Genomic DNA, 68,932 nt, shown 5'->3' on the forward strand with positions numbered 1-68,932 from the left:
CGTAATGGTAATCTAAAATTGTGTGTTAAACCTCGAATGTAGTGATGTGACGACGGAAAGTTTCCAAATTCTGAAATTTTCATATAGGAAAACTTCGGAAACTTTCTATACTTTGTATGGTTAATTGTATGGATGGAAACTTTCCATTTCATTAATTTAAATTCCCTTTATTTTTCGTAAAAGTTTCGTGAATTTTTCAAGAAATTTAAGATTTTTTTAGGAAAGTTTTCGCAACTTGCACATCACTACTCGAATGTCGCACGTGAGCTAAACAAAGTCGAAAAAACATTTAAAAAAATATGTCTACATATTCTGTCAAAGCTCTTATCAAACACAGACAAGAGGTAAATATTTAAACTATTAAAGTAACATCGTATGTGTTAGAGTAATTATTTATTAATGCCTTATTTTGATTTATCTTACTGTCATTTATGATGAAAGTATTAAAGAATATCAATTGACTAATAGTAGTCACTGGGTTTCCGCCATGTTGGAATGTTATAAAAATGGCGGACAAGCAGTGACGGTGGCCAGTTCGAGTACAGACGAGTAGTAGTGAAGAAGTCTTGAATTATTTATTGTAAATTGGTTGTTAATATGTTTGTTATAAGTGAATAAAGTAAATGTGATGGTACAAGTAATAGTTTTCATCATCAACCTGGTAATATCCCCAACAGTTCAGAAGTGGGATGAAACAAAAATCGATAAGATTTTTGCCACGCCGCACAAGTGTAAGGTTTTTTTTTTAGTCAAAATAATGTAACGGATTTATTTAACGAAACGTGCATTTAAATTGCTTTGGTAAGTGAGACATGTATTATATTTATTTCTTAAAATTAAACTTCATGTTCTGAAACTGGTTTGATAATCTACCCTCATGGCAGTATAAATTTATGAGCTCTCATTATTGTTTTATTTAAAAGATGACTTACTTTTGTACCTAAAAATCTTTTTACAAAAGGTGTGTAACATTACATTGCCCATTAGTTATTGAAACACATAAATCTGATAACTATATGACTAGTATATTCTGGATACACAATAAGCGCCGTCATATGATAATCATTCAGTTTGTGACAGTAAAATTTCATAAATTAATTGGCATAAGGAAATCGTGGAATTATGAGTAAAGTAAATTTGTATCTTATCAATAGAAATAAAGTTCTGATTAAACGACTGCTTTATTTAACGATGCCTCGAGTTGTTAAACACAAGCCATTTTATGTTGTTTCCGAAAAGTGGTGTAATTTATTCCAACGAGGCAATTGTCCTGCTGTTGTATTCTGTTATTATAATATAATTATACATATTCGAGCTTATCAAATTATACAGATCAGATAAACAATTAAACATTCATACTGAATGAAATACGCTGTGTAAAATATGTTCTCATAAAGTACTTCAATAATTTAATCCCTCGTGTCCGGTAACACAAGATTGGTAAAAATTATGTATACTTATGAAAAGTTGATCTCAATTCAAACTGAGAATTATAATGCAGTTCTTAATTTTGATATTTAATGCTTTAAGTACGATTTTGAACAAAAACGATTCCTGTTCATTTGCAAATACATATTTAATAGTGAATTTAACATATTATATTAACCGTTAAAATTGAAGTTGTGCAATTGTGGGTAGTTTAATTCTGTTAAGTACTGAATTTAAATAAACAACTTTGATAATAAGGTTGTCAACCCCTGGTATGAATAATGGAGAGTAAGTTGTATCTCTAATCATCTTCAGATATTTTATGATAAATCGTTATAAAAATGTTTAGCGTTTTAAAGTTTTAAAACTCAACGAATTGAAATGTGTTGTTTTTCAACGTTTTATTTCACGAATTGGACTGATTGATCTCATTTTGATTGTTGACGGTATGCTACCACATTTATGAATACTATTTTATAATGGCCATTGTTGGCAGAATTATTTAATCAAAGTAACGCATAAAATAAAATTCTTCGCATTTTACCATGGTGATCATGGGTGATAATTCGATGGGAATCGAAAAATTACATCTATGGTGTGAATAAATATCATTAAGACATGTTTCAGACTATTAGTAATATCTGTTTGCTTCTTAAGAATAACGATTCAATCTTGATATGCTTATATATTATGGTGCATGTGTCATGACATGGGTGATGGTCACATGTAGTCATATATAGTCATATGTAGAGTCATATGTAGAGTCATATGTAGAGTCATATGTAGAGTCATATGTAGAGTCATATGTAGAGTCATATGTAGAGTCATATGTAAGGTCATATGTAGAGTCATATGTAGAGTCATATGTAGAGTCATATGTAGAGTCATATGTAGAGTCAGTCATATGTAGAGTCAGTCATATGTAGAGTCAGTCATATGTAGAGTCAGTCATATGTAGAGTCAGTCATATGTAGAGTCAGTCATATGTAGAGTCAGTCATATGTAGAGTCAGTCATATGTAGTCAGTCATATGTAGAGTCAGTCATATGTAGAGTCAGTCATATGTAGAGTCAGTCATATGTAGAGTCAGTCATAGAGTCATATGTATGCGTAAACTCGAGTATTTTGGCCCCAGTATAAAATAATGACTTGAGCCAGGGTATTGCACAATGAATCGTATCTTGTGGAATAAATGGTTGACGCACGCGGATGGACGTGCGGGATTTAGAGCGCGTGGATGAACGTGCGAGATTTAAAGCGCGTGGATGAACGTGCGAGATTCAAAGCGCGTGGATATACGTGCATAACATTTAAGCACGTTGATGAACGTGAAAGACTTTCATTTCAACCTTTATAAATACATGAAACATTAATATAAAAGTACAACATAAATGACTGTGCCTTAATATCAGAATGTATATTATTTGCGACTTTTGATTGGATAAAGCAGTACAGCAATAATTACATATTTATCTTTTGGCTACGTGTAATACGTGTATCCAGTTCTTTACATGTTTTATAGTCTTAGGTGATCAAGAATAAAGTAACAAAAAAAGAGACTTTATTGATAACATATAAAACTTATTACCTAGCAGGTTTAGCTCGTAAAATATTAAAAGTGAAGTACTTAAACTTTGTATCGGTTATGAAGAGACCTATTAGATTTAAAATAAAATCGTTACTAACGACTAGTTTCCCTTTCATAGATAAAAGAAATAAATTGAAAATGTGCAATTTGAAATCTAGAGAGCAAACATTAATAATCTTTTGTCTTTAAATTCGCGATAGCTCTTCATGAAAAGAAAATATATACTTGCTTTGTGTGAATAGATCTTTTGATAATTAAATGAATTGCTTACCACTTGCGGCTTGTAATCAGCGCGAATAAAGATACGTCGGATATCGTATTTGGTTTTTCATACGACACGGTATATATAAAAAAAAAGAGATTATGTATATAATGTCTGACGGGTGTCGCTATTGTTGACCTGTAACCTAAATAGTATATGTACAAAGAGTTTTTCTATTTCGGCATACTATTGCATCAATCTTAGCTAGTACCTAAAATAATAATAATAATAACAGGATAAAAAAATAATAATAATAAGGACCTACACCGTAGTCGTGTACTTGCGATTAGTCTTAAATGGTTGCGTAATATAATATGTTTACGTTACAAATGGTAAATATTAACTAGGCGCGATATTTTATTGACAGGTCATTTGAGTATTTAAAGATTCTGTAAATGTGTATGATATATACATCTGAAAAATCTTGAATATAATTACTCAGTATATATAAACAGTAGATATATTAATAGGCGATGACAATAATTTAATTAATCATAACGACTATCGATATATTATGACTTATTGAATTGATTACCGAACCATAATCGTTTTACCATAATTTCGAAGACAGTCGAAATTATGTTCCTAAAGAAAGTGTTGCAAGTTTCAGATCAAGGACCGAGGAGCGTCCAGGTGAAAGGGCCAGGGTCTGGTATTCGTTTACCACCCAGGAGTGCCCAGGTGAGAGGGTCGGGGTGTAGATTCACTTCCGACCCAGGAGTGCCCAAGTGAGAGGGTCAGGGTAAAGATACCTCTGTTTCGATCGTCCACCGTGGGTCCTCATACGCTGGCATGGTATGCGAGCTTGCGTCTGGCGGCGCAATGTCCGGCGTCCGTGATGAGCAGCATCGGCAGCACTATCCAGGCTGACAGAGCTTGGGTGGCCCATGATGCTGTTGCAGCGGACGGGTACATCATGTTGCCGAAGCCCGTGGCGGCACGGGAATTTCATTCAATCGTGTGATGAGGTGGTGATGTCATAAAACCGTGTAAATATGTTCTTTTTGCTTGTTTCGCGAGTGAAGTGTGAAGTGAAGTGTTGCATTGTTTACTTAAATATGTTTATAACTTGTGAAATTAATTTAATTATCATAATTTAATTAGATGTAATGAATTCAATTGGATGTAATGAATTTAATTCGATGTAATTAATTTAATTAATTTAATTGTATCGAAGTTAATGTTATTCATATATTTATTTTTCACGGGCCTATATTTCTTGATAAGATTTATGGAAATATTTAAAAATCCATTTTATAGCATATCGTAATTATGTGGTAAAGGTATCGGTATGAAGTGAAGTGATGTTTTGTATTTCTATTGTTTAAGAATTATTTCAAATGCATATTATACTACACTTTTATAATCTTTTTCTTGTATAAACTGATATTGTCTTTCTTTTGGATTATTTCACATTAAGTTTTGGCGAAGGGTCTCGCCTCGAACAGGATGGCCGAGCTGTTAGAGTAATTATTTATTAATGCCTTATTTTGATTTATCTTACTGTCATTTATGATGAAAGTATTAAAGAATATCAATTGACTAATAGTAGTCACTGGGTTTCCGCCATGTTGGAATGTTATAAAAATGGCGGACAAGCAGTGACGGTGGCCAGTTCGAGTACAGACGAGTAGTAGTGAAGAAGTCTTGAATTATTTATTGTAAATTGGTTGTTAATATGTTTGTTATAAGTGAATAAAGTAAATGTGATGGTACAAGTAATAGTTTTCATCATCAACCTGGTAATATCCCCAACATATGCGCAATTGTGCAGTAATCTATCTACATATTCTTACTATCATTTTTGCAGTCAAGACTGCACGCGGCTGAGTCAGCTTTGTTATGCAACTCGTTTGTTTTGGGTTCAACCAACCCGTGTGGGATGGTATTTTTATAGTACCAGCAAAGAGCTGTAGAAATTTAGATCAAGAATGGGCACTAAACATTTTTCATTATAAATTGCTTTCAAGACACCTTGCCCAAGATGCTTGAAAAGTTTAATAAAGTTTTTGATCAATTAAAAAACGTATAGACATTTCGTCCTTAATCTTGCGTGTGAATTATGACAATAAATGATTTTTAATTATTATTTTTTAATCTCCGGGTTTATAGCCATTTATTTACTTATTATTTATTTTTAAATCAAAGAAAAAATGGAAAAAATCACATCTCCATTAAAATACCCATGTACTAGTAGTACCTATCGTTCGCAGGCGTTTCTGCATGACAATAAACAATATTTTTTTTGTCGTCAAATAATATATCATTGTTTATTAATAACCAAATAAATACAAACCCGATCCGCCACATGCTTCGTCAAAACACAAATGTAATCCGCCCAAGCGTCGTCAGATTTTTATTCTACATTATCAATAAAACAAACCACAATATCTGCAACACGCTTCGTTCATTTATTATTTTTTGATTTAATACCTACACTGTCACACACTTTTAAGAGTATCAATATCATCAACAAAAGAAACACGACACATACTTGTGATTTTCAGAGCAGACATTTCCAGTCTGACCTAAATTAGCCACGACGGACAAAGGACAGTTTTTTATTTCAGGTTTTCACGTGATTTATTTGTATGTATTTTGAGACTGAACCGCCTGAAAGTCTGCATGTGGCTTCAATTATTACCAGTGTTTGTGTGGCTTTAATATATTTCACTGTAGTAAATCTTCTTCTTGTAATCCCAGCGGACTTCATCATCCTCCTTGCGTTATCCTGGTATTTGCGGTTCATGGGAGCCTGGGGTCCGCTTTGACAGCCAATCCCAAGATTTGGCGTAGGCACCAGTTTTTACGAAAGCGACTGTCATCTGACCTTCAAACGCGAAGGGTAACTAGGCCTTATTCAGACTGGTCCGGTTTCCTCACGATGTTTTCCTTCACCAAAAAGCGACTGGCAAATATCAAATGACATTTCGCACATAAGTTCCGAAAAATCCACCCCGCGACCTACGGATCGAAAGTCGCACGCTCTTACCGCTAGGCTACCAGCGCTTAAGTGGACAACTTATTGGTAGTATTATATTGTCAAAAACGCAAGTTGTCTAAGCATCAACTTACCTTAAAATTAGGCATATTTGCAAATAGCCGAAAACGTAAGAGGTCCGTGAAGCAACTCATCACAAATTAATTTCGTCTAGGTACTGTTGCATTATCAAATTATTTATAGGTGAGTTGTTATTTATGCTGGAGAAGACCTGCGGTTTTGACAATATGATACTAATCCAACTTACTGTTGAATTTGATGATATACCGTCTACCTATGGATGCATGACGCATGATATGTTATGTATACATTTGTTATTATTTCTAGTCCTTCAGAATATTTTTAGTCAGATGTCTACAAGTCAATATTTAAGTAACATAACCAAAACATACTTAAATAAATATTTTTGTTTATCTTTTAATTAGAGACTCATAACTATTTTCTTACTAGAAACATGTTGAAGTGATACCCTTATCATGCCCTCATGTACAAACAGGTTTTTGACCTCAAAATAAAAACTATACTCACCATGTGGTTGCGCTACATGTGCTAAAATAAACTGTCAAAGAATCAAAACAAACGCAGACAGTTAAGTCATCGGCTGACTCATCTGTCTGGACTCAGCTTAAGTCCAATGTACTAACTGAATAAAGTACTGTGTAAATATAGTCAGCAACAATTGTAGCAGATGAAACAACTTACCAAAAGTATCTGACATTGTAAATTTTCTACATAAAGAGAAATCTGTTTTTATTTATTCGTATGGCTTAATTGTTCAGTCGTTTATAAAGGTATTCTAAGGTTCTGGATCCATTGGATTACGTCAGATAAGTCTGTACAGTTCAGAAGTGTCAATATTTTATTTATTTTTCAAATTCTTCTACGACACCCGTGGGAAGAAAGGGGATGGTGAAATTCTTAACCCCTCACCACACGGGTATACGGGGTAAGTCGACTGTGAGATATGGGTAAAATTGTGGCGTAGGTGAGAGGCTGGCAACCTGTTACTGCAATGTCACAATTTCTTTTCTTTCAACCCCGTATTTGCCAAGAGTAGCACTAAAACTTACGTAGTTTCATGCGCTCTGCCTCTCTTTATGGGATACTGGCGTGATTGTATGACGGTATGTAGGTATGTAAATATTGGTATGTACTCACGTTAATAGTTAGTTCATATATCGCGATTGGCGACATGTTTTTAGTTATCTAAGATCCATGATCAGGCATGAAATTATTAAAATAAAATATGCCATTATTTGTTACCATTACTTTGACCAATTACTTTACTTTTGGAGGCCAAAAGGTTAATGCTATTCTGCATTGTACGGAAATAAGTCCATTGTTTTGACCGTGATCACAATTTGGGCCATTAATATGCATCATTCTTAGAAACCTCAATGACAGGACACAGTTTCACCAAAGATAATGGAGTATAGAGGCGAATCACTCACGCTTGTAGTCCGAAAAAGGGTAGGCAGTGCTTGTGATCTGCTTTACTGCTTAAGTTTTAGCGTCACAGTTAGAGAGTTGAAAGAAAACGAAACCGTGATATTGCAGTGACAGGTTGTAAGTCCATCGCTTAGGCTAAGATAAAATTGAACTTGTATCCCACAGTCTACTTCTACTACCCCCACGGGAAATAAAAGGGGTGTGAATTTTTTAACCCGTCACCAAGCGGGCAGACGCACATTGTCAAAGTTAAAGTTATAATTTATAGTACATTATTGAATGAATGAAATAAAATGAAAATAATTATAGGTAACCAATATCACCATCTTACCCAGTATCAACCACGGTTGCGCGATCTAAAAAAGCGTAAATACATTTTTTATGTTTTTGAGGCTTTAGTCTTAGACATTATTTATCTTAAACGGAGTTATATCTATTATGGTGTCACTCTCATATCTCGCAAAAACTTGGGGTAGCATTAAGGACGTTATTCCATGGGAGCAAAGTGTATATTCTTCGGAAAGATGTTGCGGTTTATAATGGCCATACATGCAACCGGAAGGATGAAGTCAGTTTATGGAAATGTGTTACTATACTTCTCTTCTTATTTATTGTAAAATCTTATTCTATTATCTTATTTATTATTTTATCATCTTGTTCTATTTTCTTATTTTTATTGTATTATTTTATTTATTGTATTTGCATACTTCAACATGATAACTACTAAAAACATAGTTACAAGAAAACGCGAATTGAAAGTACGATCCTCAAAAATGGAAAATGTTTTTTTTTACTGGTTTAGTTTTACACTAATATTTTTGTTTACACACTAACGAGTTTAAGTACATGCTTTTGGTTCAGTATATATTTGGAATGAGTCACGCCTTAATTCCCTTTAAGCCTTATACCTTTTGGGGTGTGTCACCCTTACTACTAAGGGTTGAGTAATAGGGAAAACCGACCAGACGGTGAATCGGAGGTTTTCGTCACGTTGCGTCAGAAAACGGAAAAGGGATGAAAACGCTGATGTGTCAGAAATATACAAGTATGCGTCGTCACTTAAACTAAGTACTAGGTAAGTAAATTGGTAATTTTCAATGTAAAGTAGTGAATGCCCAAATGTTTGTGTCAAAAAAGCAGGCAATGTCTGGTTGATAGCATTATTTATGTAGGTACCTACTTATTGTAGTACCTTCGCTTCATCGTTGTTACACATTTCTTATCTATGTAGATTGCTATAAGGATTAAAAATGGTTACAAAAAGTAATGTTAACTTTTTACAAATAAATTTTCCATTCGAAAAAAGTAACAGTTTTCTGTTCACGGACTATGTTGGCAGTATAATCATATATGACAGAGTCCATTTAGGGGCGACGACGAGCGAAGCGAGGAGGAGCGTGTTAGGTTGACCGTGAGCAGGCCGGATAAAACTTTTGAAATGTAATAAAAATAAATTATACAATATTCTTGTAAAAAAACTAAGTAGGTAACTATTTAAAAATATATACACGTAAGTAAAATACGTAATCGCATCCCTGTCAATAAATTTAGAAGTTCATAGGAGACTCAGTATTGCTTATATTTCGAAATACGCCATAGATATTGTTGGTGTTCAATAAAACATTTGGTACAATAAAGAACTAGTTGTATATTACGTCAAGTAAAACATTCGATAACATGAAAGTTTGGTTTAAAAAAAAGGATTTTTAAAAAAACGGCCAAATTTTAAGTTGGTAGGTAAATGCAAGGTTGGCAAATAAAAAAAACACAATATGATATTTTGGGAAATGAACATTCGGCGGAATAAAATCCGCGAAACGTGCTTTGGAAAGTGATATTCGGCCATACAACTTTCGGCGATAAATAAGAGAACCGTTTTGTTTTTAGAGTTTCGTAGTCAACTAGGAACCCTTATAGTTTCGCCATGTCTGTCTGTCCGTCCGTCCGTCCGTCCGTCCGCGGATAATCTCAGTAACCGTAAGCACTAGAAAGCTGAAATTTGGTACCAATATGTATATCAATCACGCCAACAAAGTGCAAACATAAAAAATGGAAAAAAATGTTTTATTAGGGTACCCCCCCTACATGTAAAGTGGGGGCTGATATTTTTTTTCATTCCAACCCCAACGTGTGATATATTGTCGGATAGGTATTAAAAAATGAATAAGGGTTTACTGAGATCGTTTTTTGATAATATTAATATTTTCGGAAATAATCGCTCCTAAAGGAAAAAAAAGTGCGACCGCCATCTAACTTATGAACCATATGTTTAAAAAATATGAAAAAAATCACAAAAGTAGAACTTTATAAACACTTTCTAGGAAAACTGTTTTAAACTTGATAGGTTCAGTAGTTTTTGAGAAAAATACGGAAAACTACGGAACCCTACACTGAGCGCGGCCCGACACGCTCTTGGCCGGTTTTTTTTTTTAATAAATTATGTTTACTAAATTGCGCGTTTTCATTCTTCCTTTCATTATTTCAAATAATTTTAGTAATGACAGCCCTATTAGTAGAGCAAAATGTCATTTTATTGGCATTTTTTCTACCTGCTGGATCCGCGCTGGATTGGCGCCGATCCAGCAAAAATCCAGCTGAATTGAAAATACTGCTGGATTGCAATCCCTAGTTACACACAATGTTTTTTATCACACTTGCAGTATAAAAATACATACATACATACATATAATCACGCCTGTATCCCATAAAGGGATAGGCAGAGCACATGAACTACTAAGTTTCAGTGCTACTCTTGGCAAAAAGGGGTTGAAAGAAATATAAATTGTAACATTGCAGTGACAGGTTGCCAGCCTCTCGCCTACGCCACAATTTAACCCATATCCCACAGTCGACTTCTACGACACCCACGGGAAGAAAAGGGGTGGTGAAATTCTTAACCCGTCACCACACGGGTAAGTATAAAAATATTTAAAAAAAGTTAAATACGGTACTAGAAATTTCATAACTCTCTTGGGAGAACGATTTGACGACCGGTCTGGCCTACCGCGTAGTGACCCTGCCTGCTACGCCGCGGTCCCGGTTTCGAATCCCGGTAAGGGCATTTATTGGTGTGATGAGCACAGATATTTGTTCCTTTTTCTATGTATATAAGTATGTATTTATCTATATTTAAGTAAGTCCGAAATCACATTTAGTGTGCGAGTGTGATGAAAAAAAAATTACGTATTTATTCACACTGTAGTGACTATAGCAAAACTCAGACATTGCTAAGAAATGTTACCAAACTAATTCACGTATATTATCTTTTCTTAATAACAAAGTTTCGAAAACAGATAAGTAGTTGGATTTATATGAGCCTGTAATATCGTGACTAAATTGGATTCGCAGGTGTTAGTTGGAAAAACAGTATTATGCAAAATCTGGACCTGAAAAGAAAAGGTTATGAACCCCATCTACAGTACCGGTCAAAAATTTAAGTTCACTCCTTGTTTTCAGTACAATTGACTGCTTTAGAGAGATAGTTTTTTGTAGTTAAAACGTCAAAATTTGTTTCGTAAACAATTTATATTTTTTTAACATCTGTTTCCCTCAAATCTTATAGGCTAAATAATGATTTGGCCTATATTATCTGGCTAAAACTGTGTTTCGTGTAAAGATGTGTCTCTATTAGTGGCAAAGGCAAGGCCATAAATATAACTAGCATTTTGCCGTCATGTTTATTAGATTTTAGTGAAAGAAAGGTACGTGAATTGTGTCTAACTAGTAAAACAAATCTCCACAAAACAGTAAATATAAGTTGAAAACATATTTCGACTACCAAACCGAAGATAATTATCGTACAAAAGTACTCATTTGTACCGAAATCAAAGGGTGAACTCAAACTTTTGACCGGTACTGTATTTAAGGGACATATGCCGGGTCTTGCCTTATAAATAGAAAAATGCTTATATGTTTAAAATTTCAACGTTATTTTATTAAATTTCTAGCACGTTATTACATAAAATTTTGGAACCTAATAAACGATAAAAATATATACCTGTAGACATAATTTCTAACCCAGTTCCAGATGACCTAGAAAGTTCAGATTTGGCATACAGATAGGTAATTAAGTAAAAATACGGGGGAAAATAAGAAAATGGTTAATTTTGATATTTTTTTATGCCTAATATTCCCGCGTTAGTGCAAGTCTTACAACTAAGAGTATAGTCGACTTTCGTATTTATTACGTTATTAACTGGGATTTAGAATTAATTATTGTTTCACTATTTAGCGCATAAAATTTATCTACAAAAAGTAATGATATCCCATCAAATACATAAATGTTATACCTACTCGTATATGCCTTGGTTGTTGACATTTTTTTTCTCCTATCAGGATCGAAGGAACTCGCGATTCTGAGTATGAATCGCGTAAAAAATACCCATGTTACAAAAAAATGGGGTGGACAACTTGAAAAAAAATGGCCCATGTCCCTGATAAGGGATAACATTATGATCATCAGCTATTACATTTATGATCATCAGCTTGCATCACAAGTTGTTCCGAGTTAAAAGACATGTCTGCAGAATCGCGGACTTCTGAGTCGACATTATTTTTAATACTTTTTTGCTATAATCCACAATATCAAAACTACTTTGGAGACTACGTACCTACAAAGGTACGAAGGAGCGGCGACCATCTTAACAACCGAAACATTTTTCACTTAAACGATACCAAAACGAATTCCAAATCCGAAATCCGCTACAGAAACAAAAGATAGCCCATTAGGCCGTCCTAACCCTGCCCTTGATAGCCCTTAGGCTTCGGGCACCTTGGGGTCAACGCCCCCGTTGCGTCACTACTGCAAGAATGCAATGTCTTTTTGCTAACGTAAGATTCAGACGAGTTTTTGTGTCGGTTTGCTTTGAGCCGATAGCAATTCGAGCGATGCCGCTTCTTAAAAACTTGGAAATTTTTGTTGCGAAAAATATTAGATATTTTTTACATTGTTTTAGTTAATGATTTGAAGGAATTCAACTCACAGCCTTATTACAAATCACGTTTTCCCGTTAAGAAAATGACGCGAACGATAAGCAAAATATTTAGTTGGCAAAGTTCAAAATTGGGAAAATTAGTTCTAGTTAGTTTGATTTTTTTAAAGTTTATTAGTAACTAACACAATCTTCCTAGAGACGTCACTGAACAGACGGCGAAGTCTTAAGTTTGGCTCCTTAAATATTATGAGTTTTATTTCATTCTACAGTTCTTAAAACCCCTCCATTATAGAATCTGCCTTACCTCCAAAAGCATCCGATTCGGCATCCACAAGCGCATAAGTAAAGAAAAACAAAAACCATTGCGCAAGCGTTGAACGGACCCTACAAGGTGACCTGGGGGCCTACAGCGAACATCGAGCCCCATTCCATTTCCCTCTTTATATATATGTATACTAGCTTATGCCCGCGGCTTCGCTCGCGTTTAATTCGTAAATTGCGGAATGCCCCAATCAAACTTACACCCATTTTAGGGAAGTGTGGGTTAGCAGGAGTCAAAAAGTAACCAATGTCACTCTCTATCCCTATCCCTTCAACTATCTCCATTAAAAACGCACGTCAATTCGTCGCTCCGTTTTGCCGTGAAAGACGGACAAACAAACAGACACACACACTTTCCCATTATAATATTGATAGGTTTAATATTTGTGGTCCTTCTCCAAATTCGTTTTCCTTTCTAGCCCGTCCTAAGTAATAACTATGAGTATGGTGTGAAATACATATATTATTTACATTTAAGTAGAACTAGTACCTATATTTTAAAATATTTATTTTCTCATTAGTTGCAATAAGAATAAATTGCTATATAATTGTTTTAAAAATTGCCACGTTGACAACCATATTGTTTTACACCATAACACAATGCCGTGCGTCAAATTTGCATGAAAGTAAACAAAGTAACTTATTATATAATGGAAACACAAAGATGTTGTTGCTATAAGTAGAATACATAAATGCAAATGAAATTGCATACTACTAACATTGTCTTTTGAATAAAACCAGGTGTTGGCATTGAATAAACATACATATTATAAATTAATTGTTATTTTATCAGTTTTGAATCAAAACAAGGCGTTGACTTGATGCATTCTTATTTTGCGAAAATGTAAATGACGGGTTTTCAGCAAATAAGTGCCAAAGCAGTTTAAGTATTATATTTAATTTAATTTGTAATTGACGAGGAATAAACCTTCCTCCTATTTTATTTTTGTTTCAATCATATAATATATCATGTAGTAATCGACTAAAGTATATTTATGTATGTAGGTATATTCAAATTTTCATGCTAGTTTCATGTCTCCTGGTAGCTCTGCGCAATGTGCGTGGAATTAGATAGGTAGTGATTTGTAAGCACAGTTCCAATATTTTTTTTTACTTGACAGTCGATGACAATTTGGGGATGTTGGTTAATAAATCTCGGTGATTCAATATTATATTTTTATATAACAAACTAAAAGGTGGGCCAAAATTTGGTGCATTTTTATCCCGTGCATGCAATTAGTTGATAATTTCAAAAAATGTAGGAGTTTGAGGCCATTCTGTATAAATAAGTTTATAATTATCATACCAATTTTCCTTATATATAGCAATAATTCATACGTTACATGCTGACATGTTTTCACGAAATATTTATGTCATTCCCGGTTAATTCTCAAACCGCAATAGATAAAGCTTTTCAACCAAACAAAACAAGATTCAAAATAATAAGACAGACAACTATTTAAATTAATTATTTCATTGGCTTGGAATCCAGTTAAATATAATTATGTCACATATTGTGTCATCGATTCTGCGAAGGATTTATAATTGAGGACGAGTATTGTTTGTTGTTTTAGGTGTGATGTTAGGAAATATACTCAATAATTATTATGATGGTTAGTTTAGTTTATTTATTTTGTTGCTATTTTGCAGATGAGAGCGTCTGCTTGATGTAACTAATCGAAGAGCTGGCGCCTTCCTCGCATAACGTATCAAGCATTGCGATGCAGCGAGGAAATTCCACCAGAATTTTTAATGTAAGCTACCTTTTTCTTTCTTGGAGCAATCATATAAATAAATTATGTGAAAAATTAAGACTAGTGCTAGTAAAACTTCAACAGTTAAAATATGTATTGGATAGGGCCACAATGTACACAGTATATTACGCGCTGGCTAACTCCCTGCTTTCTTATGGACTGGCATGCTATGGAAGGACATTTAAAACCTATCTCGACAGGGTTAAATCATTACAGATACGCTTTATGAAGCTATTAGTGGATAGCAAAACTAAAATGCGGTGTAAAAAAGGTGACTATGAGGAATTATTTGTGGAGTGTCGTATGCTGCCGGTTCATGAGGAGGTAGGGATGTTGCTGGCCTTAGATCAGTTCAACAATGATGAATTTAAAATCTACAAAAATAATTCGATATTAACAAGAAATAGTACTAAAACGTATTACTTATCCCGTCGTGTGGTTATAATTTTATTATTATGGAAAAAGAAGTAGGAAGTACTTAATCCCCAAATTGTATAATGAGTTACCTAATAATATAAAAGAATGTAAATCACTGCGTATGTTTAAAATTAAAATGAAAAACTTTCTCTTAGAAAAATTAAAGTTGAAATTACTGTCAAATGTAAATCAAAGCTGTACCTAGCATTTATCCACTCAGATAGTTATTTTCATAGATAATTTGAAGTTAAAACTCTCTGTAAGCAATACATCAAAACTGTACCTAGTTCTACCCACTTAGATTATGTAAGGGAGTCCCCTCTGCCAACAAACTGTCCTGCAGTTTGGCAGAAGATTTGAGAATAAACGATTTTTTTTTTTTTTTTTTTTTTTTTTATGATCAGTATCAGTATTTATATTATGTAAACCAGTTACTGTAGTTCTGGGTTTAGTGCTGGGTTTAGTAAAAGTCGATTTTGGGGTATAGGTTCAATTATGGCGTAGGCGAGAAGCTGGCAACCTGTCACTGCAATGTCACAATTTCGTTTTCTTTCAACTCCTTAATAGGCTACTTGCCTCCTAGTCAAATCAGCTTCTTCTGAAGAACTGTCAAAACGAATTCCAACGTCTTGCTAATATGGAATTAATATGAAATCGAATTGAGTGACATCACGGTCAACTCAGTTACTTTATATATTTCTACCTGACTTATTAAATAGAAATTCAATTTAAAAATAACTTCCATCCATGTTTTTCTTATATTTATCTGATGCTTTATTTCGTGAATGGTATAAAATATATTTTATTTTAAGTACAGTCAAGTTCCCAATTGCCAAGAGTGGCTCGGAAACTTGAATTCCATGCTCTGCTTAGCCCTTTATGGGATATCACTTGTAGTAGTAGTAGTAGTAATCACTTTATTGTGTACAAAAGATTCATATACAGTTTACAGGAACAGAGGTACAAAGGCGAACTTATCCCTATAAGGGATCTCTTCCAGCTAACCTAGCTAACTTGTTTGTTGGTCTGTACGGTAGGTATCTAGGCTAAAATGCAGCCAAAACTACGTCGCAAACGGTGTTGTTTACACGGAAACGATTTCACAGAATTTCGATACGACTTTCCGCCTAGTGTCGTAGGTATTTCGGTTGTAAACACCAATTAGCGTTAATTACATAATTTACTGATTACCACATACATAAAATATATGCATAATAATATATTATGTTATAGGTAAAGCGCTTATCAATGTAAACGGTTTATTTTAATATTTTGCGCAGTGTTGAAAACAACAACAGATGGTGTGTTTTGAACGTCATAATATTCATAATAAAAGCAGAATTTGTGATTAGGTGTGATGTAAACATGGCAGAAACGTTCAACAACATACTTTTTTTATCTTCAATATATCATTTGTATGTCTTTCCCATCACGGAACAATGGTGTTCCGGGCCTTTGGGAGGCGTGCGCGGGCCGAACCCAACGCGTAAAGGCCCTTTTGACACTTTGATGAAATGTAACGCCGTGTCTTGCGTGCGCGACGGTCTCATCGCATCGTCTACTTCCATATCGATAAGGTTTGATTTCGTACGCGTCGCATCGCCGTCGCGCGACCATCGCGCGACCGTCGCCCACGCAAGCCACGGCGTAAGGGGTACACCGAGCGGATGTTGCCCTTGCCCGTATCATGGGACACACGCAGAGGCAGCACCCGCTGGGGTGTAAGGACTATTTGAGACTTAATGGAATCTAAAATGAACTGGGCTATTGGATGAAAGTGATGGACTAAATACTGGGCTATGGGATAAAAAACCGGACGCCTGCCTAATAAAACGGTATCCAATTTTATTTCCAGCAGACGGACTCGTCCCCACTAATATATCATTATTATTATCAAGTAGGATCGAGTATTATACAGAGAAACTGGTAATTCGATCTATTCCTTCAAAGGGGTTATTCTATAGGTAATCAGGGTGCATAGACTGCCATATTTCGACACAGGCTTAAATCTTTTGAACCTCAGTTTTGACAATTTGGCCCATATTCTTAGCATGATATGTGTTAAAATGTCAAATATTAATATTAGCGCCATCTAGCCGAGCGCTCCCTAAAGGTGTAATGCCATCTTGGCCACCTACAAAAATATTTTTAACGATATTGATATTAGAACTTAGAACCTTGGTTTTCTTTCCATTTTTAGGTCCTTAGGCTACTGTAACCGCTTAAAATCATGTCTATTCAAGTGAATTTCTAAGGAGCCGAAAATATAAAAATTAAGTTACAAGTTCTAGTCAAGTTCTACCTACAGACAAAGTTCAATGCACCCAAGCTAATTATCTGGCATAATGCCAACTAATTTATACTAAGTGCTAATAAATTATGAATCTTAGGCAATTCGCAGTGCATCGCACTAAAGGTCTGCCTGCAGTGACCTTGTTGTGGGGTCGCCAACATTTCAAGGGCTTTTGGGCGTTGCAGGAGGTTTATTCAGAAATCAAAAATATAGTTAAATATTTTTCCATTATTTTAACCGAACTAAATTGACCCGTCATTGCATATAGGTTAATTATATATAATAGTCATTGCATATGATATCCGAGCAAGCAAATGGCGACAAAATTTTACCATGGACCGGAAACCCTATCAAAGTGAAAACCCGAGTAGTTTTAGGCAAGAAGGTTAAAAAATTGAACCGTGTGAAATACAAAACTATTCACAGTACTAGCTCAGGGAATACTAAATGTAAAACATTATAAATTAATCCCAAAATTGAGACATTGCACCTTTCCATTTTAGCATTTTCGGACATATTGCCTTTTAAGGTTTTGAGTTGTCTAAGCATCACTCCCTATAATATTTCTTTGTTTGATAGGTACTGTTGATATTACTAAATCTGCTTTGTCTTCAAAAATACGCCGTCTTCTGATTGGTCGAAGTTTGTTCATCTGCAGTAACCTTGTCGTGGGGTCGCCGACCAAGTCAAGGGCTTGACGTAACTGCAGTTACACGTTACGGCGACCTTTTGGGGCTGCGGTCAGCCTGTTGGTCACAATACACGTGAAAATACTATGTTGTTTGTACATGATATGCGAAAATTAGCGGCCATTAATATGTTTATGTAAAATAAGTTAACTATAAAATAAAATACAGATGCTCTTTATTCACATGTGAATAAAAGAAAACAATACAAAGAATAACAGCAACGCAAAAGCAAAGGTAACCCCAGTGATTTATATTTTAACCAACAATTTTCTGGTAAAGCAATAATTCTGGTAATAAAGTGCATGGGGTCAATTTGGACGGGTAAATTTTAACTAATCATAATATTTTCCACGTTTTAAACGATAACTAGATTTCCACGTGTGTCCACTGGTCACATGTGACATGCGTGTTTAGTGGACAATTTTATGGCACTCTCTTGATAAACATGTAACATATCTTGATTAATTATAATTGTTCTACCTATTGACAAAAAATACAAAATATTTATTTTAAAATGCCTCGAAATAAATTAATGATTAAATAAACGAACTTACCTGAAGTGAAGTTCTATCATTTCTATTCTCTCAAATTCAGCGGTCAGCATTGCGTGAAACTACATTGTTATTTATAATGTAGAACACGAAGAAAATAGGATAATTGTACTATTTTCTTAAAACTTAATGAATGTAAGCAAGTAAACTATCTACCTTTAAACCGGTTGTGTCAAGAATATAACATTGTTTATATAGTTACGTACACATGCAATCGCAAGTAAAAAGCCAAATCCCTTTTAATAAAGAATGACATTATATTTTCCGTATATTACATCATACGCTTAAACAAATGCCCCAGCACGACGGGGAGGGCGCAGCGCGCCCTTGACTAGGCCAGCGACCCCACTACAAGGTTAGCACGCTTTATTTAACATGAGGCGCACGCTTGTACAATAATCTAACTTGTAGGCCCTTTATAAAAATAATAGTTATTTGTTATACAAGGGGGCAAAGTTGTATTTTATCGCCGAGTGTGGACTTGAAAAACGAGCAAGTGAAAGGAATCCTGAACTTGGCGAGTTTTTCAACACACGAGAAGTAAAATACATTAGCACCTGTGTGTAACACAAAACTTTTCCCCTCACTATAGCGAGGAAAGTACAACGCAAAAAACGCATTTATCACTGCTTTCAGTACTTCCACAGGTGGTAAATCATCTTCATCACTCGATTTACCAACTTTTATCAATTTTAAAGCAAAATTCTTTACTATGTTCAAGGTCAAATTACTTTATCCACTAGTGGATAAAATGGTAATAACCCGCCGAGGTGAAAAATACCTAAATATTTGGTTAGTTAAAGTGAGACTGGGCTGGCCACGTCTGCCGCATGGCGAGACTTATGGCCCTATGGGCCGAGACTACCACGCAGTGGGAGCCCCTCGAGTCAAACCGAGGATCCGGCAGACCTCGTCGGTGATAGCGGGACAACTTAAAAAGACTCCTTTTTGAGAGACTGGCCAGTTGTGGGTCAAAACCAAGAGGAATGAAAGAAGAGGGAGGAGGCCTTTGCCCAGCGGTGAGACACAGTAGGCTCATAATAATATTATAATAATAACCTAACCACAAAATTAAAATGTTGACCACGACCTAATGGACCAATTTTCATGAAACATGGCTAAGAACACTCCCGACTAAGTCAGCATTCAAACAAAAAAAACGAAATCGGTCCATCCATTCGGGAACTACGATGCCACAAACATAAATAAAATAATAAATAAATAAATATTGGGGGACACCTTACACAGATCAACTTAGCCCCAAACTAAGCAAAGCTTGTACTATGGGTGCTAAGCGACGATATACATACTTAAATAGATAAATACATACTTATATACATAGAAAACATCCATGACTCAGGAACAAATATCTGTGCTCATCACACAAATAAATGCCCTTACCGGGATTCGAACCTGGGACCGCGGCTCAGCAGGCAGGGTCACTACCGACTGAGCCAGACCGGTCGTCAACACACACTCAAACAGACAGACACTCAAACAGACAGACAGACAAACAGACAGACAGACACGTCAAACTTATAACACCCCGTCGTTTTTGCGTCGAGGGTTAAAAAAATATTTGGAATATAAGCCTTTGCCTAGGAGTGACACTTGTTTCGACCTTCTTTTTTCCGCACTTGTATCGTAATGTACCAAGCAGAACGTAGCTTATTTTTAGATCAAAGTAAAATAACTCACATAATATTAGGTATTTTTCAGTTTTCTTTTTATTTTTAATCTTTCTAGTTTTTATCAAAAAAAAAAAAATAATTATCTCAAATTAGCTCGTAGTTTCGTATAATTTATTGGTAAGTTGAATTAAATTGGTGCAAAAAGTTGCATAGCCAGTTTCTAGGGCAGATGGAAGAAAAGCTGTTTCGATACGACACGGACACGACACGACTCCACAATATACTCTCCTAGTTAAATCAGATTATTTTAATAAATAATAATGGGTTACATTCTGGTGGCCTATAAACTATTGTCATATTTTCACTTGTCAGAGCACTATTTACATAACATTGTATGTCATAAAACTTGGAAGTCAGAATAATTTTTGAACATAGCTGTTTTACGTCATAGCTGTGTTATGTCATATTTTTTATTGCAATATTTTTTATGTTTATTAAATTTTAAGTCATAAGTTTGCTGAGCATAATTGTCTTTATTTCGACGTATTACTATGCATAGTATTAATATTGTATACAAAAAAGAAGTCATATATTATATTTAAAAAAAAACATTCAGTCGAATTGAGAACCTCCTCCTTTTTTGAAGTCGGTTAAAAATCATAATACGTTCCATTTATAACTCTGTTTAGGCTCGAATTTAATGTACTAATAAGTAACTCAAATCTCATATGACATAGCCCAGTTAGGTGCGACGACGACAATTTCATCGACAAACAAACAGTGAAGCAAACGTATTACAGGGTAGGTTTAGGTTAGGTTAGAACTGTGACCACACAGAAACAAACGTCTTACAGAGTAGGTTTGGGTTAGGTTAGAACTGTGACCACACACAAAAACGACCAGCTTACATAGTAGGTTTAGGTTAGGTTAGAACTGCTACCTACACAACAACGAATGGATTTTATATTAGGTTTAGGTTATGTTAGAACTGTGACCACACACAAAAACAAACAGTTTACAGAGTAGGTTTAGGTTAGGTTAGACCTGTGATTTACACATAAGCAAACGTATTACAGGGTAGGTTTAGGTTAGGTTAGAACTGTGACCACACACAAAAACAAACAGTTTACAGAGTAGGTTTAGGTTAGGTTAGACCTTTGATTTACACATAAGCAAACGTATTACAGGGTAGGTTTAGGTTAGGTTAGAACTGTGACCACACACAAAAACAAACAGTTTACAGAGTAGGTTTAGGTTAGGTTAAACCTTTGAATTACACATAAGCAAACGTATTACAGGGTAGGTTTAGGTTAGGTTAGAACTGTGACAACACAGAAACAAACGGCTTACAGAGTAAGTTTGGGTTAGGTTAGAACTGTGATCACACAGAAACAAACGGCATACAGAGTAGGTTTAGGTTAGGTTAGAACTGCGACCCTACACAACAACGAACCGCTTTTAAATTAGGTTTAGGTTGGGTTAGAACTGTGACCAAACAAACAATTTACAAATTGTAAAATTTTAGAAAAATTCATAATTTAAGTAATATTATGCGTAATAAATTGTACTTAATTAAAACAAAAAAATAAATTTTTCAAGGGGTTATAGTGAACTATTATAGCTGGTAATAAATATGCTAAAAATCGTTATGTATAAAACAAATTATCAAACCTGATAAGTGTGCTGATAGTTAGTATGACATTTGATTATTATAATCTAAGTTTGTATGAATAAGGAGTATATGACATCTATTAAGTATGACACTAATTATTAGAGCAAAAGAAGTATGACAAAAAATAATATGATTTCCTATATGTATGCACATTGATGATGATGTCGTAAGTTGTTATGCGCATAGAAGATATTACAAAAAAATATATGCGACCCGATATGGACCCAATAATAATTGGTGAAATATAAAATGAATTTGAATGATTTTTATAAGCTAATTCACGGATTCTGCTATTTCTGATATCATAAGATCATAAACAATACTTGAATGACATGTAGGTACCTAGTTGTTGCGCGTCTCTCTTGCGCCAATACAGCTAAGAGCAAGCAAGGGCGAAACGATACATTAATAAAACGATACACGATATTTTAATAAAATAAATAGTATTATTCGCTCTGGCTGGACGTCGTCAGAGCGGAAATGCGAGAGAACAATATCACGCCTAACGGCCCAGCCACGACATTGGTCTAAGCGCGACAGCGGTGAGCGGCAGCCATACGTGCGAATGAAAAGTCCCATCGCTGTGTCTCGCTCCAATGTATGGCCGCCGCTCACCGCTGTTGCGCTTAGACCAATGTCGTGGCTGAGCCGTAAGGATGCCGATGACCGGGCGAAATGGAGGAGACGGCAGGAAAGCGGACCCTAGCGCTAGGCCGGGAAAACGCTAGGTTGAAGAAGATTCTCGTTATAGCGAACGGATGACCTATGACGAAAAATGTGATTATCTAGCTTCTTGAAGATAGTGGTAATTATATATTTAAAAATATTTTAAGCGGGTTACTCACGTATTAAGTCGATACACCGTTCGACGTGTTTCGGTCCAGTTTCGAGGACCTTTCTCAAGAGTAGCGACTCCGCCTTTACATGTCGAGAGCGCATACTCATATCATATGTATGAGTCTCACGGGAGTTTTATAGTTAAAGTAGTGGTAATTAAATGAGGATTATGCGACGTGCTTGCCAATGTCACTTCTTCCTATTCGCAATTCTGGACAATCTGAATTCTACGCAATTAGTATTTCACCTCATTCTCTATTGTGGACAGTCATTACCTGTGAACAGTGGCGATTCTTCCTGTTCGAAATTCTGCACATTCTGAATTGCACACAATAGTTTTTGACCTCATGCGCAGTTATTATTTGTGTACAGTGGCGATTCTTCCTGTTCGCAATTCTGCACAATCTAAGTTACACACAATAGGTTTTTCGCCTCAATCGCTACTGTGCACAGCCAGTATTTGTGTACAGAGTAGTTTCTTCCTATTAGTGTATTTTCGAATCGGCCAGTATGTATACAAAGGATCATTCTTTCTGACTGGATACTGTCGGCCCTGTATTCGACAGCGTGCCATACTCAGACTAAAGCCCTCCACCCTGTAAAGTGTTTTGTTACCAACTCGGTGGGATTTTTTTGCACTTGACGACATACTTACGACTTCAAAATCGTTTAATATAAAGGTCATACGTTCCTGATTGCGTAGTTTAACAGTACTACGCCAGGTGCAATGCGGATAGTTAAAAATAGCACAATTTCTTGCAAAAATGACTTAAGTGCACGTACAACCCATGTTCACATACGACATTAATACTCTCATTTCGCGAATAAGATCCATAAAGTGGTAAGGTTGTAAGTGTCTATGGGATTTACGGACGCATGTGATTATGTTGTTTTAAATTGGACAGTAAACTACAATTAACGATAACGTGGTTGTTTTACCGAGTTAAAGAATTTTGTTTAAGTGGGTATATAATACGATTAATAATGAACGCGTTTGAAACTTTGATATGAGTTTGGTGGACAAAAATCATGGATTCAATCCTCGGTTGTGTTGTTTCTTAGAGTAATTTATCAATCTCGAAGAAAATGGAAAAACATGACTTAAGTTCAGTCAGTGTACCTGTATAGGTACACATTTATGATAAGTACACTGGTACGTGCACAAAAGGTTAAGCTAGTGATGTGCAAGTTGCGGAAACTTTCACGAAAGTTTCACGAAAAATAAAGGGAATTTAAATTTATGAAATGGAAAGTTTCTATCCATACAATTGTCCATACAAAGAATGGAAAGTTTCCGAAGTTTTCCTTTGTGAAAATTTCAGAAATTTGGAAACTATCCGTCGGCACATCAGTAGGTTAAGCACATAACACCTAATAAAATAGTTATTAGAATATGTTTACGTTCCGTTTGTTATATTATTTAATATTAGTTATTAAATTAATAAAGTTATAATATATTCATTAAATTAATAATATATTCTACTTCTACATGCTTGAAAGCTACGATTTAAATTACTTACGATTGTATTTGAAATCAACGTTTGCAACAAATAAAACGCTCATTAAAATTACATACCAACTGCAGAGGAAGATCTAATTAGTATAATATCGGACCGGTTCAGGACCATATGCGATTACCACATTAACCTAATCCCGCATCCTCCAGAATAAGTGTTATAGCACTTACAGCAGTCTTCTAAACTTGTTATAGCAAATCGATCACACAGGTGCTTCAGAAAAATAGTTAGATAAAGTCGTATCTGCAAATACGTCGAGTAAATACGTGACTTGCAACTTTGAGTTATGAAGCATAATTGAATGAGATAAAAAGTCGTATAAGACTTATATGTAGGTACGGTTTAAATGTATTTTTATGTTAGTAGGATTGTCGGTTAACTGTAGTCTGCCAGGTGTCTGAGCTGACATTATCAACCGGTTATTGATTGGTAAGGAATAAAGACGTATGTGCGTTTGCATTTCGTGCTGATACGACCTTGTGACTTTTGTGGAAAGAAGAAACTCGTACATTAAGATATAAATTTAGTTAACATGCATAACTATCTGATAATCTATGTAACATTTTACATTATTACGATGATTAAAAAAATACTTAAATATTTACCATATTTACTACCGAATTAAAAAAAAACTACCAAGCCTCTGATGTGTGTAAAAAATAACATAGTCGCCATTCCTAAAATGTGACTATTTGTATTTATACATATAATATTTAGACTAGTAATACACTTGTTTCCTTTTACATAATTGAATAGAGTAATAAAATCACGTTGCTCTGCATGTTTCTGTAACCCTAGCGATGTAACATTCATTCACATGTTTTCATTCACCCAAACATGAATGACCATCATTCGAATGGTTTCAAAACTGTCACGTTACTTCACACGCCTCAGAACTATGTATCTATCCATTCGTTCAATATGGTAACAATTCATTCACCTGTGACCTGTGACCCCTTGTTGAATAAGACACGCGTACATCAATAGCGTTTCACAACGACCAATAGTTGCTCAACGGGCTCTAAAGGTAAGGTAAGTTACGTGGTAAAAATTACGAAGGTTCTATGTTATTTAGTTTTGTTTAGTTATTTCTAAGTGTTTTTTAAGTTTTATATTGTTATTCTTTCACCAATGTATATAATGAGTTAGGTGAATTATCTATTGTAATCATCTTTTTATGTATTTTTTTATAATTATAATTGAATAAATTTATGTGCCTACATAAATAAATAATATTTGTTATAAATACATTATGGTACAAAACACGGATAGATACAATATATACTTAGCTATATATATATGTAATTAAACAAACAAAGGCAAACAAATTTTGGTCATGTGACTTAAGGACAAATAGAGAGAAATTCTTTTCTAAAATTTATTAAATTCAACAAGTCATATATGACAAAGAATGTTATCCAGTGCGTGATTGTTATCCATTTTACTATGAAACCATTGAATATTGTGGAGACTTTCATCTCAACGTCTGCGACGGCGTGCTACCTACAGTTCTTCCTCAAATTAACTGTTCCCTGTAACTGAATGAATAAATACCAAAACTTGTACCATACAAGGCGGATATACATATATTTACATAGATAACTACATATTTATAACATAAAATATACCCATGACTAACATAATCACCCTTACCGGAATTTTAATCCCAAGACTGTTCGGTTTCATAATTGATCTTCCGGTATACTCGTATCTCATAAATTTATTTCAAAAATGCTATTACATACCTAAACTAAACTGCATTAGTTCGTAAAATGTTATCGCAGACATCATTATCAAGTGGATAGGACGCTGAACAAAACGCAGACCGGTCGAATAGTCTAGACTCTAGACAAATCCGAGGTGCATTTTATTATAAAACTTCTAATATGTGTTGCTTAGTGTCTGCAGGAAAAGGGACTGTTTTTTTTTTAGTATGAATAGGTAGACGTTTGACCATAATCACACCTGATGGTAAGTGATGATGCGGTCGACGGTGGAGCACGCTTACCTAAAAACTAAAGGTATATAAAAACTATTTAGTTATGAACATTTGAGAGGGATGGTCTTGTGCGACTGTTTTGTAGACTTATGAAAGAGTGGACGCTGGTTCGAATCCAGCTTTCCACTTGGTCTAGGTATTTTTTTCTTTGTATATGACATATATTTAATTTGAATTTTAATAGTAGTGACTACTAAAATACAAATTAAAAATATTAGTATAGCTATCCAGCGGGGCAATATGCGGCCAGCCTTCTGGGCACCTTACCCAGTTTACCCACTAGTGACGACTTGGGTCAATTTTTTTATTTGTAAGTAGTATAAGTTTTTTATTTGTAAGTTTTTAGTATAAGTGTTAAATCAAAATATTTTTATGAAAATAATTTGTTGAGAGAGAGATAATTTCACTACCTAACATTATGTAGACATTTTTCAAACGGCTTTGATAGTTTTCGATCAAAGCTTGACATATTTCTTTTTCTGTATTTTATAATTTCTGTTTTATTTTCCGCACCAATTGTAAGTTTCTGTTTGGTCCAATGGTTTACTGGTAGAGAATGCCTTAAGGCATTAAGTTCGCCATTTGTACTTTATGTTGTGCAATAAAGGTTAAATAAATAAATAAATATTTCAACCAATCCAATATCATATTTCAATTTCCTACTTGGATATTTCAACTAGTATATACAAAATCTTAACAAATTACATATAAACCTAAAACTTCTTAAATAATAACTGTATAATAGATGAAAACTGCAAAAAAATGCCTATAGTTTACTGTTTTGTGTTATAAGTTGTAATGATGTTTTTAATGCTAATAAGGGCCACTTGCATCAACGAAAATGGTGGGTTAACCCGAGGGTTAACCCACCATTTTATATAAAATCTGACAGTTGACAGCCCACTAACCCTGAGTTAAGTGGTTGGTGCAAGTGGGCCTAAGTAACTAATATCTCTTTTATACATGTCATCAAGGCAAAAAAGTAACCCACAACTTTATTTCAATAACGTTGTAAGTCCAAGTCACTTACGTCCATTTAACATAGTATGTTAAAGTACCGCAACACATTGTGTGGGTACGCACCGTAACTGACACACAAACATACAGATCGTATCGCGTGGGTACACCCTACTTACATCACAGAAGTGAGGCATGCTCTTAAACGTGTGTAATAACTGTCGTATTAGCTTGTTGACTTAAAAATAATGAACGCTTTTTTGCTCGACTTGGCGGAGACACTGCCGTGCCCCAGAAAAGCTTTATTTCTGAAATATGTATTTATATAATGGGATACAGGCGTGATTGTATGTTGTATGTTGTATTTATATAAAATTGTTTATGTCTTTAATTTGGAAATCTTATATTTTTAAACTAACTGACCATATTGTGACGAAACTAGACAACAAGAAAACAGTTATGGCAATCTTTCTTGACTTAGCAAAAGCTTTTGACACAGTCTCTGTCCCCATTCTTATATCTAAACTTGATAAAATTGGAATTCGTGGTCTCCAATTGCAACTCATTGAAGACTACTTGACAAACCGCACGCAGCGTGTTGTAATATCCGGCTGTGCAAGTGATGAAGCGCAGATCACTTACGGTATACCGCAGGGAAGTATACTGGGTCCAACCCTATTTTTAGTGTACGTAAATGATCTTTGCCAAATGCAACTAAAGAATGGGAAAGTTATAACGTTTGCTGATGACACTGCCCTTATTTTTCACGGTGATTCGTGGAGACAGGTCTTTAAATATGCACAAGAAGGATTTAATTTAGTATCAGAATGGCTAAAGCAAAATTGGCTCACACTTAACGTTGATAAAACTAAGTATATCCCGTTTACTATCCGCTATGACAACAGCCGACAAGACCTGGATCAATATTCGATAGTGGCTCATACATGCCAAAGTGCAGACACACCAAATTGTAAATGTCTCAAACTAGAAAAAACAACACAAATAAAATATTTAGGTATTATGATAGATGATAGGCTTACTTTCCAACCGCACATTGATCTCCTCACAACACGACTGCGTAAGTTAATATACATCTTCAAAAATCTTCGACATGTGGCGGACCCTAAAGTGATAATATCAGTTTACTATGCTTTGGCACAGTCTGTCTTATCATACTGCATCTTGTCTTGGGGAGGTGCACACAAATCCCACATGCTGAAATTAGAAAGAGCTCAAAGAGCAATTCTCAAGGTTAGTAACTTCCTTCCATTCACGTACCCAACAGAGGACCTATACAAAAAATGCAAAGTATTGACAGTAAGGCAACTCTTCATCTTGCATATTGTGTTAAAAAAACATACAAAACTACCTTTTGACTTAACAATTACAACTAATAGTCGACGTAATGCTAGAGTATGTCCGTCTAAAAAATTTAAGACAATCTTTGCTCATAGATTCTTCTGTTTTCTTGGGGGTTTCTTGTACAACAGAGTTAATAATGTACTGTCTATATACCCCCTTACTAAAATGACCTGCAAAAAAGTGCTGATAGAATGGCTACTCACCCTTAACTATGATACTACAGAAAAACTAATGATCCCCATTTCATAAAATCTCAAAAACCCTTCTCGTAGCTTATACGCATAAACACACACAGGATTTCGCAAACACACACACACACACACACACGCACACACACACACACACACACACACACGCACGCACACACACACACACACACACACACACACGCACGCACGCACGCACGCATACACACACACACACACACATATTCACTTATACTCTATTGGCTCGATAATATATGATTATTTTTATATCACCACGCATGTTTCTCTCAGATGATTTTAAATTGTCTCTCACTGTGTTTAAAAGCAATTACCAACTAAATACTGACATACGAGGGTGTGAGGCCTGGTGACCTGACACACAGGTTTATCCTAGTTCGGGCACCAGACTTCACCACAAATCAAATTTAATTATGTATTTGATTAGTTTTAGCTAATATAAAATTAATGTAAATTACATTTTTTGTGGTGAATGAAATAAACGAATATTCTATTCTATTCTATTCTACCAAAAAAAAAAAAAAAAAAAAAAATATTTAGCTGGATATTGATGCCTCTATCTCTACTTTTTACTTACTAGTTGGTCTAAAAATATTGATGATAAGGAATTTAAACTAAAGGTTCTTTATTATTATTATAAATGGGCTTACTCTTGGCCACAGACTAATGTGAATACTCGTAGGCTTCAATAGAAATAACTTACTTTTTGACCTGTCTCTTCTGTGTGTGATATGGCCAGCACTATAGAAAAATGATTTTTTGGTGTAAATCTGGCCCTCCTCGAAAATTAAGTTTTGTCGGAGGAAAGAGTCGAGAGCGGAACCTCGATTTTAAAGATTTTTTTTAAATATCTTTTGACTGAGTTGTTCTTAATGGACAATTTTTTTTTCGATAAATCTCTTAATAACACTTGTATATTTAACTAAAATTCCTAAATTGAAAGGGAGGCTCCTTTCCATTTCAGCATTTTCGCTACCGTATCCTCTTAATATGAAACTATTTGAAGTTACTTTACAAAATGTCATTAAGTCCACGTATACATAATTCTTGCAACCCACAACATAAGGCCGGGCGCAGACGGCCAATGATTTAACCGCTTTGTTGTCTGGCGCGACAATCGATGCCAGACGAACACTGACGCATTCTTAGAGCAAAACGCTGTAAGTGCACACAGGGTGTTACTTAGCTTTAGGGCAGCATTTTCTGAGGCCGTTTTTTATGAGATAGTAATACATATTTAAAAATATTTTAAGCGGGTTACTTACGTATTAAGTCGATGTAACGCTCGACATGTTTCGCTCCATTTCCGAGGGGCTTTTTCAAGAGTAGCGACCCTGCCTTTACACGTCGAGAACCGGCTTAAAATATTTTTAAATATGTCTGAGTCTCACCTCACGGGAATTTTATAGATAAGAATACGTTAGGTACAAGACGACGATGGTAAGCGACAATCGATGGCAGACAAACTAACGCACTCAAAATTTTGGGAACTAAGATACCATTTCTAAAATGCTAAATTTTGAAAAATTGTATCCTATTTTTTTATGATATTTTAAGTGGTTCTAAACATAAGATAGACTTTGTTTCCCCAAGGAAAACGCACCCGTTATCTGAAAAAAATTCTTGCTTTCATAAGGCAAAACCAGTTCCAATTGAATAACACCGTAAGTACCTAAGAGTTACATACACTGTTACTACGATTTTTGATTATTAACTGTAATGCAAATGACACACCTTAGACAATGTGACGTCGCGTCTACCTTTAATGTAATGAAATTGAGTATATTGCTTTGTTTCTAGATTTACAGGCAGTTTTGCAGTGTTATGTTACCTCAAAAACAAAATTACACACATTAATTCAAAAGAGTTGAACAACAAAAAAAATACATAATCTATTGAAAATTATCACTAATGCTAGAAAATTCCTACCTAATCTATTTAAAACTGAAACGTGCTAAAAAATACATAATTATGTGTCATTGTTACCACTTCACAGAAATCGCCGCTGAATCGATCGACAGCAAAATAATAATTTTCCATCATGCCGTGAGTAAGTGGGCCATTTTTCTTTTCAAAGTTGTCCATCCCACTTTTTTTTTATTTGGAATTTTTTTATGCGGTTTCCACTCAGAATCTAGCTCTTTCAATCCTAATAGGAGAAAAAAAACGGTTATAAAGTTTTTTCCCATTCCGTTACCATTTTTTCACACATTTTTATGGCGGTAACGGAATGGAAGGATTGAAAAATGTGAATTCTTGGGACATTTTTTTCTCCTATCATGATTGAAAGCCCTCGCGATTCTGAGTATGAATCGCGTAAAATATTATACCCATGTCACAAAAAAAGTGGGGTGGACAACTTTTGAAAAAAAAAAGACCCAAGTAGGTAAGTACATAACATTATTACAGTTTGTACTCTTACGAATGATTTTAATTAATTGATAAGTACATGCACTCCTTCACACATTACGGTGATGTTTCATGCGTTCTAAGATAAGATAAAGTATTCTGCGTCATTACTTTCCTCTATTTAAGAAAACATTGTCACATGATTCAAGTTTTAAAAATTACAAATCAGCAAATAACACGTAACACTGCAAATATTGCCACAAAAGATAATTAAGGCATGTAAAAAATGTGCAAATTACACGATAATATATGACGTCCAAGGTATATAGCCAAATGTACAAACGCTCGCGATAATATTGTTATCGTAGCTGGGCCATTTTTTAAAGTTGTGTACATACTTTTATTTAACATATCCATGTTAAAGATTATCACATACCTATCCAGGTAGATTTTACGCGATTCAAACTCAGAATCGCAAGGTCTTTCGATCGTGATAGGAGAACAAAAATGTCCCAAGACTTTCATACATTTTTCAAATCTTCCATTCCGTTACCGCAATACAAAATGTATGAAAAAATGGTAACGGAATGGAAAAACCTTGGGACACTTTTTTTCTTCTATTAGTTTGAAAGAGCTCGCGATTCTGAGTGAAAACCGCATAAAAAATACAAATCCAAAAAAAAGTGGGGGGGGGACAAAAAAATGGCCCAGCTTACCCAGCTACCAATCGGACTCGGAGTCAGATTGCATTTCAATCGGCGTCAAGCGTCAGCGATTGTCATTTCGGCTAGGCCGCGGCGGCGTATCAAATTATTATCGGTCGTCGACCCCGCGATACCCTACTTTAAATTTTTATTGCATTTACGTAACGAAATTCGTGCCGAAATTAATTTAACGACATAGATAAGATAAGTATGTAATTGTATGAATGTGGGTTGTGTATGGGAGTTTAGTGAACTGGTTAATGTAGTTAATGACAAAGGTTAATAAATGATTATTTATGTGTTACTGACTTTTATACCACGTGCCTTAACGGTCATCTAGCATAACCTCTATCGCGTTTTTTTTATTGTGTAATTTTCTGCAGAGTCACATTACGACTGATATGTAATCTAACCTTGATAGTTTATGGAACATTTGACAAATTAATCATTGTAGCATCCTCTTACTACTTAACTACTGTCAAAAATATTTACCTCATTGATATAAAAATAACCTCATTGATAATTGGACCTTGTTTTGTTCACCCCACTTTTTTTGTAACATATTTTTACATACTCAGAATCGCGTGCCTTTTCGATCCTGATAGGAGAAAAAATGTCCAAAGATTTCCATACATTTTTCAAACCTTCCGTTCCGTTACCGCCATACAAAATGCCATACAAAACTTTATAAAACACAAAATACTTACCGTACCTAGCATTTACATCTTAGAAACATGTAAATTTGTTCGTAAACACCCAGAGCTATACCAGACGCGAGGAAATACAGCAAACTTATACATTAAGAAATAATACAAAGTTAATGCCACCAACCTCCCGATTAAAACTCCATTCGTCCGGCCCTTTGTCTATGTCCACAAAAATTTATAATCAACTCCCAGAAAAAATAAAAAATGTAAAAGAAGAATACCTATTTGTACGCAAATTAAAAGAAATGCTTACGAACAAAAGTTTTTATTCTGTAAAATAATACTTAGACGATAAGTTCTAAAATATTGTGAAACTATTTTTAAAAAATGCTTATACATTATGTTAGAAATAAATTAGATTAAGAACAATTGCTATGCCCTTGCAGGGCTCATGTTTGAAACATTATTTGTTATAATTTTTATACCTATTTATACAACATGATTGCAAATAAAGAACTTGAACTTGAAATGTATGAAAAAATGGTAACGGAATGGGAAAAAACCTTGGGACACTTATTTTCTCCTATTAGGTCTGAAAGACCTCGCAATTCTGAGTGGATATCATATAACAAATTCCAAAAACAAAAAAAGTGGGGTGGACAACGTTGAAAATTATGCCCAAATTATATTGGATGGCCGAAATAACATTGCTTCAAACTTTCACCATTTTTACACATATTTAAATATGCAAACAAAAAACGTTCAAATGGGTAGTCAGGACCAAATGCGGGTAGTTACAAAAAACTCGTACACGTAGAAGATGTTGATGTCAACTTTAGCAAGTCTGCTCCAGACCACGGGGACAATTAAGTCATTGAAACGTCGGAGGTTAGTGTTATAAATTAAATAAATAAATATTATAGGACATTCTTACACAGATTGACTGAGGCCCACGGTAAGCTCAAGAAGGCTTGTGTTGTGGGTACTCAGACAACGATATATATAATATATAAATACTTATATACATAGAAAACATCCATGACTCAGGAACAAATATCTGTGCTCATCACACAAATAAATGCCCTTACCGGGATTCGAACCCGGGACAGCGGCGTAGCAGGCAGGGTCACTACCGACTGCGCCAGACCGGTCGTCAACCGGTCGTTATTAAAACACAGACATGATAACGCCATTGGAGACTTTGACCTCCCTTTAAAACACACTGTGATTGGTCAAACTACATCCCTTTTACTTTTCTACACGTTAAGTGCTCATTGCCGCACTAGTGCGGTAAAGTTAATATAACACCAAAATTGGCGACCGCTGACTTCCCATTAAACCCCCTGTGATTCTTCAACGTCTACGGGGTCACTGCCCGATATCGCTACGCAAAGTACTCATTCCCGCACTAGTGAGGTAAAGCATCACCATATGTACAGTAAACATTGTAACGCCAAAATTTCCGACTATTGAGCTCCCATTAAAGCACACCTACATTGATCACAGTGCATCCCTTTTACTTCTCAATACGTTAAGTGCTGCTTCCCGCACTAGTGCCGTAAATTAAATATTCTAGCACCAAAATTAGCGACCGTTGACCTCTCATTAAGCCCCGTAGTGATTCGTCAGCATACACACCCTTTCCACATTGGTACGAAAAGTGCTCATTCCGGTCCTAGTGCGGTAAAGTTAATATTACACCTAAAATGGCGACCGTTGAACCTGCTATAATTCGTCAACGTCTACGGGGTCAGTGGCCGATATCGCTACGCGCTACGGCGGTTGTTGACTGGAGCGTAGACCCTCTACGCGGGCTCTGTTCTCATAAGGCTGAGATGGTATTAGAATTGAATAGTATTATTTCTACTATGAAATTAATAGTCTTTTTTTTAAATTAGAGTAATTTTAATAACGGTTACCTAAGTTTCATAAAATATTACAGTTATTCCTAGAAAATAAAAATAAGATCACTTAAACAAAAAATAAGGATAAGATACTAAGAAAATAAGTTTTTCAATGTTATGATTTAAAAAAAAGAGTGCAAGCATATTAGCTTTTAAATTGTTTTCCTAAAAATTGCAATCTTTCTAATCCGAAATAAGTTTTTTGCAAAAATTTACCTTTCTTTCAACAGTCATCTACTGCTCTCCGAGACGTTTCTAAAAACCCCTTACTCCATGGGGATACGACGTTTCATAACAGTTTCTATGACCACCTTTCTGATCCATCATCAGATCAGCTCCATGATACCATAACGTTGCATTGTCACGTGATTTACATACGTGTGCAAAATTTCAGCTCAATCGGAAACTGAGAAGTACCTAGGTCAAACTTAGCTTCTACGTTTTGACCCAAACTAACATACTAACAAGGCAAGTTGAATAAAATCTTGTAAAAACGGAGTATAGATATTGACTTGACTCATAGTATATAGTAGAGGAGTGGAATGAGAATTTGTATGGGAGGGGTCATAATAATTCCCACAGAACCGAAGTTTAGTTTTTTTAGTTCTTTGTGTGTGTCTTTTTGACATACTAAAAATATAGTAAAATATATTTATGCAAAATGAGTTTTTTCGACCGCCAAAAGTTGTATGAAAAATTACTATGGAAAAAAAATCCTTAGATTTAAAAATCGTCTCTGGTATCAACTTATGGGGAATTAAGCGGCAAAAACTTTTATAGCGTTGATGTTTAGCAAAAATATAAATATCTTTCAGTATTTCGGTAAAATAAAAAATGATAAAAATTATAAATTTGATGAAAGGAAGTAATTAAAACATAAATTTCAGCAATTTAATTTTTTTCATAGGTACCACACCATGGTAAATACGGGTACGATCCGCCTGGTGATAAGCAGTCACGGTAGCCTATGACGCCTGCCACTCTAGAGCCGCCACATGCACGTTGCTGGCTTTTTAGGGTACCTTTACACTAGAGATGCGCTACGTGATAGTGTTTCATATCAACCAATCATGTTCACTGTTCACAAAGCGTAGCGCTAGTGGGAACGGGTTCGACTAAGCTGATTGTGGATATCAGACGCATCCATAATACATATCTGGTGGAAAGGCACACTTAACAGTCCTCAGCTAGCTCGCAGACTAAGGAGCGTCCGCGGGAGAAAAATCCTCCTATTGCGATAACCGTATTTACTCGTACCATAAACTTGTTCAATATAAGTACATAAATTGTCGCATCCCAAACAAAAACTGTCGATAAAGCATTATATCGAACACGAAAGAAAACGAAAACCTAATAATCATTGGTTTTCTTAGTCATAAATCTGCGCATCCACACACCCTGGACCCGTATATGGTCGCACACTGCGGCTTCTTCTTCAATCTAGCGTTTTCCCGGCCTAGGGTCGCCAGGGTCCGCTTTCCTGCTCAGTCTTCTCCACTTTACCCGGTCTTCAGCATTCTTAGACATGAGATTGTTCTCTTGCATGTCCGCTCCCACGACGTCCAGCCAGCGCTTCTTTGGGCTACCGGGGCCGCGTGACTTAGATAGAGCCTTGGACAGCGAGATTAAGGCATCTGTTTTCGATGTAGGCTTAGGAGGATTTTTCTCCCGCGGACGCGTCTTATCTTGCGAGCTAGCTTAGGACTGTTAAGGGTGCCTTTCCACCAGATGTGTTATGGATGCGTTTGATATCCACAATCAGCTTAGTCGAACCCGTTCCCACTAGCGCTACGCTTTGTGAACAGTGAACATGATTGGTGGATATCAAACACTATCACGTAGCGCATCTCTAGTGGAAAGGTACCCTAACGGGCCAGCAACGCGCATGTAGAGGCTCTAGAGTGGCAGGCGTCATAGGATACCGTGACTGCTTATCACCAGGCGGATCGTACCCGTATTTACCATGGTGTGGTACCTATGAAAAAATTACTTTGCTGAAATGTATGTTTTAATTACTTCCTTTCATCAAATTTATGATTTTTGTAATTAATTTTATTTTACTAAAATAGTGAAAAATTGTTATATTTTTGCTAAACATCAACGCTATAAAAATTTTTGGCGCCTAATTCCCCATAAGTTGATACCAGAGACGATTTTTAAATTTTAGGATTTTTTTTTCATAGTAATTTTTCATACAAATTTTGGCGGTCGAAAAAAGGCATTTTGCATAAATATATTTTACTATATTTTTAGTATGTTAAAAAGACACACACAAAGAACTAAAAAAACAAAACTTCGGTTCTGTGGTAATTATTATGACCCCCAAGGCTATATCTCCTCTACTAATATGTATATGACACTGATTGATCGAGTCCCCCCACGTCTGACCATTTTCACGTTTTCTCTGTGACCACGGAAGCAATGTCTGTCTGTCTGTGTGTGTGTCTGTCTGTCTGTCTGTCTGTCTGTGTGTGTGTCTGTCTATGGCATCGTAGCTTCCGAACGGATGAACCGATTTAGATTTCGTTTTTTTTTGTCTGAAAACTGAGTTAGTCGGGAGTGTTCTTAGCCATGTTTCATGAATATCGGTCTACTATGTCGCAGTCGGGGGTTTTTTCAAAATTTTAATTATCGTAAATATTATTTACTATATTTAAATCTTAGGCATTGGGACACTTTTAGGGTCCCCCCACATCTAGCGTCTCGCGAGCGTCGCGTCGGGCCAACTGTATGGGCAAAGCCTGACGCCGCGTCGACGTCGCGTCGACGCGACTTCTTTTTCCATACAGTTGGCCCGACGCGACGCTCGCGAGACGCTAGATGTGGGGGGACCCTTAGGATTGAACATCTCGCGATTCTGAGTGGGAACCACATGAAAATTTTCAAATCCAAAAAAAAGCGGGGTAGACATAATTTGAAACAAATAGACGTTTTAAAATCGACGCGAGTAAAAAAGTAAGGATATAAAGTTTAAAAGGTTCAAACGCCACTTACGGTTGTTACACCAGTAGTGAACGACCCCTCGGCTAATTGCACCAAATTTTATTGCCCCCGGCCGTTACGCGTCGGGTAACGATCCCCGTGTCATCGCGATTTGTGTCTCTTAAGACGATACGGTAGGGGTCAATTCTCCATACAAACGCTCTCGACTATTTCCTCCCTGGTTTTGTCTAGAGCAATGATTTTTTCAACACGGATTGTTATTATTTTTATCTGTGTCGGACCGTTTTGATTTTTCTGATAGTCTGCTCTTTAAAGACTCTAGAGCCAATCAAAAATTTCCAAAAACGGCCTTCTTCATTGTGGCGCAAAAAAAGGTGTGATACTCAAGATTGGTAACAACTAGCCAAAAAAACTAAACGGTTCGACATAGATTATTTCATTGTTATTCAGATCCTCAAATTTCGTTCCGATTGATTAAGTTTTGAAGGAGGAAAAAGTCGAGAGCGGAACCTCAATTTTAAAGATTTTTTGAAATATCTTTTGACTGAGTTATTCTTAATGGACAATTTTTTTCGATAAATCTAGTTAATAACACTTGTATATTTAACTAAAATTCCCAAGTTGAAAGGGGAGCTCCTTTCCATTTTAGCATTTTCGCTACCGTATCCTCTTAATGTTGTCTATAGGTATATGAACAGAAAGTTATCACTTAGATCACTACTAGCAGAGAAGAAAAATGACACTTTGTTCCTTTTAAGTAGAGAAGAAAGCCAGTTAGGTAGTAGGTAGTTACTTTTTTTTTAATACCACGTCGGTAGCAAACAGGTATACGGTCCGCCTGATGGAAAGCTATTACCGTAACCTATGGACGCCTGCAACTCAAAGGGTGTCACATGCGCGTTGCCGACCCCTTAAAAACTTGTACACTCCATTTTTGAAGAACCCCATAATGTATTTTATTGTTTCTCACTGCACCCACTAAACACATTTCTGTTTCGCCCCATGGTTGACTGGTAGAGAAGGCATTAAGTCAGCCTGTTATACTTTGTGCAGTAAAGTGAATAAAATCTCAGAAATGTCTGAAATGATGATTTTGGTAGCGTATTGCAAATGCCTAGTGAATGACCCCAGGGGTAATTGCACCAAATTTATCGCCCCCAGGCCGTTACACTCCGGGTAACGATCCCGGTGTCATCGCGATTTGTTTCCCTTGAGATTGACTTTTATGAGGTTGAGAACCACTGGCTGCTTGTATTTTTTACGGGTAAGCTGTGGTTTGAACGAAAACATGTGTTTTCCGGTATGTATTGAAAATAAGGGTAAAATAATAACCTGTATTATCAGTCTGACGTGAGTTATCCTTTAAAAATTAAAGACCTTGAAATTGACATTTATGAGGTTGAGAACCACTGGCTGTTTGTACATTTTCCGGTATGTATTGAAAGTAAGTGCGTTTTCACATTATCCTATCCGATATCGGATGTCGGAAGGATTTCAAAGGCAAAAATCAAAGATGGCGGCATCAATGTATAGGAGGACATACATCCGATAATAGATCGGATAATGTGTAAACGCACTAAGGTCAAAAGAATAATTTGTTAGCAGTTATAATAGGTTTGGTATGCATGCTAGAAAATCAGTGCCCGTAAACCGAAGACGCTGGTTCGATTCTGGCCTCAGCCACTAGAGGAATTATTTATTTTGCTTAAGGAGTTTGCTTAGACTAAGTAGTTTTTTTATTTAGAATCATCATGTGATCAAAAATTACCAATCATTACGAGTATAACCAAATTTTGGCAAGCATCAGTCATATATGGACCGTCTGATGTGAGTTATCCTTTAAAGATGATTGTTCTTAAATCAGAACGTTGTTTTAATAAGGCCTAGAATAGGTCATCAACCTGCTTAGACCCACTTGCACCAACCACTTAACTCAGGGTTAGTGGACTGTCATCTGTCAAATTCCATATAAAATGGTGGGTTAACCCTCGGGTTTACCCTCCATTTTCGTTGGTGTAAGAATGTTCCAGTATGAAGCATTCAAAGCTCTTTATGCAGAGGGTAGACTCTGGATGGAGCAAAAAGCTAGGGAAGCTAGGCAAAAGACAACTCCAAATTATAACGGGGGTGTTCACAGGCCATTACGGGATCAAAGGAATTTTGGCTAAGATGGGACACGCTGACAATACGGATTGTCGCATGTGTGGAGGAGAGGAAGAGACCGTCAGACATCTAATGTGTGAATGGCACGCCCTCGCCAGACAAAGAATGAAGAACTTTGGAGCAGGCTACCTGGCACCGAAGGACCAGAGAGCTACCTATGAGCCTCATCATCCGATACATAGAGATGGTCGAGAAGCTCCTGAATAGCTGAAGGATCTTAGGATCGTCGGGAGTAATTGCACAAAAGATCCCGATGGGTCGAAGTGTATCCGTAAGGGCCCCCGCAGATTTAAGATAAGATAAGATGTTCCAGTAGCGTAGCGTCGATACAACTCGATTCCCCACGCGTTCCCTAAAGTTGCTCAGTTTTTTTAGAAGTCTATACAAAACAATTTCCGAAAACCCTTACCTTTACGAAAATTTTCACGCCACGCCACTGTAATGTTCGCAAAATAAGTTCACAAAAGATTCGCTAAAATTATGATAGATGACGAGTCTTAAAATCAGGAGCTCAGGACTCTTGAGCCCTAGAGTCGCGTGTCGGGTCGTCAACCTGTTCGGGGTGCATCGAGCCTTCGGTTTCTTTCAGACGAGCGAACGAACTTTCATTTTCTGACACAGGAGAGAATTGGCCAGTAAAATCTGTAGACAGATATTTGAGATTCATCTACATGCGTACTATTATAAAAACCAATATCAAAAAGCAAGCACCGGGCCGATTTTTGTGTCTCACGCGTTCGAATTCAGTAAATTGTCACTGAAAATAATAAGCAAGTCACCGTTTTCAACCGGTATTTTAGTGACAAAATCCCGTATGCGAGGTTCAAAAATCGCCCTCCAGGGGGCCGATTTTTGAGTCTCACTGTCACTAAAATACCGGTTGAAAACGGTGACTTGCCTATTATTTTCAGTGACAATTTTCTGAATTCGAACGCGTGAGACTCTAAAATCGGCCCGCAGGTTTTAGATTGATAGTTTTGATGACATTGCAGAATTTCAATTCAATGAAGTAGTGTACCAATGGCTAGTTCTTCGCTTGTTTTGCTCAGTTCGCTTTTGTACTATCACCTGAAAAAGTGTATGGAGAAATTATGTTTGAATTCATTGATCAATTTACCATGCACTTTTGCAGCTGATAGTACATACCAAAGACATATGTAACTCCGTAGAGACAGCTACCTTTATTTTATGCAACTAAATCCTTTAAAGTCATAGGTATGTTTGATTATAACATAACAACTGAATTACCGGCTGTATAAGTGCATGGCGAATTTATCAATGAATTCATTCATAATTTCTGGATGCCCTTTTGCTACTGATAGTACTTCTAATATATTCCGTTCAGAAAATATCTTCAAAAAACTCATTTAACCCACCAGACTAAATATCCCGGTAGACAAGAAGTCTTGAAACGATCGGGTTCTAAGTTCCTAAAATCGCCCCTGCCTCTCAAGGCCCAGCTCAAATCGATGGGACACCGACCCCGTCTGTACGCACACATGCAGCCACTTGTTGACACGAAGATTCACCGTCCTATGGGGCGATTGACTTGCTGTTTTTCTCATCAATCGAGTTATGATTTAATTAAATAATGAGGCACACTTTATAATGTGATAAAGACAAAGATCTCCTAAAGGGAGGTGAGACTCGGACATATTTAAAAAAAAAGCGGGTTACGTATTAAGTCGATATAACGCTCGATATATTTCGATCCATTTCCGAGGATCTTTTTCATGAGATGAAACATATCGACGTGAATAGCTTGCTTAAAATATATTTTTTTAAAGTTAAAGATCATCTATTTTTCAAGCAGGCATATAAACGAAGTAGGCATACAATGCGCATATGAACGTCAAATAAAGCTACGCCGGCTCTAACCCTACGCCTCAGCCACAGATTATTAATAAGTTACTAACGTACAGATCCTTCACTTGCCCACAAAACGACAAATACCTACGCTTTATTTAACTAATACTAATAAGTTACTATGTAAAACTCAGAAGAATAGTAGGACGTGCCACGCGACTACACAGGCGGGCGAGTGGCACCCCTCGGCTACTTGTTCATTCGAATGAACGGCTAGCGTGTAGGTACTTAACGCGCGACCGCGAGCAAGTGACGTAGGCCTGCCTCAGCATCGAGAATATTTCACTCCCCTCTCAGTTGGAGGAGGGTATCCACTATGGGACCGGCAAGAAACTCGGCGGCTGTGTATGGTCCATCGCCCAACCTGTGGACTAGGAACCTGGCACTGCAATATCACGATTTAGTTTTCTTTCAACCCCTTAATTGCTAAGACTGCCCACTCCTTTTGGGATAACCTAACCACAAAATTAAAATTTTAAAATACCCCAGCCCGCGACATAGTAGACCGATTTTCATGAAAATGGCTAAGAACACTCCCAACTAATTCAGCTTTCAGACAAAAAAACTAAATCTAAATCGGTTCATCTGTTCGTGAGCTACGATGCCACAGACAGACACACACACAGACAGACAGACAAACAGATAGACAGACAGACACGTCAAACTTATAACACCCCGTCGTTTTTGCGTCGGGGGTTAAAAATAGGCGCTTATGATATGGTCTCGGGCTATGGTCCCCACGCTAGTTCAATGCGGATTGGGGATATTATAAATACTTTTAAATGTTTAACAGACGTGCGGAGGTTTCCTCGTGATGCTTTCTTTCATCGAAAAGAAGTCATATAGGTGATCAAAATCTTGAAAACCGCTTTGTTAATAAAAAGCAATTTTCTAGATTTTGGCTATCATTTCCTCAAAGTAATGCCTGATTCCATCAATTATGTCTTTTTAAATTTATGAAGTAGGTATTTATTTAATATATAGGTAGCGCTGGTAACAACGAGGTATTAAATATTAAATTCAGTACTTATCTAAAACTTAAGTATGTAGCAAAAACTAAATCAAACTAAGAGAATTACGTGTCAATATTTAAAGTACAAGATATCGTCACTACTTTTAAAAAATCTCGTATCTCACGCTGTTCCTCAAAGTAAAAACGCAGTAAGTCTATATGCATTCCATACATACTTACTACAATTTTCTTTTCATTGACAGACGAAGATACAAGTTTTTTTAAAAGTAGTGACGATATCGTTAGTAACTATAAATTATTTCGATTATGTCTCAGGTATGTGACTTACATGTCATACATACTAATATTTATTTATTCATCTAATATGTTTGTCTTTAGGTACGTTACAATCTAACGCACGTTACACGAACGAACTTTATTTGCGAGGTCGTCGACCTGAGGGAGGGATAAACGACATTATTTCGGCGTCTGATGAGGCAATGCCTCACTTATTTATTGTGGGTACAGTCAATATGAGATAAAACTATACTAAGTGTGATTTTTTTATACCACGTCGGTGGCAAACAGGTATACGGTCCACAGATTTGAACATTTTGAACCCCTGCCGGCATAGCCCAAGTGACAATCGTTGACGCCACGGGCCACGTGGCTATCGAAACGAAACGCAGTCTGGCTCTGCCACAACTCTATAGAAGAGCGTTGGCTAGGAATTTAAGCTTTTATTTTAATTTTTCTGGTTTTTAACCCCCGACGCAAAAACGAAGGGCTGTTATAAGTTTGATGTCTCTGTCTGTCTGTCTGTTTGTTTGTCTGTTTGTGTGTGTGTCTGTCTGTGGCATCGTAGCTCCCGAACGAATGAACAGATTTAGATTTTTTTTTTATTTGAAAGCTGAGTTAGTCGGGAGTGTTCTTAGCCATGTTTCATGAAAATCGGTCCACTATGTCGGGGTTGTTTTTTAATTCTAAAATAAACGAATATTAAATCTGGTCGCCAGTTTATTGAGATATTATTTGATTGTCTCCATTACGACGCCTCGACAAAAGTTTCACTCTGTAGTTGTAGGTGTCCATGAGCTAAAGTGACTGTTTACCACTTATAATCGATGCTTCACAATATTTTAAAATTTAATAAAGCTACCTACTTACATAGTATTACTACCGGTATGTTTTGTGTAACCGTTGCAAAAACATCAAGATGAGATCTTTACAGCTTTTCATAATTTAATAATCCACATTTCATCTGAGTTATTTCAAAATCGCTACATAATTCTCGTTAGATCCACCAGTTGTTGTGTTGTTTATTTGTTCACCATGTTTATTTTACTTTTGAGGATAGACCGTCCTAACCTTTTCTTGAATAAGCAAAAATGATGATACATTTCGTCAAGGGTAACGCAAAAGTAACTGGAGTCGTGACTTCGTTGAGTGTTTATTAGAACTACAGCTGCAAATGAAAGGATCTATGCATATATCGGGAAAGTAACACTTTTTTAGAGAAAAAAAAATATTCAGAGACCATATTCTCATATCCGCAACGCAGCTAGGCTTCGTCAGCTGAATACAAAATCCCGTTATTAGCTACAAGCTTCGTCAAAAAGCAAAACAACGGAAAATCCGCAACATGCATCGTCAATAAACTTAACCTAAAAGTACATACTTAAAAAAAAACAAAAAAAAACACACACACAACTCAACTCAACACCCTGCAACTCGCCACCAACAGGCAGCGTGCCCAAAAGGTTGGCCGCATTGCCTCGCTGAATGGCGATGCTTATTCTCTGAGCAAAATACTGGCCAGCCCTTTTGTCACCCGTCACATCTACCAAACGAAAACGAGATTTAGAGATAGATTATCACTTAAACTTGCCTCGTGAACAAATGGAACATGCCATAAATTCCGTACTCGTGTCATTCTTGCCGCGGATTGGCCCTTAATAACCTGAACTATTAAAAATTACGTAATTTATTTCATTAAAGGCACTTACTACCTTTTGAAAAATACGCCATTTCAACTCAACAGATGTTCCTGGTATTCCTAATTAAAATACGGATATTTTGAACCTTATGGCGAAAAGGATAAGGGTTAGTTTGTGGGATTAAGCACGTGAATCATGAGACCCAATAAACACATGAAATCAAATCATTTTGTTTTTATGACCGTCGCAAATACTTTGGTAGAGTTAGTAGGTTTTAGATCTGACTTCGATAGTTACTGTGTACATGTGAAATAATCATATTTTACACTTATTACATACATACATACAATCACGCCTATATCCCATGATGGGGTAGGCAGAGCACATGAAACTACTAAAGTCTCAGTGCCACTCTTGGCAAATAAGGGGTTGAAAAAAAACGAAACTGTGACATTGCAGTGACAGGTTGCCAGCCTCTCGCCTAACGCCACAATTTAACCCATATCCCACAGTCGCCTTCTACGACACCCACGGGAAGAAAGGGGGTGATGAAATTCTTAATCCGTCACCACTCACCACACTTATTACGATTTACAAAATCCAAGTCTCACAGTGAGGCATGGAGGGTACCATGCGCATAGTAGGTACTCTATATCTAGAGATATAGCTTCAAGATCGAGTAAGGTATACCTAGATCCGTCATCGCACCAAAACGCAAGACGTAGGTTCCATCATTACCAATCTATTAGAGTTGGACGGAACATGTTAATAGGCAAGTTGCCAAAAATATTACCGGAGGCCGCATTCGTATGTCAGCAGAGCTTATATTTTCCGTTGGATGGTTGGGTGGACGAAAATTGCGAGTCACATGTATGGTCAGTACCTAGTGACAATAAAAGAACGATATGGTGATAGATCTATGAAGCAACTATTCCCATCTGAAACATGTAACCTAGCCTAGACTAATTTTCAAATAGAAGTTCGTTTAGCTATGAAGATCACAGTTCTATTAACGCACTTTTCTAGTAAAAGTTTATCTCTATGAATGTTGCAGTCCTATGTTTGGACTTTCGGAATTTGAATTTGGGACCCCCCAATTAGCGTAAATCGTTAACAAAAATAACTCACTGTCAGTTTTGTGACGGTAGTTAAGCATGAAATTTCAGTAAAAATATTGTTTTTGTATTAATTACATATTATAACATAACTTTAAGTGATAATCTACATTCAGAATGTGAAAAAAGTAAATTTTTAGACAGATTTTATGCTTATTTGTCGTCACTAAACTGACAGCGAGTTAATTTTTGTTAACACCTTACGCTAATTGGGGGGACCTAAATTCTAAAAATACCCTAATAACATATTTTTCTGCAAGTAGCAGTGAGACCAAACTGTTCGGGCATTCTATGCTGCGTTTCACTCATATTTCTATTACAAGAAATTATTAAATGTACGTAGCCGAATGGCATTTCTGCGACACGAAACGAAATCGAAACGCCGCAGAAAGATAGTCTGGCTCTGTCGCGTCAATACGCAAGAACGATAGTGATATATCTACGAGCGTTTCGTTTCGTGAGCCTTCGTGCCATTAGGCATTCGGTGCATTAATTTGAATTAGGTATTAAGGTAAGTAGGTAGAATCATCTACGCACTTACGCAGCACCAAAGGTCAAACTTTATGAGTCACCTCTAAATCTAATCAGTTTCTTTTGCGCTTCTATTTCGCAATCGTTACTACAATTTCGTATTACTTTTTGTATACTTAAGTACTAACGTATTTCATCATTCAATGACGAATTTTCATCTATTTCGTCATCCCATTGATGACACATTTTCTTTGTCGGCCGATTATAAAATCCGCCAGATTGTATTTAATCTGTCTGTGTTGTTTTGACGGCAAATTAAACCATTAATAAATAAGTTCGATAGATTAGTTGCCATTTACATAGTATACAATAAAGATATAGACAACAAAATGCATGTACGTGTATATACAGGACAATTATTGTGTCATAAGCAATAGTAAAACTGGTGAAAATAAAAATACCTATTTCATATTTTAGGCCCAGTATAAGACTTTTAGGACAGAAGACTTTTAGGGCCTAATACCCATTCGATTTTCTTCGTAGTAGTAGGTTCGCTCAAATGAAACCACCAATGAAATACCGCAATTTAGTAAAATAGAAATTTATTTATTGCAAGAAATGATTTGTTAAAGTCAGTGGTCTTACGTTTATAAAGGGCATGCTCTACCTATCCAGTCTATCCTCTGATAGGCATGCAATATAAGCAGCAAGCAAACATGCAAAAACAGTGCAATTCAAAACGTACACATAATTTAAAAGTACTTACTTATAAAGTCTATAGAGGTAATTAGAGAATTTTGAAATAGCAAAGTATGTATCATATTCCGTATTAGTAAGTTGATCATGTCAATTTTAGAATACATACATACCTACATAACATACGTACTGAAACTCGTATATGAGTTCGCAGTTCAAAAATCGTACCCTAGCAAATATTACGACTAGATAGATCTTGATAAATACTTTTACATTTTTTTTTATGTATACTTTTGACATTGCCGTGCCGAGGCTATTTACTCGGGTTCTAAGAAGTGTTTGCTTAGACTCCATTCTGTTATAATTTTATAGATAAGAATTATCTAAGATAAAAGACAGACGCAGTTGCAGACTAGGATCAATAATCGGCCGTCCTTGGGATTTATTTTTATAGATAATACGCAGTAAGCTTTTTTTATTACAATCACAATTTCCACACGTATTTATGAATTGAATAATAAACAACGAGCTTCTCTTCCATAATAAGTGACGTCACGGACACTAATTGATGATGATGATAACGTGGCAATTCCCATAGAAATTGGCCTGTCGGCGTATTACGCTTCCAATTTTATTACGAGGATAAGACATGTGTCACTCTCACACTGACATACTTGCCAAAGCGTGACGGATACTTTATCCACATACCTAGTGATTGGAAGCATAAACGCCGGCTGGCCTTTTTGAATTTGAAGAAACGCTTTTACATATGCCAAGGTGGTCCGGGCGAACTAAGGGCGTTCACAGACTAACCAGTGTAGGACTACCGTCTAAAACTATCAACAAATTCCTTATCCATCTTTACTGGAGAGCCGCAGGGGCAATAGGCCGCAGCCGCATACATTTTGTGTGCCAGTTAGTCAGATCAGTCCCGTGGGCTATAAGAACAGCTAGGTACTCCCCCGGAGCCCTGCGTTCCTAAAGCTTGACCAGATCTAGCACATGATTGCCGCGAGAGTACGTCGCCGCGATGAACATAGATGACATGTCTTCTTTTAACTATATTAATGACATAAAGACGGGTAGTCTATCTCGCGGCGACATACTCTAGCAACAATCATGTGCTAGGCCTACAGAAATGTTAAAATATGTATCTAAATAATCTAAGTTAACTACTACTAGCGCCATCTGTTTTCTATATTGTGTAACCTGCACATGATGTTGTCACTATCTGTGATGTTTTTAAAAAACCGGCCAAGAGCGTGTCGGGCCACGCTCACTGTAGGATTCCGTAGTTTTCCGTATTTTTCTCAAAAACTACTGAACCTATCAAGTTCAAAACAATTTTCCTAGAAAGTCTTTATAAAGTTCTACTTTTGTGATTTTCGGCATATTTTTTAAACATATGGTTCAAAAGTTAGAGGGGGGGGACGCACTTTTTTTTCCTTTAGGAGCGATTATTTCCGAAAATATTAATAGTATCAAAAAACAATCTATCCAACAATATATCACACGTTGAGATTGAAATGAAAAAAAATATCAGCCCCCACTTTACATGTAGGGGGGGTACCCTAATAAAATATTTTTTTCCATTTTTTATTCTTGCACTTTGTTGGCGTGATTTATATATATATCGGTACCAAATTTCAGCTTTCTAGTGCTTACGGTTACTGAGATTATCCGCGGACGGACGGACGGACGGACAGACAGACATGGCGAAACTATAAGGGTTCCTAGAACTGACTACGGAACCCTAAAAAATAAATAAGTCTCATTGCAACGGCTACTCGTTTCATTTCAAGAAATATATAATTCGCGCCATCTTGCGGAATTTTATTAGAACTATTTTCTTCATAATAAACTGAACTGTCACCGCATACCTCAGAATAAGAGCGCCGTCTTGACAATAGTCACATATTCCTGGACAGGCTTTAACATATTACGGGCTCTGACTCGGATGAGAGGACTTCCGGTGCGAACGCCATCTTAGCGGTACACTGAGAGAAATTTGCATTGTGAATTTAACAAGTTCGATTTGTTGCGATTTATCCGTTTGAATCAGCCAAACGTATGTTTAAAACAATATGTGTCAGGTTGTTTTTATAAAATCGACTTGTCGATTCAAATATATTGCCGATTCAAATGACAAGTAGCTTGTTGTTTGAACCAAAGAGCACGTAGGCGCTATCTTAACCAAAAAACTTGTTGAACGAGCATGAAAACTGGTTGTATTTTCTCTCAGTGTATCGTGTTATATAATTTCTTTTTCTTTTGCTCATTAATGTCGTTTATAGTGTAATATCGATAGCTCATTAAACAGTAAACTAATCTTCTAGTGAGAAGCTGAAGAAGAATTAATCTCGAAACGCGTCTAGCCACTTTTTTGTCGTCAACGGCCGGTAGTCCACGTGCTCTTGTAAAATCTAGCTATCAATTTACAAGTGCTAATTCATTTGCTTAGAATAAATTTAAAAGTGGAAGTGGAGTGCCTTGGGTGTCTCACCCAAGGCAGACATTTTCCACTTTTAAATTTATTCTAAGCCTAATGGCATCGATTGCAGACGTTTCTGCTAATCAGAAGTTAAAAGTGCTAATTCACCGTACACTGTCGTACTTACCGTACAAAAAATATTAATAATTAGCTCATATCACCTGGACACTGGCGAAATAGTCCCAATGGACTGAAGCCATTTAATTTTAAAAACTGAACTGAACTGACTCGGATGAGACAAATCAAACAGTAACGCTAGCGGCGGCCATTGAAACCAACTAGACATAACGTAGAAAAGTCTAGAAAGTACGAGCAGTCGTGGTCTTATGAATAGTAAATAAAAAATCAAAACATTACACAATCAAACAATCCACTAAATGACAATAGCCGCGTCTGTCTGCTCGTAGGTCTGTCGGAGCAACGGCCGCGCGCCCTTGCACCGACCGACTCTTATGTAAAGCCAATGCACGCCGCGCGGCTCCGTCTCCATTGTGCCAGTCGGCACGACAGTCACATCTCGGACACGGGCGATCAAATTTATGAAAGAGGCGCGTTCCTAGCACACATTCTACAGGGTGTAAACCTAATACGGGCGAACTTCTTAACGGTGGTGAGTATAGGACATAAAAAATGGAATTAGATAACTTTTACTTAAAATTGAAATATTTTTTTTATCCATACAAATTAATTCGGCCCGCAACGTAATGCAAACACACTCGCGTTTAACGCTCGTTGACAGTTGTCATTGATTGTCATCGCAACAACGTTTACAGTACATTGCTGCTGGGAATTTTATTAAAAATTCATTATGGGGTGAAAATTAAGAGTAACTCAAAAACACCTCTTAATTAATGATAACAATATTGAATTATATGCCTGGTTTCATTTATCGCCCTTATTAGGTTTACGCGCTGTATACTCGTGTAGGTGAACGCGTACCATGCTTGTATGAGTGAAATATAACAGGTCGACTGTTTGCGTTTTTGACAGGCGGTAACTAAGGTAACCGAGAGGGGGTCGGGCGGCACTTTCAGCGGTGAGCGGGACTGGCCATACTGTACGATAATACTCTTTATTATACCGTGACAACACAATATTAAAAGGGCATATTTTTATTTTGTTGTAAATTTCAGGATTTCACTTTTTTTGGAATTTTTCACACTTTTTCTACTCAGAATCATGAGTATGGATTCTAATAGGAGACAAAAATGTCCTAAAACTTTCATACATTTTTTTGCTTTCCTCTGGGTTACGATTAAAGTAGTTCTATGAGAAATAGTAGCTTAGTGGAAATAAAAATGTAAGATATTTTAGTCTCCTGCGGAATCACAAAAGAGAGTTTCAGAGCAGAAAAAGTACAAAAATTCCCACATTTGGGGAAAAAAGTTAAACAGACAAAAATGTTTTGAGCCCTTTACTTTTTAATCTGGTGATGGATTACCTCACTAAGGACATACCGGCACCGTTACCATGGACCATGCTGTATGCAGACGATGTTGTACTAGCCGCAAATACTGCACAACATCTGCAGGAACTCCTCAATATGTGGACACAGTCCCTGGAAAAGTACGGCCTACGTGTTAGTAGGAGCAAAACCGAACACATGCAATGCTCCTTCAGTGGAAACACAAAGCAAGACACAATACACATCGGTACAACACCCATACCAACAGTGAGGAAGTTCAAATATCTGGGCTCCATGCTAACACCAGATGCAAACGTGGATGACGACGTCACACATCGCATAAGTGTCGCGTGGCAAAAATGGAGAACGCTGACAGGAGTACTGTGTGATCATCGTATGCCCGTAAAGGTGAAAGGCAAAGTGTACAAAACTGCAGTTCGTCCAGCCCTACTGTACGGATCCGAATGCTGGACAGTCAAGAAAATCCACGAACATAAGGTCCACGTCAATGAGATGAAGATGTTGAGATGGGCGGGAGGTGTGACTCGGCTCGATAAAGTGCGCAACGAATATATAAGAGGCAGCTTTAAAGTCGCACCAATCGCCCAGAAACTCACAGAGAACCGTCTCAGGTGGTACGGACATATCAAAAGACGCAGTGAGGACCATGTGGTTCAGATTGCACTAGGTTTGCCTGAGCGGAAAAGAGGTGGAGGCCGCCCGCCACTAACCTGGTGGTCAAAAATACAAAGAGACCTCAAGGAAGCCCATTTGCCTGAAAAGACAATCCAGGACAGAGTATCCTGGCGCAGACGAGTGAGGAGACCCGACCCCAAATAATGGGAAAAGGGTAGGACAAAGAAGAAGAAGAAGAAGCACTGCCCCATGGAAACATAAAACTCCTTTTTCCGTGAAAAGTATGACGTCATAGCACCCGTCCAATGGGCATGCGCGCTAATCCGGCTGCGCCTGCGTTCGTCAGTTCGTCGCTGATTTTATCTCATTGCCGATGCAAACAAATAAACGAACGTAATGTATTGCCTTGGAGGAATGCATTCGACTAATGCACATAACGTAATTATGTGCTAAATCTTGGGTGGCACGTTTAGGTGCAAAATAGTACATTACGATACAAGTCCGAAAATAAGGAAGTTCGAAACGAGGGGCGATAAATTAAAACTAAAATAATTACATTACGATACAAGTGCGTAAAAAAGAAAGTTCGAAACGGCGATAAATTAAAACACGACCGAAGGGGTTTGTTTTAAATCTACACAAGTTACGAATTTCCTTTTCGCACGTGTATTTTTCAGTACAGATGGTGTTTTTTTATTTTATGCGAGAAGTGGTCGAAACTTCGGAGGCTCATCTGTACTGAAAAACGTCATAAGAAACACGTGCGAAAAGGAAATTCGTAACTCGTGTCGATTTAAAACACACCCCTTAATCGGGTTTTAATTTATCGCCCCTCGTTTCGAAGGAACTTCCTTTTTTTCGCACTAGTACCGTAATGTACTATTTCAGTAACAGATGGTGCTTTTAATTCGTAACTCGTGTCGGCTTAAATCACAACCCTTGGGTCGTGTTTTAATTTATCGCCACTCGTTTCGAACTTCCTCTTTTCCGCACTTGTATCGTAATGCACTGTTTCTCTCTTGTGATTTGTACATTTTCCATGGGGAGTATCAGTAAGAAAGTACCTAAACTAAAATAGAATAAATCCTGTAGGCTATACAAAATGATTATTTCAATCTAAGCTTAAACAGCGGCGGCTCACTCCGCGATTCTATCACCGCGCTACAAGTAGGTACATGTCGACGGCCGCGAGTTCGCGGCCCATTCAGTAGTAACGACCTTCGCGCGACACAATAAAATTCAATGTCGTCTGCTCGCGTGCGGTCCATTTGTTAATGTAGGTAAGAATTTAGAATGGCGGCATTTTGTAAACATCAAAAGAGTGAGCCTTCTGTACTTGTACTATTATACATATATTCTGTGGCTTAAAATACTTGTGATTTATAGCTACCCAGTGACCTATAAACAGGTCTCCTATTCTATTGTATTTATTTTGGCAAATGAAAATTGCTTTATTTAGGCTAAATATGTAGGCGGCTAGAAGTTACGGAGTCGTCTTTAAGAAATCAATAGGTACCAAAATTACGTAGGTAAGTTATATCCTTCATCAGGAAATCTTTAACTGACTTAACCTTAGAAGTATTTATTGATTTCTTGACTCCACAGTCAAACTTATACCATAGTTTTGTGGAGCTTTTGTTTAGCTTTTTTATATATTTATACTATTGTTAACTTTGATTGCAATAATTAAATAAATAATAAATAAAGTTTTATGCCAATTCTTTATTCTATGTCTAAATTCGCAACCTTCAAATCAAGAGTAAACAGGCATCTTCTGTGCGAGCTCACTCCATCGTAGGCCACGTCTTTGCCTTTGCTAGTCTGCGGCCAAGAATAAGCCCATTTATAATATTAAAAAAAACAATTGGCTCTAAATATTTGACTGATGTCATCAAAATTTTATCTAATGGGTACTAAGGATATGTGAGGTAGGTATTAATAAACTAACATAGTTTTATTTGTATTAGGGACGAAAGTACTAAGAAGATCCCAGACATAGTTAGTCTTTATCCCATCTAACCTTAGTGTCGGTTGCACCTAACCATCTGTTACCGGATTTAGCGTTCGTTATGTGTATGGGAATTACCATATAATATACTGTGTCAAACAAGTCTGTCAGTAAATAAGAACAAAGAAAACTATATGCATCCTTTTCTTTAGGGTGCGAGAGAAAAGGATACCTATAGTTTTCTCTGTTCTTATTTACCGACAGACTTGTTTGACAGTTTACCTACTTCTGCGGCTTGACGTCGATGTGTCTATTCACTGTGTTCGATGCAACTGGTCCTTAGTGTATCATAAACACAACAAAACCTTGGCACAACACGCGCCAACGACGTTGAAACTTCCTACTTACTGTTGCAAGTTCTGACTCTTTTACGACTTATAAACTTCTAATGCAAATAGTTCCGCAAAATCAAGGTCTTTGAGAGTACACATTTAACGGACAAGGTTCCGCTAGCTCTGAACCCTTTAGAAAAAGCCCTAAAGAGTCTATCAGTCTATCGGACGGCAACGGCCAGCCAAAAATACTTACCTATCCTCGCGGTTAGGTAAGATACCAAGAAGGCTGGCTACATTGCCCATCTGGCACAGTATAAGTACAATAAAGAGTATTATCGTACAGTATGGCCACTCCCGCTCCCCACTGAAAGTGCTGCCCACCCCCTTTCGGTTATCACACAGCTACCGCCTGTCAAAAACGCGAACAGTCAACCTGTCATATTTCACTCATACAAGCATGGTACGCGTTCACCTACACGAGCTTAGACTGTGTGCTAGGAACGCGCCTCTTTCATATATTTGATCGCCAGTGCCCGAGGTGTGCCTCTGGATAGGTGATCCTCTGAGCAAAATATTGGCTAGCCCTCTGATCACCAGAACTACCAGAAGTATTATTTGTTGTGATTTCATATTCTCTTATCTAAGATGAAGCTTAACATTATAAATAGATAATTTAGTCGCAATCGTCATACCAGACCAGACTAGGATCAATGGTCTATCGTCCTTAATGAAATGAAATGAAATGAAATGAAATGAAATATTTATTTTCCAAGTAGGCATATTACAATGCGCTTATGAACGTCAAATAAAACTACGCCGGCTCTAACCCTACGCCTCAGCCTCGAGAAGATTTCAGTCCCCCCTCAGTTGGAGGAGGGTATCCACTATGGGACCGGCAAGAAACTCGGCGGGCCACTTCTTTTCAAAACATTACATCTTATATTTAACATGCATTAAAAAAAACAAGATACAATTTAATAAGCAAAAGTATTCATAAAAAAAAAAAATATTAACACAAGAAATTATACAAAGTACAAAGCTATTATGATTATTAATAAGAGATGTTAGAGATGTATAGAGTCTCTAAGTGTCAAAGTACATCTAAAAAAATTATACATGAAGAAAAAAACCGAATAACTAAAATAACTTTAGAGTTGTAAAAGACTCTTGTTGTCTTAAGCAAAGGAAAAAAAAATATGTATACTTAATCTACTTTTTTCCTTGGAGATGTATATGGTCTCCAAGAGTCAGAAAGAAAAATAAACAAACAAGGACCGAACAGAGTGCCTCAACGTAATCTCATTCAAAATTAATGTTACATAGAATAGCATAGCCCCTATTAGCTGAAACAGACCGGTCTTCACAAACAGCACCCGTTCACGAATATGGCGCGCATCTCAGCCATCGCCTCCTCAACCTTCATTCGGGAAGGTGGCGACCCGATCAACGACGTCACCGTAAGCAAAGACTTTTTAGCGAGCATGACATGTTCAAGCTGTCCGGGCTGTATTAAATATTCCAATAATAAGTGAATACGGTATACCTAGATGTAAGACACAACATTCCGTGCTTGTATGTTACATAGTTTAAATTGACTTAATTGAAAACAAGATCTTGGGAGATGTAAAAGGTCCCCACAGTCAATTATAATTAATGGGATATAATAAAAAATAAAAATTTGGAGGTGTAAAGGTTCTCCAAGTGTCAAAAGAACTAGAAATAGAAAAAAAAAATGCGTATGAAATACAAATTTCACGTCAAGAGACTGTTAAGCTAGCAATCTCCAACTAATTCTACAGAATACATAACTAGTATGTACTCAACAAGTCAATATATATATATATACCAAATTATAATTATACAATAATAAGGATCAATAATTTAAACAGCCAGTAGCAACAGCGCCTTAAGCATGACACAATGTCTCCCGGGACACTGCTAGCAAAACTATGACAGATTTTGAGCCTGGATAGTCGGCCATGGTGTAGTATCTCCCAGGTAATCATCAATTTTGTAGTACCCCTTTTTGAGAAGTGCACTTTTTATGTACTTCTTGAATGAAGTAAAGGGCAGATCCCATGCCTCTAAGGGTACCTTATTATAAAATGTTACACAGTTTCCCAGGAACGATTTCTTCACTTTCTGTAGACGAAACTTGGAAACCGCTAGCTTATGTTTGTTCCGTGTATTATAACTATGAATATCTGACAGTTTCTTAAAGGACTCTATATTCTTATGAGTATACATTATCACATCTAGTATGTATTGTGAAGCTACTGTAAGGATGTCTATCTCCTTAAAGCGTTCCTTCAGTGAGTCACGTGACGCCATGTTGTAGATCGATCGTATTGCCCGTTTCTGGAGAACGAAGACGGTTTGAATATCTGCTGCTTTTCCCCAGGCCAATATGCCGTAAGACATAACACTATGAAAGTAACTGAAATATACTAGGCGAGCTGTCTCCACATCAGTTAATTGCCTAATTCTCCTTACGGCATACGCGGCAGAGCTCAACCTTTTTGCTAGGGCAGATATATGAGGACCCCATTGCAGATTGCAATCTAAAGTAAGACCAAGAAAGAGCGTATTCTCGACAAGGTCCAGGTTTTCGCCATTCAGCGTGATGGTAGTATCTGTCTTCCTTACATTGGGTAAAGAGAATTTAACACATTTCGTCTTCTTGGCATTAAGGAGCAAGTTATTTGCTGTAAACCATTCTAGTACCTCCTTCAAAGTTTCATTCACATGGCTATAGTCACTCAGTTGCCTATCAACTTTGAAAATTAGTGAAGTATCATCAGCAAATAAGACTATCTCACATTTGTTCTTTACAAGACATGGCAAATCATTTATATACACAAGGAAAAGAAAAGGTCCCAGAATAGAACCCTGTGGTACTCCAAGCTTTACAGTTGTACCGTTAGATTCAGTACCATTTACAACCACTTTCTGGGTTCTTTCGTTTAAGTAAGATTCAACAAGCTGTAAAGCTTTAGAGGATAGACCGTAGTGCTTCAGCTTGTGTAGTAGTGTGTCGTGCTCCACACAATCGAAAGCTTTGGAGAGATCGCAGAAAATACCGATAGCATCTAACGAGAGTTCCCAGGCATCGTATATGTGCTTGATTAGCACAGAGGCAGCATCTGTCGTCGAACGACCTCGTGTAAAACCAAATTGCTGATGCTGAAGTAATCCATTCGTGTTAAAATGTCGAAGCAACTGGTTCAATATAATTTTCTCAAACACTTTGCTGAGAACGGGAAGTATGGAAATTGGTCTAAAATTTCCAAGGTCATCCTTGCTGCCTGATTTAAACAGAGGAATAACCTTACTATACTTCATCAGATTGGGAAACACACATTCCCTAACACAAGCGTTAAACACATCGGCTAGATAAGGTGCCACGACGTCAATAATTGAATACACGACTTTCACAGATATCCCCCAAATGTCCTCACTGTTTTTAACTTTTAAGGACTTGAAAGTTTTAATAATCTCTTCGGGGTCAGTAAATTGGAAATATAATTCCATGCTGCATTTCTTAACATTGTAATTGTCCAAGTAGAGACCTGCCTTAACTACAGAGGAGTTTAAATTCCGTGTAGTATCAGTGGCTATGTTGGTGAAAAAGTGTTGAAAGGCGCCAGCAACATCGTCGTCTGCAGACAATACTTGGTCTTGAACTTTTAGTGTGTAATGGCCATCACGGGGTTTCGTCTTCCCGGTTTCAGCGTTTATCATATTCCAGGTAGCTTTTATTTTATTGTCTGCCGACCTGACCTTCTTGCTTAAGAATGCAGACTTAGCCGCGGCGCAAACTTTCTTAAACACTTTTGAATACCTCCTTACATATTCAGTAAAATTTTCATCATGGTTAAAATTCCTCATTTCATACAGGTCATACAATCTCTTCCTGCTTCTGTGGATACCGACGGTGGCCCAGTCACTAAACTTTGACTTCAATTGGCCTTGCTGTACAGTCTTCGTCTTAAAAATATTCTTGTGGACGTCGTGGATGACACTCGACAGTTCCCCGTATAATGTATCAGGATCTTGCTTGCTTATACCTGTCAAAGTAGGTACCTGCGATATAATAGATTCTCTAAACTTATCCATTCGGCTAGCAGTGATAGGCCTATACGTAATCGCTTGCTGTTGTTTTACAATGTTGACTTGGAAATAAGCTTTCTGCCCACAGTGATCAGAGCTGAAACAACTAAAGACATCTTTCTTTTCAACTTCACAATTACAGAATATATTATCCAAACAAGTCGCCGTACTGGCTGTAATTCTTGTGGGCTCGTGGAAAAGCGGAAACAAGTCAAAAGACTGAAAAAGATTTAAGAATCTAACTGTGTGTCCATGCGTGGGATCTAGTATATTAACATTAAAGTCCCCACAAATTATTATCTTCTTACTGCTAACAAACACTCGTCTCAACGCATCTTCCATCACAGACTCAAAAACGCTAAAATCCGCCGAAGGTGGTCTGTAGACGCACATTATAATGTGATCCTCCAATTCTATACATGATATTTCTATAGTTCGCTCAGTAGAAAGTTTAACTATGTCATTTCTTTCTTTACATTTAAATTTATTTTTTACTATAATCAATGATCCCCCGTGAATGGCGGACTTTCTACTGAACGAGCTAATTATGTCATAATTACAGATATTAAATACTAATAATTCATATTCTTTGAGCCAGTGCTCCGTAACGCACATGACATCAATATCTTGTGATTCTAAGAAAAGAACCACCTCTAACTCTTTGCTGGTGAAGCCCTGTAGGTTTTGGTGAACTAACCTAAGCTCACGGGGCCTCTCCGCTGTCTCAGCCGTCAGTTTAAATGCTGTGGGCGGCCCGCGGGGGAGGCTGCGCACGCGCCGGCGCTCGCCGCGCGGCCGGCACCGTTGCCACTGGCCGAAATGTCAAAAAACCCCGGTTCTACGTTGTAAGCTAGTAATTTTGCTGTCGTCACTTTACAATTCCGTGGTACATTCAAATAATTATCTCTTAGTCTAAAACGGTAATTATTTCTTTTATACATAATGTTCAGATCAATAAAATGGTAAGCGCTTTCGTAACAAGTCGCATTGTACAACATGGAATTTAACTCCGACACTCTAACGTTGTGCTCATGGGAAACAGAGTCGGAATACGGAAAAGAGCATAAAATAATTTTATAAATTCCATGTCGCTCAATGTCGGACAGCGTGCGTATGAGGGATCCCACGTGAGATCTCTTCACACCCACACTATCGCCGAGGTGTATAATCAGAGTGGTGCCACTGTCAAACTTGTCCCTCGCCAGGCGGCGCACGACCGATTCGACGGAGGCACCACGCAAACACACATTTGTTACACTTTGCCGGAGACATTCACCCAGCAGCACGCCGAGGCCGGCCCCGATTGCGTCAGAATAGATGACCGTCGACCGCGGAGGGTCCCGGCTCCGAGCGCGCGGAGCGCCGGGCGCCGGGGCGGGCGCCGCGCTCGACGCGCGCGCCGGCGACGGGGCCGGCGGCCGAGGCTCAGGCTCGACGGTCAGCCGCTCCAAAGCCAGCCGCAGGAGGCTCGACGGTGTCGGGGCCGGCGACCGCGGCTCAGGCTCGACGGTCAGCCGCTCGAGAGCCAGCCGCAGGAGGCTCGGCGGCGACGGAGCCGGCGCGGCGACGGCGGGGCTCGGCGGGACAGGGCGGCGGGCGGCGGGCTCGGGCTCGCGGCGCGGAGAGGGCGCGGGCGCGGGCGCGGGCGCGGGGCTCGGGCGCGGCGCGAACAAGGCACGCAGCGCGGGCGACCCCGGCGCCGCCAGCGCGGCACGGAGCGCCGGCGAGTGCGGCGCGGCGGGGCGCCGCCGAGCAGGCGCAGGCGAGTCCATGCACACCGGGTACCCGCTCGATGGATCTAGAACATTATTCATAAAAGATATGTACTCGTGTAATGCTTTACTTGTCAATTCATATCTATTATTCAGGTCTTTCAGTTTTGATTCTAATTTGTTCAATTCATCGGAGCGACTGTTCAACTCCTGTGCTGTCAGGTCGAGTCGGTGTTGACAATTTAGAAGTTCATCGCTTAAGGCGACACTGTTACATCTGGACTGTATTGTCTTAAACATAGAATTTTGTCGTTTAACTAAAAGCTTTGATTTCTTTATAAATTTGCTTAACTTTAAGTATTTTTTAATTTTATTTGACCCCTTCAATGTCACTCTGGGATCACTGCCGCCCTCTAAGTGCACAGACTCCTTTAAATCTACATGGTCCTTCATTGGGGAGCACGGTGCACTGTCATGAACCACATCTAAATCGAAGCTATTAAATTCAGCAAATATACTTAAATTGTTTTCAGCCGGAGCGGAGTTCCCGGAGCAATACTTGCAATACCGTTTTGAATCCGACTCCTGCAGTTGTTGCTCGAGGTCCCGGATGCGTTGTAATGCCTGCTCATGTATCTCTTGGCAATGCTGGAACCTTTCTACGACTGCCTGGAGTTCATCTCGTTGTCCTTGCAGGTCTTCATACTCGACATCTTGATTGGCTAGCTGATTTTTGAGGCTTGTGTTTGTTCTCACAACACGCTCAATCTCCTGCTCACTCTCCTCCTGTTCCTGAAGGAGCTTTTTGTTGAACTCATTAGCTAATTTAAGTTCTTCCTGTAGTTGCTTCATTCTAGCCATTATCACATCCCGACGTGTTGTCATCTTAGTAGTTTGTTTCATCTGTAAATATCTTCCAAAAAACACCACTAAATACGGTGTAATTTTAAATCTTGAACGTTACTCCGTTGACAGTTGTCGTACTTTTGTCGTCAATATTTGGCTTCACAGGCTGCATGAAAACTTATGATAACACTTTCACACTTTAATTAGGATGTGGTACATCCATTTATCACTGTAATTCCTAATATTTTACATTTTTAATAATTAAAACACATTATTGAAATATGCAGCTTTAACTTGACGTTTGACCTGGTCGGTGTTGCCCGACCAAAAAAAAACAGGATTTATCTTTAAAGGTAGGTACAATACGCAGCAAGCTTGGTAATTTAGTCACGAGTTTAGTTCGTATTGCAGAAGAAGGAAAATATGCGAGAGATGTGTTCATAATTTTCATGATGTCTAAACCTTGAAATTTGGAGTCTCTGGAGTGTTAGAGCCCTGTTTTCTGCGCTTTTAATTTATTTAAACATAGATCAAAAATCTAAATATATAAAAGAAGAAGCTGACTGACTGACTGACTGACTGACTGACTGACTGACTGACTGACTGACATATCAACGCACAGCCGAAACCGCTGGTCCTAGAGATTTCAAATTTGGCACGTAGGTTCCTTATATAGTGTAGAGGAGCACTAAGAAAGGATTTTTCAAAATTCACCTCCTAAGGGGGTCAAATGGGGGTTCAAAGTTTGTATGGGGAAACAAGATTAGTTTGACTATTTTATTCGAAACTTCACAGGAAGATTCCTTAAGACATATGACTGAATACGTGTTTCAGGTTTTTTGAAAATTTAACCCCTAAAAGGGTGAAAAGGGGGTGATAAGATCAAAAAATCAATATGGGTATCGTTTTTATGGTTTATCGGGTCGCTGATCACGATAAATACAACGTTTTTAAAATCTAACGAGGCGGAAGTGAAATACCTGTTGTGGTGCAATGGGGTTTAAATATCAAAAAAAAATATAAAAGAAGATATTGACTGACTGACTGACTGACATATCAACACACAGCCGAAACCGCTGGTCCTAGAGATTTCAAATTTGGCACGTAGGTTCCTTATATGGTGTAGAGGAGCACTAAGAAAGGATTTTTCAAAATTCACCTCCTAAGGGGGTCAAATGGGGGTTCAAAGTTTGTATGGGGAAACAAGATTAGTTTGACTATTTTATTCGAAACTTCACAGGAAGATTCCTTAAGACATATGACTGAATACGTGTTTCAGGTTTTTTGAAAATTTAACCCCTAAAAGGGTGAAAAGGGGGTGATAAGATCAAAAAATCAATATGGGTATCGTTTTTATGGTTTATCGGGTCGCTGATCACGATAAATACAACGTTTTTAAAATCTAACGAGGCGGAAGTGAAATAACTTCTCCCCTGTTGTGGTGCAATGGGGTTTAAATATATAACAGAAGATATTGACTGACTGATTGATATATCAACACACAGCCGAAACCGCTGGTCCTAGAGATTTCAAATTTGGCACGTAGGTTCCTTATATAGTGTAGAGGAGCACTAAGAAAGGATTTTTCAAAATTCTCCTCTTAAAAGGGTGAAATGGGGGTTCAAAGTTTGTATGGGGAAACAAGATTAGTTTGACTATTTTATTCGAAACTTCACAGGAGGATTCCTAAAGACATTATTATGACTAAATACATGTTTCAGGTTTTTTAAAAATTTGACCCCTAAAGGGGTGCAAAGTGGGTAAAGTCAAAAACACAATATGGGTATCGTTTTTATGGTTTATCGGGTCGCTGATCACGATAAATACAACGATTTTAAAATCTAATGAGGTGGAAAAGAAATTTTCTCCCCTGTTGTTGTGAAATGGGGTTCAAATATCCAAAATAGCCATAAGTATAGCTTTAGTTTTTATCTTTACTTCTGGTTCAAGAGATTTCAAATTGACACGGAAGTTCCTTAGAGGAGCACTAGGGGTAGGGGTGGGGATAGGGATAGGGATAGGGATCTGGATCTGGATAGGGATCGGGATCGGGATCGGGATAGGGATAGGGATAGGGATAGGGATAGGGATAGGGATAGGGATAGGGATAGGGATAGGGATAGGGATAGGGATAGGGATAGGGATAGGGATAGGGGTAGGGGTAGGGGTAGGGGTAGGGGTAGGGGTAGGGATAGGGATAGGGATAGGGATAGGGATAGGGATAGGGATAGGGATAGGGATAGGGATAGGGATAGGGATAGGGATAGGGATAGGGATAGGGATAGGGATAGGGATAGGGATAGGGATAGGGATAGGGATAGGGATAGGGATAGGGGGATAGGGATAGGGATAGGGATAGGGATCGGGATAGGGATAGGGATAGGGATAGGGATAGGGATCGGGATCGGGATCGGGACAGGGACAGGGACAGGGACAGGGACAGGGACAGGGACAGGGACAGGGACAGGGACAGGGACAGGGACAGGGGGACAGGGACAGGGACAGGGACAGGGACAGGGACAGGGACAGGGACAGGGACAGGGACAGGGACAGGGACAGGGACAGGGACAGGGACAGGGACAGGGACAGGGACAGGGACAGGGACAGGACAGGGACAGGGACAGGGACAGGGACAGGGACAGGGACAGGGACAGGGACAGGGACAGGGACAGGACAGGGACAGGGACAGGGACAGGGACAGGGACAGGGACAGGGACAGGGACAGGGACAGGGACAGGGGACAGGGGGACAGGGACAGGGGGACAGGGACAGGGACAGGGACAGGGACAGGGACAGGGACAGGGACAGGGACAGGGACAGGGACAGGGACAGGGACAGGGACAGGGGACAGGGACAGGGACAGGGACAGGGACAGGGACAGGGACAGGGACAGGGACAGGGACAGGGACAGGGACAGGGACAGGGACAGGGACAGGGACAGGGGGACAGGGACAGGGACAGGGACAGGGACAGGGACAGGGGACAGGGACAGGGACAGGGACAGGGACAGGGACAGGGACAGGGACAGGGACAGGGACAGGGACAGGGACAGGGACAGGGGACAGGGACAGGGACAGGGACAGGGACAGGGACAGGGACAGGGACAGGGGACAGGGACAGGGACAGGGACAGGGACAGGGACAGGGACAGGGACAGGACAGGGACAGGGACAGGGACAGGGACAGGGACAGGGACAGGGACAGGGACAGGGACAGGGACAGGGACAGGGACAGGGACAGGGACAGGGACAGGGACAGGGACAGGGACAGGGACAGGGACAGGGACAGGGACAGGGACAGGGACAGGGACAGGGACAGGGACAGGGACAGGGACAGGGACAGGGACAGGGACAGGGACAGGGACAGGGACAGGGACAGGGACAGGGACAGGGACAGGGACAGGGACAGGGACAGGGACAGGGACAGGGACAGGGACAGGGACAGGGACAGGGACAGGGACAGGGACAGGGACAGGGACAGGGACAGGGACAGGGACAGGGATAGGGATCGGGATAGGGATAGGGATAGAAATAGGGATAAAAATAGGGGACGGGGACGGGGATAGGGATAGGGGAGGGACGGGGACAGAGACGGGACGGGAACGGGGACGGGGACAAAGATAGAGATAGGGACGGGGATAAGAATAGGGATTGGGGTCGGAATAATCGGTCGGCAATCGATATCTAGGCAGTGTAAAATGCAGGTGGCTCAGTGGGAAGGTATTAGTAAGTAGGCATCGGCGAGTATCCTGCATCCGTAATAACTATTACATTCAATGTGCTGTAAGAAGATCGTTGTTTGCTTGCCTTTTATATGTTTACGTTTGCAATAAGTATAAGCAAAATGGAAAAAATTGTAAGCGATAATGCAAGGAAGTACTTTTTACCCTACCGACCATAGCGTCGAGATACTGGCTATGTGGGTTGTATGAAGTTTCCCCAGTATAAATATTTATATAGGTAAAATACATACATATTCGTACCTACTACCTACGCTGTGGTCGCTGTGTAACAATTCTACAATCATTGCAAGAATTTCTTTAAAAACAGTAGGTGTAAGGTACAGTCAGCCAAAACCGGACCGTACAGCAAATATATCAGTTACAATGGCCCTCCAGTCGAGAATTGCCCCGCTTTACCTTAATCGAAATAATCGCGGACAGATGTACCTACAAAGAAACCTACGGATCCAAATGAAAATCTTATTTTTTGTAAACGTTTCAATAAGAATACTTTTATTACGCGGGCGAAGCCGCGGGTAAAAGCTAGTCATGAATATTTGTTTAAATAATTTGATGATATTTCTAATTTTATAGTGCTTCCATATATCCCAGTGTGGGATAGCGTATATTTTCAAACACTATGCCATATGAATATGACCAAAATGTGTCAACATTCCTATTTTACAGTAATAAAAATCTTCCCAGAATTTAAGAATCCGGAATCCCATTAAATTCCGTTTTCCGCATGTTCGTACCAAACATAAATGTAAAGTCACGGTCGCAGTATTTCCCAGAGATCCTGGACGCTCGCCAAAGATGGCGGCAAACGGGAAATAGTTATGAAATGGTGACTACAAGTTACAATTTACAATGAAATCTTGTCGTCATTCTCTGAGTAATGTTTTCTTTGTTGAGGAATTGGAATAGTTAAAGATCTGTGGCATATTCATCGTATTAGGCATCGAAATGTCTCGATATACTATTTCAATATAGATATTTCACCGAAGAAGTCCGTAGTGCAAATTATATTGTAAAATATAAAATTTCGGTCCATATTAATTTGTTTAGATAGTCTGTGTTTCTGAAAATTCATGACGCGATGTCAAAGTTCCCATACAAAAAGAGGCGGAAAAACAAATGAAAATGATAACAAGGAATTTATACAGTGGAGGATAAAAAAAAACTTATTTTAAAGACATTTTTACACATAATATTATCCCAAGCCCTGTGATTTCGTCTTAAGTCATACTTAAAAAACGTAGACTACAAAATCTTCTAAATATATAAAAGAAGAAGCTGACTGACTGACTGACTGACTGACTGACTGACTGACTGACTGATTGACTGACATATCAACGCACAGCCGAAACCGCTGGTCCTAGAGATTTCAAATTTGGCACGTAGGTTCCTTATATAGTGTAGAGGAGCACTAAGAAAGGATTTTTCAAAATTCACCTCCTATGGGGGTCAAATGGGGGTTCAAAGTTTGTATGGGGAAACAAGATTAGTTTGACTATTTTATTCGAAACTTCACAGGAAGATTCCGTAAGACATATGACTGAATACGTGTTTCAGGTTTTTTGAAAATTTAACCCCTAAAAGGGTGAAAAGGGGGTGATCAAGTCAAAAAATCAATATGGGTATCGTTTTTATGGTTTATCGGGTCGCTGATCACGATAAATACAACGTTTTTAAAATCTAACGAGGCGGAAGTGAAATACCTTCTCCCCTGTTGTGGTGCAATGGGGTTTAAATATCAAAAAAATATGTAAAAGAAGATATTGACTGACTGACTGACATATCAACACACAGCCGAAACCGCTGGTCCTAGAGATTTCAAATTTGGCACGTAGGTTCCTTATATAGTGTAGAGGAGCACTAAGAAAGGATTTTCCAAAATACACCTCCTAAGGGGGTCAAATGGGGGTTCAAAGTTTGTATGGGGAAACAAGATTAGTTTGACTATTTTATTCGAAACTTCACAGGAAGATTCCTTAAGACATATGACTGAATACGTATTTCAGGTTTTTTGTAAATTTAACCCCTAAAAGGGTGAAAAGGGGGTGATAAAGTCAAAAAATCAATATGGGTATCGTTTTTATGGTTTATCGGGTCGCTGATCACGATAAATACAACGTTTTTAAATTCTAACGAGGCGGAAGTGAAATACCTTCTCCCCTGTTGTGGTGCAATGGGGTTTAAATATCAAAAAAAATATATAAAAGAAGATATTGACTGACTGACTGACATATCAACACACAGCCGAAACCGCTGGTCCTAGAGATTTCAAATTTGGCACGTAGGTTCCTTATATGGTGTAGAGGAGCACTAAGAAAGGATTTTTCAAAATTCACCTCCTAAGGGGGTCAAATGGGGGTTCAAAGTTTGTATGGGAAAACAAGATTAGTTTGACTATTTTATTCGAAACTTCACAGGAAGATTCCTTAAGACATATGACTGAATACGTGTTTCAGGTTTTTTGAAAATTTAACCCCTAAAAGGGTGAAAAGGGGGTGATAAAGTAAAAAAATCAATATGGGTATAGTTTTTATGATTTATCGGGTCGCTGATCACGATAAATACAACGTTTTTAAAATCTAACGAGGCGGAAGTGAAATAAATACCTTCTCCCCTGTTGTGGTGCAATGGGGTTTAAATATATAAAAGAAGATATTGACTGACTGATTGATATATCAACACACAGCCGAAACCGCTGGTCCTAGAGATTTCAAATTTGGCACATAGGTTCCTTATATGGCGTAGAGGAGCACTAAGAAAGGATTTTTCAAAATTCTCCTCTTAAAAGGGTGAAATGGGGGTTCAAAGTTTGTATGGGGAAACAAGATTAGTTTGACTATTTTATTCGAAACTTCACAGGAGGATTCCTAAAGACATATAATGACTAAATACATGTTTTAGGTTTTTTGAAAATTTGACCCCTAAAGGGGTGCAAAGGGGGTAAAGTCAAAAACACAATATGGGTATCATTTTTATGGTTTATCCGGCCGCTGATCACGATAAATACAACGATTTTAAAATCTAATGAGGTGGAAAAGAAATTTTCTCCCCTGTTGTTGTGCATTTTCTCCCTGTTGTGGGCTTAAAATATCCAAAATAGCCATAAGTATAGCTTTAGTTTTTATCTTTACTTCTGGTTCAAGAGATTTCAAATTGACACGGAAGTTCCTTAGAGGAGCACTAAGAAAGGATTTTTCAAAGTTCACCTCCTAGCATGATAATTTGACAGGGGCAAGGACAGGGACAGGGCCAGGGACAGGGACAGGGACAGGGACAGGGACAGGGACAGGGACAGGGACAGGGACAGGGACAGGAACGGGATAGGGTTAGGGATAGGGATAGGGATAGGGTTAGGGATAGGGATAGGGATAGGGATTGGGATTGGGATTGGGGTTGGGATTGGGATTGGGATTGGGATTGGGATAGGGGTAGGGGTAGTGGTAGGGGTAGGGATAGGGATAGGGATAGGGATAGGGGTAGGGATAGTGGTAGGGGTAGGGGTGGGGGTGGGGGTAGGGGTGGGGATAGGGATAGGGATAGGGATCGGGATAGGGATAGGGATAGGGATAGGGATAGGGATAGGGATAGGGATAGGGATAGGGATAGGGATAGGGATAGGGATAGGGATAGGGATAGGGATAGGGATAGGGATAGGGATAGGGATAGGGATAGGGATAGGGATAGGGATAGGGATAGGGATAGGGATAGGGATAGGGATAGGGATAGGGATAGGGATAGGGATAGGGATAGGGATAGGGATAGGGATAGGGATAGGGATAGGGATAGGGATAGGGATAGGGATAGGGATAGGGATAGGGATAGGGATAGGGATAGGGATAGGGATAGGGATAGGGATAGGGATAGGGATAGGGATAGGGATAGGGATAGGGATAGGGATAGGGATAGGGATAAAAATAGGGGACGGGGACGGGATAGGGATAGGGGAGGGACGGGGACAGAGACGGGACGGGAACGGGGACGGGGACAAAGATAGAGATAGGGACGGGGACAAAGATAGAGATAGGGACGGGGATAAGAATAGGGATTGGGGTCGGAATCATCGGTCGGCAATCGATATCTAGGCAGTGTAAAATGCAGGTGGCTCAGTGGGAAGGTATTAGTAAGTAAGCATCGGCGAGTATCCTGCATCCGTAATAACTATTACATTCAATGTGCTGTAAGAAGATCGTTGTTTGCTTGCCTTTTATATGTTTACGTTTGCAATAAGTATAAGCAAAATGGAAAAAATTGTAAGCGATAATGCAAGGAAGTACTTTTTACCCTACCGACCATAGCGTCGAGATACTGGCTATGTGGGTTGTATGAAGTTTCCCCAGTATAAATATTTATATAGGTAAAATACATACATATTCGTACCTACTACCTACGCTGTGGTCGCTGTGTAACAATTCTACAATCATTGCAAGAATTTCTTTAAAAACAATAGGTGTAAGGTACAGTCAGCCAAAACCGGACCGTACAGCAAATAGATCAGTTACAATTTTGGCCCTCCAGTCGAGAATTGCCCCGCTTTACCTTAATCAAAATAATCGCGGACAGATGTACCTACAAAGAAACCTACGGATCCAAATGAAAATCTTATTTTTTGTAAACGTTTCAATAAGAATACTTTTATTACGCGGGCGAAGCCGCGGGTAAAAGCTAGTGACTGATAAGTTCATAAAAATAACCGATACTAATTAAAAATAGTAGGTACCTAGTACCTACATATGTACTTAACTAGACTACAAGAATTAGAATAAAAACATTTACAAAAAATAATAGTTTCATGTAGATACGGCTTTTTGTTTATTAATTCCTCGCCAAGGAACACCCGACAAAAATAAATAAAATGACATACATACATACATACAATCACGCCTGTATCCCATAAAGGGGTAGGCAGAGCACATGAAACTACTAAAGCTTCAGTGCCACTCTTGGCAAATAAGGGTTTGAAAGAAAACGAAACTGTGACATTTAAATAAAATTAGTTGCGTACTTTATCATGTTTTTACCTTGCACTAAAAGAATACTAAAACAGTAAACGACTAACACATTAAGATAGTACAAAAACA

The 68,932-nt window shown here is 37.9% G+C and overlaps 2 protein-coding genes across 2 annotated transcripts; one reads left to right on the forward strand and one right to left on the reverse strand.

Annotated features, from left to right (window-relative positions):
- Positions 1–50,989: 50,989 nt before the first annotated feature.
- LOC125237350 lies at positions 50,990–51,388 on the forward strand. Its single transcript, XM_048144344.1, has one exon. The coding sequence runs from the start codon at positions 51,043–51,045 to the stop codon at positions 51,367–51,369; it is 327 nt and encodes a 108-aa protein (XP_048000301.1). The 5' UTR covers positions 50,990–51,042; the 3' UTR covers positions 51,370–51,388.
- Positions 51,389–56,754: 5,366 nt separating this feature from the next.
- Positions 56,755–60,177, reverse strand: LOC125237535 (eukaryotic translation initiation factor 3 subunit A-like). The gene is made up of 2 exons (XM_048144657.1): positions 59,789–60,177; positions 56,755–59,356 (listed from the first exon to the last, which is right to left on the reverse strand). The coding sequence occupies exons 1-2, from the start codon at positions 60,171–60,173 to the stop codon at positions 58,290–58,292; spliced, it is 1,452 nt and encodes a 483-aa protein (XP_048000614.1). The 5' UTR covers positions 60,174–60,177; the 3' UTR covers positions 56,755–58,289.
- Positions 60,178–68,932: the final 8,755 nt, after the last annotated feature.

Source organism: Leguminivora glycinivorella, chromosome 21, assembly GCF_023078275.1.
Source record: "Leguminivora glycinivorella isolate SPB_JAAS2020 chromosome 21, LegGlyc_1.1, whole genome shotgun sequence".
NCBI classification, from domain to species: Eukaryota; Metazoa; Arthropoda; class Insecta; order Lepidoptera; family Tortricidae; genus Leguminivora; species Leguminivora glycinivorella.

Excerpts from the sequence above, each read along its gene's own strand:
- LOC125237350 (XM_048144344.1), top strand. The coding sequence starts at position 51,043 with ATGAAGATGTTGAGATGGGCGGGAGGTGTGACTCGGCTCGATAAAGTG.
- LOC125237535 (XM_048144657.1), bottom strand. The coding sequence starts at position 60,173 with ATGAAACAAACTACTAAGATGACAACACGTCGGGATGTGATAATGGCT. Across the intron at positions 59,357-59,788 it reads TCCGGCTGAAAACAATTTAA|ATCCATCGAGCGGGTACCCG; the intron begins GTATATTTGCTG and ends ATAATGTTCTAG.